The sequence below is a fragment of the Oncorhynchus tshawytscha genome, linkage group LG15 (assembly GCF_018296145.1).
Source record: "Oncorhynchus tshawytscha isolate Ot180627B linkage group LG15, Otsh_v2.0, whole genome shotgun sequence".
Taxonomy (NCBI): domain Eukaryota; kingdom Metazoa; phylum Chordata; class Actinopteri; order Salmoniformes; family Salmonidae; genus Oncorhynchus; species Oncorhynchus tshawytscha.
The window spans coordinates 20,584,054-20,643,787 of NC_056443.1; the positions used below are offsets into that span (position 1 = coordinate 20,584,054).

Sequence of the window (59,734 nt, forward strand, 5' to 3'; positions counted from 1 at the left end):
TTTCAGGCTATGGAGATGAAAGGCGTGTTGGCGCCATACCCCCTCCACCACCACCCCCTTCTGCCATGGTTAGGGAGCGCCTTGGGGCCTCCTCCCTCAACCCGTACGAGCGTCGCCCCCTCCCTCCTCCGTCCTCCTACTATGCCCGTGATCGCAGTCCCATCAGAAGACCCCCTCCCCCCATGCCCCCCGCAGGTAACGGCTACTCCTATGAGCGCTCTCGGCTCTCTCCTCTGTCCAGGCCAGCGATGTACAGCGTACCACGTACCAGAGACCCCTATGCTGAGAGGGTGCCTCTGCCCCCTCCTGCCCGCTACTCGTATTGAAAGCACGCTGGTGCTTGACTCAAGGTGAGATATCAGAAACAGGATAGTACACCATGCAATTACACTCCATATCTAGCTCACTTAAAACAATGGGGAGTGGAAGGATTGAATTAGGGGTGACTCCTCGCATTGACGTTCAGTGGCTCGCTTAAAATACCAGACTAGAAAAGCTCCAAATGCATTGTTTCACCATATCCTTAGCATTTTACGAACTCTCCAAATCTGCTTCAACTGAACAATGTAAAATCGTAATATGCCTTTTAAAGAATGCTGGAAGTTTTACTGAACCTCAGCGCGTTCCTCCATGAGTAAAATGCGCTTGACTTGTGTGGTTTGCTCTCTTTCCAGGGTTAAATTATCCGACAAGATCGTCGTCTCCTGATGCACGTGGCACTATACCCCCCCTTCGTCTGTGGCGTTGCGTTCACCTGCGACTTACTGGAAGATACTCTATTGCTTGCGGCCACCCATACAAAAAAATACGCTTTTGTCTACGGTTTCGTCCTCTTTCTTGAACTGTTTTACATTTGTTCTGCTTGATTTTATTGTTCGAGGTTCATAAGCTGTTTTGGGGCAAAGGATAAAGGCAGAGGGGGTTACTGTGTTTTTGAGGTGTTATTCTATTTTGAAATGACGCAGTACTCCTAAGGGCTCTATGTTGGCCTAAGACCTAACATAAAATTTCTTCCTTCATAAAATAATTTTCATGGATACAAACCCTCTAAACTGTGATATTCATGAAGGGACTATTTGAATGTTAATTAAATAGCAATCCATGTAATTTTGGTAAACATGAATGTTACGAAGATTCTGCAGATGTCTTTTTCAGAGCTGTACCTAGCTTCAGTTTGATTAATAAACCACACACTCATTTGCATAATTAGTCCAACAACGTGTTAGTGTAATATCGCTTTAACGGGTGTGATCTTGGTTTTGGGTGGTACTTACCAGTATTCAAGACGTTTTGCGACGCAACTGTTAGCGTAGTGATTTAACTACCTATGCAAATTTGATTTGTTAGACATTTTGTGTTCAATTATATGCCGATTTACATACCTAGATACCCCAAAGCTGCGTTTTATGTATGGTTTTCTTTTCTTTACAGATGCCATTTTTGATTTCAAAGCTTTTTAATAAACAGATTTGAACTATCGTCACTTTGAACTTCCCCATCTTTCCTCGTTATTATAGGCGTTTCATGACGATGCTCATTGCAGTCAGTGAAAGCCAATATGCAGCAGCACTAACTTAATCTATGGCATTTCGGTCCATTCTGAAAAATACGCTTTTCAATGTTTTAATTTATATTCAAAGTAGTGGGGAAATTACCCTCATCATTTTCTTTGCGATGGCAAATGTATTATCTCTTGCGATCTCTGAAGGTGCTTAATTTTACAATGTTAGTTTCCATCTTTCAACCACTGCATACCCTACCATGTTCTTCACCATCATTCTCTTAAATAAATGTAATATTTTGGCTTAGTGATCTAATGCCCTCTCCCATGATACATAGGACAATAAGCCCTGGTATGCTTAGCACTTCTGCTTTTTGTAGGTTGTTAGAACCATGATCTGTGGATAGGTGTTGTGGACACAATGTAGGAGACGGTCGTGCTGTCTTTTGCTGTATCCTACGATATGGACATGTGGAGGTAATGTTCAATTAAGGTCATTTATACAGAACTAAGATTTATTGTACTTTAAAGGTGCTACAAAGGATAGGTTTTTTTTTTTTTTTTTTTGCATTGTAAATTTCAGGTTTTCATTATCTGCAGTAATAGTGGAATGATTGTGTTTCACAGTATTACATACCCACCAGTGTGATTTGCTGTGCTATTCGTCTATTGGTTTCCCCGCTGAAGCGGAACTTGTCAAAATGGTAAAGCTGTTCTGACTTTGGCTGTTTACCTAGTGGAAATCGCTCTGTCATTTCCTGGTTGGTTAAAATTCTACACTGTTCGCTCAATTTCAGTTTGTGAAAATAAGCCCTGAATAGTGAAGCGACTCATTGTACAATCTAAATCGCTGTGAAATCTTTTCAGTGAAACAAAGGTTCAGCTTCAAACAGCTACACCCTCTGAGAAGTGCTACAAACTAATTTTGTTTTTGAAAATATATTTTGCAGCGATTTAGATGGTCAAAGTCAAACAGCTTTCCCAAATGATTATCACAGCCAACGTTAGCGGGTAAGTGTTTCAGAGTATCATTCCACTATTAGCGGCAGATATATTATAAAAATTCTGAAATGACAATGCAACAAAAAAAATCCTATGTTTAGTACCTTTTTTTAATTCCCATTTCATGACACTTTGCCCATGCTTAGTATCCTTTTCTATCCAACTGATTCTCCTATCTTATTGCTCCAATCCCCCGTATCTCGGCCTCTTGTTCTTTCCTTGCAAGAGGTTGGTACGGAAGTGGAATTCTGCTAGGGAAGGTATTGTGAAATAAATTTAGCAGAATACTGTTACTATGTAGGTATCAGTAATGAAATGTTGGAATAAGTGTCATGTTGGATGTGCTAAATTTATTTTTGTAATTGTATGGATGAACAGACTTCCCCAATGCTTAGTATGTCCTTTTTAATGATACTTGCCTTCCATCCTATTTCTCCCATCTCTTCCTCTCTAGGCCATGGTCTTTCCAGTGGTTGGTACAGAAGTGGACTTCTGGTACAGAAGTGGACTTCAGCTCCTCTTGATATTCTGACACTGCTCTTCAGGGTTATGTATGCTGTGAATGGGTGCCACCACTACCAGATCGGTCCTTATGCAGGAAGTGCAATGGCCCATCATGGTCAGACATCTCTCTGTGCCATTTTGTGCATTATGTTTAATATTTCAGTGAGGTAAAAAAAAATGCATCTCTTCAGGCCTCCCGAGTGGCGCAGCGGTCTATCGCATCGCAGTGTTGCGGCGTCACTACAGCCTGGGCTCGAATCCCAGGCTGTGTCACAACTGGCCGGAAGTCCCATATGACGGCGCACAATTGGCCCAGCGTTGTCTGGCTTAGGGGAGGTTTTGGGGGCTCGGCTTTACTTGGCTCATTGCGCTCTAGCAACTCCTTGTGGCGAACCAGGCGCCTGCAAGCTGACTTCGGTCGTCAGTTGAACGGTGTTTCCTCCGACACATTGGTGCAGCTGGCTTCCAGGTTAAGCAAGCAGGTGTTGAGAAGTGTGGCTTGGCAGGTCATGTTTCTGAGTACTCGACTTTTGTCTCTCCCAAGCGCGTTGGGGATTTGCAGCAACGATACTAGATCGCAATTGGATATCATGAAATTGGGGAGAAAAAGGGGTTAAAATTACACTTTTATTTTAAATAATCTCTTCTTTCTTCAGGAGGGACTTGGGCAGGACCAGCTTGAAGAAAGAATACTGTCTGACTGTTGCCTAATCATTTGCTGACCAGATGAGACTCCTTAAGTTGAAGTGGCATCAGCATACTGTTGTCCTTGATGCTCACCATTTCTATGTACTGTCACCATTAAAGTCATAAATTGTTTACAATTTTTACTGTTGCCATCAGTGTTGCTTTTGCTTGCATACTCAACTGCAGAAATATTACTTGAAAGCACTGATTTTCAAATGTATTTCATTTACCAATCTAACTACCAAAAATGAATAAATTATTTTTTATGTATAATTGATTACTTTATTGAGTATGGACAAAATATCCTGTCTTTTTGAGGCACCGTTCACATTATCACAGCTGATCACAGAATGGTAAAGGACTTCCTAATATAACTCTGGGGAAGTACAGAGGCATTGAAATGCAACACTCAATGGTAAAGAACTGCAAATGATCCCTGAGTAGGTGCTTTCCAGACATAAAAATACTCTAGGCTAGTCCTGGAGGACAATGGATTTTGTTACTGTGAGCTTATTGGTCATGCTCCTGTCTGGGGTGTGGTTTACTGTTTTGTTGAAGCCCCATTGGTTGAGTGTGGCACTGGCAATACCTGCACTGTGGCTCTACTAAGCCCTCAACCCTGCCACTGGTTTGCCCTGGTTCCTCACTACATCCTTTGAGACCTGGGTTCATGACTCTGGAGTCTTATTTATTCTTGTCAGTCAGGTGATGTAACCCTGGCTTGTTTGGAGCTGGGGTGCAGGGAGAACTTGACAGTGAGGCTAGGGGAGGTGGAGGTGTTTACATCAGGGGTGCCTGGCAGGGTTGCAATCGCTGTGGGGAACTTTGAGAGAGGGTTGAGTGATTCAGTGTGTAGTTGCATAAATGCTGTTAAGAAAGAAGATACTATGATATTAATAATACATTGATACCACTTTGTTTTGATTTTGTTACTCCCTGTGACAAAGAGTTGTAGTGTCATGTTACACCCTCTGAGAAGTGCTATTTCCTAGTTTCCTCTATCCTTTACCTAGGTTGTGCTATACACACTATGTGAGCACAGGAGAGGGGAAGCCCGGGGAAGCTCTCCATGTGGGATGGTTCAGAGACATCTAGAGAGGAGGTTGCAAGTTTTCTCCATTGTCCGGGGCCCAGAGCTCATAGTGACATGTCGGCAGCATGACGACCATGACATTCCCACTCTACAACGGATGCTCCACCTGTCACTCCTGAAGCCTGTTGAAATCACCACCTCCTTGTACATTGCTCACGTGTCCCTCCGTCTCTGTGTACAGGTGAGCTGATGGACCCTTTCCACTTCAGGGGCTCTTTAGTAAGGTCATATTAAGGGAGCGCCGTCAACATACCAATCAACACATCTATAATGGTTTATTCGTGAACATTAAAATGTATAACTGGATATTTCCGAGCCCACTAGCCACTTGTTATAACTCACTCTTTTTTACATTTCTGTCCACATCCCTGTATACGGGGAACGAGACGCATAGCCTCTAACCCAGTTGGACCTTCTCCAAAAGAACAGAACCCACTCCCTGGATCACTCACATGGGGGAAACGGCTACCTCTTCCACCGGTCCTCTCCGTCCGACTCTGGGGTTTATCGCTGTTTCCAGGAGGGGCAGCTGACGGGGTTACCTCCTGCGGATGGATGAGCAAAAGAGAACTGACAGGACCAAGCCCAAGTCCAGATGAGCCATACCTTCCTCAGAGCTAGTGGCCCTTTGCCTGGCTACCCAGACGCCTTGCTCAGGCCAAACGGCACGCTACTTCTCCACAGATTTCTGGATCACAGTGCATTCGGAAAGTATTCAGACCCCTTGACTTCATCCAAATGTTACGTTACAGCCATATTCTAAAATGGATTAAATTGTTTTTTTCCCCTTATCAATCTACATACAATACCCCATAATGACAAAGCAAAAACAGGTTTTTAGAAATGTTTGCAAATTTATTAAAAATACAAAACTGAAATATTACATTTACATAAGTATTCAGACCCTTTACTCAGTACTTTGTTGAAGCACCGTTGGCAGTGATTACAGCCTTGAGTCGTCTTGGGGCCCTTCTCCCCCGATTGCTGTTTGGCCGGGCAGCCAGCTCTAAGAAGAGTCTTGGTGGGTCTGAACTTCTTCCATTTAAGAATGATGGAGGCCACTGTGTTCTTGTGGACCTTCAATACTGCAGACATTTTGTGGTACCCTTCCCCAGATCTGTGCCTCGACACAATCTTGTCTCGGAGCTCTAGGGACAATTCCTTCGAACTCGTGGCTTGGTTTTTGTTCTGACATGCACTGTCAACTGTGGGACCTTTATATAGACAGGTGTGCCTTTCCAAATCATGTCTGATCAATTGAATTTACCACAGGTGGACTCCATTCAAGTTGTAGAAACATCTCAAGGATGATAAATAGAAACAGGATGCACCTGAGCTCAATTTCAAGTCTCATAGCAATGGGTCTGAATACTTATGTTATGTATCTCTTTATTATTTGTAATAGTGATCAAAACAAAAATACCTGTTTTTGCTTTGTCATTATGGGGTATTGTGTGTAGATTAAATAAATAACAATTCTCAGCAATCAATTTTAGAATAAGGCTAGGCTGTAACTTAACAAAATGTGGGAAAAGTCAAGTGGTCTGAATACCACTGTATGTACCTCCCTGACCCTTCACCAAATGCAAACACATTCAGGGCCGTCTGATTGGTTCAGAAACCTTGGTGCCTTGCAAATAAAAGTTGAATTACTTGTTAAAGGCTTTGGCAAGTATACGACGTGTAACACAATAATCAAATAAAAACAGTTTTATTATTATAGTCAACATTTACAAAACCATATGATCCTTCCCCATCTTTCATTTAACACTGATACTTGAACTACATGAAAAAGGTCAATATTCAGAAGCTTTAGTTTCACATTTGATATAATAACGTAACAGTCTTAGTAACACTTGCGGAGTGATAAGAAAAACTACACTTGAGGTCCCAATGGCTTGGCCCTACATTCAGTCAACAGTATGATTAAGTTTACAGAATGTTTAATCTCGGTTACCCAGAAGTAAAATTATTGTTAAGGTTTGTCACTTCCTGTCCACGAGAGATTATACAATGTTTAACATCAATATTGTTTAAAGACAACTGCTACTAGGTAAAGAGAAAATCATTGTCTATGAGAGAAACATACTGCATGATTGGTACATGATTGTCTCATCCATCTCTATCGGCCCATGGCTCATGAGTGGTGGGATGCCATTGTTTGAATGGTCTGAGCCTGTATCCATGACGGGAACAATACTTGGCACGCCCACCTCTCTGGAAGGAGGCACTGCCAGCACCCCAAACTCCACCTCGAAGCTCCCCTTTGCCTCTCCATTCTCACGACGTATCAGCAGCTCATACTCCCCGAACCGGACCAGGGCCTTATTCGGCAGCTCTGCCCTCTCCAGGTACCTCAACTCTGACCCGTTGACCGTCACGTGTCCCTTCTGGCTCAGGTTCTGCACAGAGAACAGCATGTCAGGGCTGTTGGCGGTGAGGTAGGCCTGCAAGGCCAGCTGCTTGCGGGAGACCCGTGGGTCAGCCAGGGCAAAGGTGCATCCGTGGGCGTCCCGGCCCAGCCTCAGGGGGTCCTCGGCTGGGTGCTTGTGCCTGGCGTCCAGGGGCAGCAGGCGGTAAAGAGCCTTAGAGGCCTGCTGGGGGTGGTAGAGCTGGATCTGGAGGTAGGTCATCAGCTCCTCTGTTTCCATGGTGTGAGGCAACTCCATGATGTGTGTTATGATAGCTTTTGCAATTGAGAGGATGCTGACTTTCAGTTTCAATTGGTCTGAAAGAAAAACAGAGATAATTATTAAATTGACTATTTTTTGTTATTCTGGCACTAAACAAGTCTTATTACTAGAAATAGAATAACAGCTCAGACAGAGGGTACTGAAATTAAAAACATTTCATTCTATTGCACAATTCTATAGGGAGAAATGTCAGGGTATTTCCATAAAGCAGTAGAAAATCTCTTGTTTTGTTAACACTTTTTGTTCTCATTTTAAGGAATACTTGTCAGAATTGCATCATTCCACACACCCAGCCTCATTCAGCATTTCCTCTAAAACTTTCACTTGATGAAAGTAATTTCACTGTGCTATGAATGTAGCCTATTTTATATGGGTCGTTCCATGAAATGAGTGCCTTTTGCCTCAGATATTTTAAGTAGAAATTGTGCACCAATGTTGAATTTTAAAAGCCTGTTATATTAAATGAAGTGCTCTTTACTATAGACCACATGGAAAATGCAATACATCAAAAACAAATGTATGAATAAAGACTTGCTAAAGTGTCAATATTCAGCATTTTGACATGTTCCACTGCATCCTCTACACTATTAGAAAAAAAGGTGCTATATAGATCCTAAAAAGGGTTATTTGGCTGTCCCCACAGGAGAACCCTTTGAAGACCCCTTTTTGGTTCCAGGAAAAACCCATTTGGTTCCAGGTAGAACCCATTTGAGTTCCAGGAACCAAAAAGGGTTATTTTATGGGGACAGCCGGAGAACCCTTTTGGAACCCACTTAACCCCAACATTTATCCATGTTTTCACCATCATTGGCTAGGTTTCCATCCAATTGGCAACATATTTTAATGCAAATATTCTAAAATCTGCATAAAGACAATATTGTTTGTGAATTTTCCCACTAGTGGTGTGCTTCCACCAAAAAGACGTTCTGCAGATAAAAATCACTGCTTGATGACAGTGTAACAATGTTGCTTCACGTCCCTCTCCGGTTACAATTAGCACACACAAAATATACTTTTTAGCTAATTTTCATGTACCGAATAATAATCTAAAGTTCAATGTGGTTCCATCACATTTTCAACTCCATCGATAGTTTTGTCACAAAAACTGTTATGTTAAATGAAATGTGCTTACTCTGGTCTTGGCATGTACTCTCTAGCCAACAGCTCGCAGATACAGTGCAGGTTGGCTGTGCGGGTTGTCTAGTCTACATGATGAGATTATTTTGGATGAGAGAGAGAATATTAGTATTTGTCATACAGCAGTCAAGCATTGATCATCATGTCACCAGAGTAAGACCCTCGATATTTATTGGAAATGGAAAGGAGCAACAAGCTCATGACCGTGCACATTCACCACTCTGTGCAATTCATCCTAATTTATTTAATCGGTAGTTCAATAAACTGCATGGTTTTCCGAATAGTAATGGGAGGACCACACAACATATCATCGCGTGACTCTCAAGTTTACGTCGATATGATGGTTATTAAATCAATATTTGCTCATAAAGGCGTTTCCACGGTCATTTCTAGAATAATAATTGTTACTGTCACAAAAAGTTCCCTCGTGGGGATTTATGGGTGATTTAATAGGCACTTGGTTGTCGAATTATGGGCGATATCAGGTCCGTCGTGTGCATTATTTCTCCCAAAAATAGTTGTCCGAAATCGGGCAAATTGGTCCGTTCATTTTAGCAGAAGTTCAGTCTACCATATTATAGTCATTCTAACAACATGACAATACAATTCGTTGAAATAAAACGTTATTTCACATATGCTATTTAACATATATATTTCACATATATATGTATGTATATATATATATATATATGTGTGTATAAAACGTTATTTCACATATGTATATATATATATATATATATACATACATATATACATATGTGAAATAACGTTTTATTTCAACGAATTGTATTGTCATGTTGTTAGAATGTTGTTGTTAGAATGACTATAATATATATATATATATATATATATATATATATATATATACTCAAAATACACGTAATATATATTATATATATAGAAGTTACACTACTCAAAATACACGTAATTGGTGGAACAACCCATACTCCGCCAGTTTAGGAAACAGTTTTTCACAACAGCATGTTCGATCTGCAACATTCTTGCACACATGTTTTTCTATAGTTCTAATAACGTGACTAGACTTGTCGAAGATTTTACTGATATTGAAATGGCATGACATTCAATCAAACAACAAAACCATTCTGAATGTTCACTACCAAACTTGCTAGGCTATATCTTACCTGTAAAATTAGGTAGTTGTAGCAATTGTACACGCAGCGTCTGCAAAGATCAGGCTACATACAGTAAGTATGCGTCTCCGACTGTTGACTTGCTTCCTTGAAAGGGTACAACAACTATTGCCTGCCTACTGGCGCACCAACCTTTGTGCGAACTATAATGGGTGTCGGAGGATAGTAACAAAGATATGTTCTATCTATGATAGTACAACAGAGTTTCTAAACCATACTGTACTGTGATAGTACTGCCGAGAGCAAAACAACAGGAAGGGGATAACCGTTGAGTCAGCAAGCACGCGCTCCACCATTCATGGTTATGACTAGATGGGATACAGTTTTTGTCAGATTTGACTTTTTGTAACAGGTTAGGAGAATTTGAGGGCTATGAGAATTTATGCAACAGTTTATGAGAGTTAACGTAGCAGGTTAGAATAATTAGGTTAAGGTTAGGAAAATGGTTAGTGTTAGCTAAAATGCACAAAAGGTCAACATTTTGACGTTCATTTGACAAAAGCCGTATACCTTCTAGCATTGACCATATTACATCGCACCACCGTAGACAGTGAATTGCTGCTTGCCTTGGGAAATTCCAGAATTCCCCAATAGCTCTATCTCTTTAGGGAAAGTCTGTTTATGATTTCAATTTTGCAGGCTCCATGCAACTTCCTTACAAATTTCAGTAACCCCATATGGAAAAGTAATATATGGCCTTTATATATCAGCAAGGGAAGATTCTGAAAACTCTCAATGGGAAGAAAATCACAGGTCATGTCCCTAGAGCTTTGGCTAGCCTGAGGATGGTCGTTTCTGGGGTTCCACCATAGATGATATAAAACAAAATGTAGAGGGGTCATAGTGGTTGAAGCCAAAAGGCTGTTCAGTAAGAAAGAGAGGCAGAGAAGTGAAAGCCTGTCAGTGTTATTCATGTTCGAGAAGGTTGAACCAAAGACAGAACAGATGGGCTTCCTGGCTTTCACTGTTACAAAGAGTTTGCCCCACCTCAATTAATGTGTTTTAAAATGCCAAAGAATGGGACATGTAGCGGCTCTGTGCAACGGAAATAAAATATGTGCCAAGTGTGTAGGGGAACATGATTATGTTGAATGTGGAAACAATGTCAAGGTTAAATGTTGTAAATGGGGGGGCACACAGTACAGCAGTTGGTGGATGCCAGAAAGAGGCTAGAGATGCCCAAAGATATAAAATCACTCATAATGTCTCTTATGCAGAGGCATCAAGGCAGATTGGTTTAACTATTAGGCAGAATGATGGAGATAATAGGGCTACTGCTGGAATTAGTGGACCTACTGTAAGAAATGTTACTTATGTTGGTCCAGACACGGATAGGATACCTGTTCAGAAATCTTGCGCTCACAAATATGTGTTGTTTCAAAGGACACCTTAATAGTTAATCAGATTGACTTTTTTAGCCTTCATTGGAAAGGTTATTGATTATTTCTGGTTATTGCTCAATCATACCTGATAGATCAACTGGACAGGGTGGTGGGTGTGTTAAGTTCATAAGAGAAGGTATTGTATATCGTCATTTAACTGTGCCATCTGAATATGAATGTGTGATTGTGGAAATCTACATTGCAGGTAGTAATATTAAGTGACACAATTTTTACAACCCTTGTCGTCAACTATCTGTAGTGATGTTTCATGAAATATCAGGAAAATTGGGCACTAGAGAGATGTGGTTCGCCAACTTTAATGCACATAGTAGTTTATTGGAAAGCACACATACAGATGCTAATGGTACTATTGTGGAAGATATGAGCATTAGTATGTCTTAACGATGGATGTGGTACAAGAGTTGATGTTGTTAGAGGGGTTACATCCTGCCTGGACCTCACAATGGCTTCTAACTCTATTGCATTTATGTATGAATGGAATATAATGTATGTGTCACGCCCTGATCTGTTTCACCTGTCCTTGTGCTTGTCTCTATCCCGCTCCAGGTGTGGCCCATCTTCCCCATTATCCCCTGGGTACTTATACCTGGGTTCTCTGTTTGTCTGTTGCCAGTTCGTCTTGTTTGTTCAAGTCAACCAGCGTTTTGTCTCAGCTCTTGCTTTTCACCAGTCTCTCTTTTTCTCGCCCTCCTGGTTTTGACCCTTGCCTTTCCTGACTGAGCCTGCCTGCTGTCCTGTGCCTTTGCCCCTACTCTGGATTACCGACCTCTGCCTGACCTGACCCTGGGCCTGCCTGCCGCCCTGTACCTCGGGCCCCACTACTCTGGATTATCGATCCCTGCCTGCCTTGACCTGTCGTTTGCCTGCCCCTGTTTTTGCAATAAACATTGCTACTTCAACACAGTCTACACTTGGGTCTTACCTGAAACCTGATAAAAGGATTCTACTGTTGGAAGTGATCATTTCCCGATTTCATGCACCATGAACTTTGATGTTACTATTCCCGATGGGGTAACAGTCAGAAGATGGTGCTTTCAAAAAGCAGACTTGAAAAGTTTGGTGATCATTGCTTAAAGTCTGTTGGACAGTTGATGTATGTGCTGCCTCTGTGACCTCTCTGATTTTGAGTGCTGCAAATGTATATGTGCCAGTGAGTGAAGTGGGTGAGAAAAGGAAGGTGGCTCCTTGGTGGACTGAAGAGGGCACTGTGGCTATTTGAGAAACAAATAGGGCTTACAGAGTGTTGCGTAGGAATATGACTCCTGAGAATAAGCAATAAGAAGAAGCAAGCATCTCGAAATCCATTTTGGTTGTGGGTCAGAAAATGGACGTAACTGATAAAGAAAAAGCTGATTTGTTGGGGAAGACATTTGCTAGGGTACATAGTGGGGTTACTTTGGATGAAGTATATAAGCAACGCAAGTGTGCGATTTTAAATGCTCATGTTAATGTGTATAAGAACAGGGATACTGTTGAATTTTCTTTGGATGCTGTTTTTACCATATATGACATGCATTCAACCTTGATAGGCTGTGGATTTCCAGCCCCAGGTCATGATCAGTTGTGCCATGTAATGTTTAAGGTAATACATGTTTTCCTGGGATTATTTAATACAATTTGGAGTGAGGGAGTTATACCTTCTGGTTTGAAATGTGCAGTAATGTTAACTTTTGTAAAGCCTGGTAAGAACCCTTCATCTGCTGATTAGTTATAGACCAATAGCACTGACCTCTAACTTGTGTAAGCTGTTGGAAAAGATGATAGTCAATAAATTGTCATATTTCCTGGAACATAGAGGTTTATAGCGTCAATGTCAAAGTGGATTCCGTAAAGGTAGATCAACTTTGGATGCATTAATAAAGGTGAGCAATGATGTAAAAAATATATATACTCTGGTCATGAAAGAAGTAATGGCTACTGTCTTTTTTTTACATTGAAAAGGCTTATGACACTATGTGGAGAGAAGACCTACTGATTAAGATGGTTAAGATGGCCTTATTTATTCGCTCTTTTAGGCCGCTCAGCAAGGAAGAAGCCACTGCTCCAAAACCACCATAAATAAGCCAGACTACGGTTTGCAACTGCACATGGGGACAAAAATCTTACTTTTTGGATAAGTGTCCTCTGGTCTGATGAAACAACAAGAGAACTGTTTGGCCATAATGGCCATTGTTATGTTTGGAGAAAAAGGGGGAGGCTTGCAAGCCGAAGAACACCCAACCGTGAAGCATGGGGGTGGCAGCATCATGTTGTGGGGGTGCTTTGCTGCAGGAGGGCCTGGTACACTTCACATATAGATGGCATCATGAGGAAGGGAAGTTATGTGGATATATTGAAGCAAAATCTCAAGACATCAGTCAGGAAGTTAAAGTTTGGTCGCAAATGGGTCTTCCAAATGGACAATGACCCCAAGCATACTTCCAAAGTTGTGACAAAATGGCTTAAGGACAACAAAGTCAAGGTATTGGAGTGGCCATCACAAAGCCCTGACCTCAATCCTACAGAAAATTTGTGGGCAGAACTGAAAAAGCGTATGCGAGCAAGGAGGCCTACATTCCTGACTCAGTTGTCAGGAGGAATGGGCCAAAATTCACCCAACTTATCGTGGGAAGCTTGTGGAAGGCTACCTGAAACATTTTACCCAAGTTAAACAATTTAAAGGCAATGCTACCAAATACTAATTGAGTGTGTGTAAACGTCTGACCCACTGGGAAGGTGATGAAAGACATAAGCTGAAATAAATCCCTCTCTACTATTATTCGGACATTTCACATTCTTAAAATAAGTGGTGATCCTAACTGACCTAAAACAGGGAATTTGTACTAGGATTAAAATGTCAGGAATTGTTTAAAACTGAGATTAAATGTATTTGGCTAAGGTGTATGTAAACTTCCGACTTCAACTGTATACTGCAGCCTATACTGTAAATAGTTGTAGTGGTTTTTACAGCTGTACTACTTGAATACTTGGATTTAAAAGTATACAGTCCTAATAAACTTTTTTTCCCTGATATGTCATGCACTCATAATAAAATAATTAAAACCATAATCTTGTTTCTTCACTCTGGTTTGATAGTGTCCTTTCCAAACAACGGTACTGTACATAATGTTGGAAGGCTAGCCAGGCCAAACTACAGATAATCTATCCTTTTCTATAAACCAACATATGGCCATCATCATATGACTGGTAATGAAAAAGTATGAACATGTAATGCACTCACTACTGTAAGTCGCTCTGGATAAGAGTATGCTAAATTACTAAAATGTTTTTAAAAATAAACGTGAATGATGAGATCCTTCCTTTGCCTGTAGTCTGTTCCCTTTGTGGAAGTTTACTGCCCTCTGCTGGATAGGTGGTGTACACACAGATCAGGGAAGTCAAGACATCGCCGAAGAGCAGGGTTTCCCAAACTCGGTCCTGGCTAGCCCAGATTCCCAATCACCGAACCTCATAACTAGCTACCAAGAAGCCATTTCAGGCTATCAATCATGTTAGAGTAGCTAGCTTGTCTTACGATCTTAGCTGGCATGCCTGCTGACAAGGTTGGTAGACTTTAGAAAAGCAAGCAATAACTAAATGTACTGAATAAGACTCACATTCCTTTCAATCTTTTACCCAGATTTTAACAGAGATGCAGAGAAGTATGCTTAGACATGCAGAAAAATTAAAAATAGACAGTTTTTTATTATTATTTTTTTTTTATAGAATTAAGCACAATGATTATGGCTCTAGATTGCAGGAAAAACGTTTTAATGTGTTTGAAAAAATTAATGTACGGACGGACGGGCCACCACTCAGACATTCTCACGTACTTTGTGCTCCCTCAGATTTTTTGGGTGCATGACGCCCCTGGTCACATGTGAATGACAACACAAAATGGCAGGAGCCATTTATGTAGAAACACAAATCACTAGTAAAAGAGTTTTACCCTGTAAGGACAACGATGGCGATCAAACTCAAGATGTTGGACACAATTAAAGCTAGGAGTTTGGGGTTTTAAGGAAGTTGTTGGTATTCTTTCTTAGAAACACAGGTACACATGTCAAATTTTGTAAACTTCGTCTTCGACCCTTTTACAATTCAGAGTTGCATCAGCAAATTTATTTTAGAGTTTGATTTGTCTTGAATTGTTACAGATCAGAGATGAATTATTACAGAATAAAATCTAAATTTAGAGGTTCAAAGCAAAATACCTTCAATGTCCAGCTTTGTCCCGTTTCCAAAAAAGGATCTCCCCACAAAGCCACAGCACAGTAGTAAGTTCCAGCATCAGACAGGCTGAGGTTCCTCTTGGGGAGGTTGTAGACACATTGATCACTCCTATTTTCGTGTGGGTAAATTATTCTGGATGGGATTCTCCTGAGCCATGTCTGAACCAATAGACACTGTGTTCTCCTGCACAGGTCTCAGTTTGTGTTATACAGTTCAGAGTCACAGAGTCTCCTGGCTGGACTGACTAAGACATAGGCTGCTGAGTAAGATGCTGGTTCCTGGAATCTGCACCCTTTATAACACAGTAAAACCAAGGTTCTCATAATTGTTTTTGTTTTAATATAACCGCTTAAAAGAGCCTCATAGGCACATGATAATACATATATTTGTTACTTACCCTAATGCAAAAGAAACACACCCTTTCTGAAGATCATGGCATCAATCTAGTGTGTGGCACAGTAACACAGCCCCTTATCTGATGGTCTGGCGTCTTCAATAGTCAGCACAAAACTAGCTCCACTTTCCTTGCTACAAACCAGGTGCTGTTGTTAAACTCCCCATAGAATGTTGGAGTGAATGTAAAGTGACAGCATGCAGACTGAAGCTTGTCCCACTGTCATCTTGAACCAGTTGAAGTAACTTCCTTCGGTTTCTGAGATGAAACATCTCAAACCAACTGTGTATCCAGAGATGAATGTATTTAGGACATTAGACAGTCTGGTGGTAGTAGACCACCCTTTAGAAAGGACAAAAACAAAGATTTACATGACTTGAATATCTTCACATGTTTTTTAGTCTCTTCTCATCCCTCTATTCTGTCAGCATTTTCTAATGCAGTTAGTTTTTATACATATGGATTCCTTAAACCTACCTGTACTAAATGTCAGCAAAGAAAATACATGTAGTTGGGTCATTGTATAATTCCACCTCCGATGACGGCATCTTCTCATGTGTAGACTAGTCGTCCTGTGTTACAGATGGGAGTGAGAGTCAAGAGGTTATGGGTGTCTTTTTATACACTACTGGAGTGTGTGGGTCCACAGGCCTGATTGGCTGCTGTGACATCAGTAAACAGACAGAACAGGACAGCCATACCCTCCCCTCTGACCTTTTTCTGTCCTCATGCTACATGTCTTCAAAAAGCTATCGAGAGATAAGCACACCCTATGGAACATATGCAAATATGCTTGCCCTCATTTTAGATCTTGAATTTTTATGGTAATACGGCATGATTATTATTGGAAAGCTCCAATTTACACACTCAAACAGTGGTGGAAAAGAACCCGATTGTCATACTTGAGTAAAAGTAACGATACCTTAATAGAAAATGCCTCAAGTAAAAGTCACCCAGTAAAATACTACTTGAGTAAAAGTATTTGGTTTGAAATATACTTATGTATCAAAAATAAATGTAAATGCTAAACTATAGTCAAGTATCAAAAGTGAAAAAAATAATTTCAAATTCCTTATACTAAGCAAAGCAGACAGCACCCTTTTTCTTTTCTTACATTTACAGATAGCCAGGGGCCCACTCCAACACTCAGACATCATTTACAGATAGCCAGGGGCCCACTCCAACACTCAGACATCATTTACAGATAGCCAGGGGCCCACTCCAACACTCAGACATCATTTACAGATAGCCAGGGCCCACTCCAACACTCAGACATCATTTACAGATAGCCAGGGGCCCACTCCAACACTCAGACATCATTTACAGATAGCCAGGGGACATCACAGATAGCCAACAACACTCAGACATCATTTACAGATAGCCAGGGGCACACTCCAACACTCAGACATCATTTACAGATAGCCAGGGGACATCATTTACAGATAGCCACACACTCCAACACTCAGACATCATTTACAGATAGCCAGGGGCCCACTCCAACACTCAGACATCATTTACAGATAGCCAGGGGCACACTCCAACACTCAGACATCATTTACAGATAGCCAGGGCACACTCCAACACTCAGACATCATTTACAGATAGCCACACTCCAACACTCAGACATCATTTACAGATAGCCAGGGGCACACTCCAACACTCAGACATCATTTACAGATAGCCAGGGGCACACTCCAACACTCAGACATCATTTACAGATAGCCAGGGGCACACTCCAACACTCAGACATCATTTACAGATAGCCAGGGGCACACTCCAACACTCAGACATCATTTACAAACAAAGCATTTGTGTTTAGTGAGTCCGTCAGATCAGAGGCAGTAGGGAGGACCAGGGATGTTCTCTTGATAAGTGTGTGAATTCAGTAACTAGTACTTTTGGGTGTCAGAGAAAATGTATGGAGTAAAAAGTACATTCTTTTCTTCAGGAATGTAGTGAAGTAAAAGTTGTCAGAAATATAAATATTAAAGTAAAGTACAGATACCACAAAAAAACTACTTGAATAGTACTTTAAAATGTTTTTACTTAAATACTTTACACAACTGCTCATAAAAGGTATTAGTAGCATTAACATTATCATTAACATTATTCATTGGTATCACAAATGCTTTCTCCAGCAGTTTAATTCAGGAATCTTAGACATTGTGGCAAATCATTTTACATCAGACAGAATACCATTGGTGCACTTTATATATATATATATATATATATATATATATTAGACTATTGAATGTATACACTGAAGACTGTTTTTACATTAACATATTGTCTAATTCTGATGGATCTCAAAATGACCAATATAGGCCCTGACCTGCAGGGGGAAGGTTGCCCTGTACTTCCTCATACCTACTTTCACTACATCTCTATAGTGCTCACACAAAGAGATTGTATCCATACAAATTGTATATCCTCTCAATACTTTCTCAAGTCATCGAAAGCCTTCTGATAGATATCAGGCATCAAATGTGATAAAGTATTTTGTTTCCTTTGTCAGATGACTATCGTAACAACATCAGGTTCTGGTCTGCATATAAACATGTGGTATGAGTGTGGTTCAGGGAGGAGTTTTGGTGTGATGGTGGGGGCTGAGACCTTGGTTGCATCCAAAATTGCACCATATTCCCTATATAGTGCACTGCCTTTGGCCAGAGGCACTTCTTTTGAGCAGGGCCCACAGGGTGCCATTTCAGAAGCGCACTTGTCATTTGGTTGAAGCTGTAGGTAGTGTGACAAACCTCTTCAAGGTTAGGAGAGTTTGTCACAAGTTTAACAGGAGACTGTCACCAAAATCACCCCAGAATGAGAGTTATTTCAAACAGGACAGTACCTGTATGTTGGTTTCTATGTCCTAGTCCACCCAGGCCTCAGGCATGGTCAAGGATAGCAGGGTTTGGTACACAAATCGGGTTCTCAGTCGGTCCAGGTCCAAATACCAACAGGTAAGTCCAAACAGTCCAGGTCATATACGGTAAATCCAGACGATATATATTGTCTCTTTTTCCCCCATCCCCTTCCTCTCTCTCTTCCTGGTTTGTCATTATCCCATTATCTGTGGGTCGGCCCCACCTTCCGAGCATTCCCCTTGCTTCTGGGGATTGTCGTTTTTAGAGGCCGGCCATTTTGTGATCTGTAGTTCTTTATTAGTTCTGCCGTCACATATCTGCCATTTATCACTCTGCCCCCTTCTTTGCCACAGTGTGTTTTTGTCAGCTAAAAGTAAACCAAGCCTTGACGAGTGCACGGTCCACCCTCCTGCCTCCCTGAAAATAACAACATGAAAACTATGGGCTGAAAGTGTTGGACCTGAGGGCAGGTTATCAACCTCCTCAGAATCCCTCAGTGCAGCATAAATAGTGAAATCGAGTGCATGTTGAACAAAGACATCACAAGGCTTTTCAAAGGCATTATCAACACAATTAGCAACATCATTATTTGCATGCAACATCAAACTGCCTTGGTAACAAACCATAACTGTTCTGTTATAATCTCTACCCGGCACAGCCAGAAGAGGACTGGCCACCCCACATAGCCTGGTTCCTCTCTAGGTTTCTTCCTAGGTTTTGCCTTTCTAGGGAGTTTTTCCTAGCCACCGTGCTTCTACATCGGCATTGCTTGCTGTTTGGGGTTTTAGGCTGGGTTTCTGTACAGCACTTTGAGATATCAGCTGATGTACGAAGGGCTATATAAATACATTTGATTTGATGATTTGATAACAAATGTCAGAAAGAGCTCATACCTAAAAAGATACTCCTTGATATTTGTATACTCCCCAAATGTTCTCAAGTCATCGAAAGCTTTTACGTTATGTCATTTATGTGTTACGCCATTTATAACACACTATTTCCTCTGCAAGATGAACATCGTGACAACAACAGGTTGTGGTCTGCATAAATGTGGTACGAGTGTGGTTCGGAGAGACAGAGAGTTTGTAGAAGGTGGGGGTGGTTTCATCCAAAAGGGCACCCTGTATTCCTTACATAGTGTACTACTTTTTGCAAGGGTCCATAGGGCTCTGGTCAACAATGGGTCCTTAATGGTCAAACGTAGTGCACACCCCAGAAAGTATTCACACCCCTTGACTTTTCCACATTTTGTTGTGTTATAGCCTTAATAAAACATTTATTACGTTTAGATTTCTTGTCACTGGCCTACACATAATACCCCATAATGTCAAAGTGGAATTTTTTACAAATGAATTAAAAATGAAAAGCTGAAATGTCTTAATTATGTATTCATTATGTTTTCAATCCCTTTGTTATGGCAAGCCTAAATGAGTTCAGGAGCAAAACTTTGCTTAACAAGTCACATAATAATAATGTTTAACATGAGGTTTTCCAATGCCTTGCAAAGAAGGGCCCCTATTGGTAGATGGGTAAAAAAAAAGCAGACATTGAATATTCGTTTGAGCATGGTGAAGTTATTAATTATACTTTGGACGGTATATCAATACACCCAATGACTACAAAAATACAGGCATCTTTCCTAACTAAGTTGCCGGAGAGAAAGGAAACAGGTCAGGGATTTCACCATGAGGGCAATTGTGACTTTAAAACTTCTTCGGGATCGGTGTCATGTCAATTGGACAGTTGTAAATCATGTAGCGCAGTGTGTCTTGTACGCAGATTTTAGCGAAACAAAAAATGTCGGTGCATATAAGTGTCTTATATCGGTTCAAAGCTTAACTTCTTGTTAATCTAACTGCATTGTCCAATTTACAGTAGCATTACTGTGAAAAAATGCCATGCTATTGTTTGAGGAGAGCACAAAACAACAAAACACCTTTTTCACCGTGACAGGTTTGATACATTCACATCTAAAGGTGAAATGGGTACTTATATTCTGAAATCTGGCTCTGATATGACATCTTAAGGGTCCCAGAGATAACATTTAGTATTGTTTCGTTAGATAAAATCCTTTTCCATATCCTAAAAAGGTCCATATAGCATTCACAATCTATTTTGTATTTCCACGCATTCAACTTGCAAAGAAAGGAATTTGTGAAATGTTGTTTCAACCAGTCACATTATGTTCGTATTTATTCCTCAGACACCCTAGAATGTAACCAGACTTCACTATATCGTTTGACATATAGTATATCCTATAGGACATCAATTTTAGTATTTTAGTAGTCATGGCGTGCCGATGACATGGGCAGTGTTCACTTGATCGACTGTAACTTTGTCAAATGAGCACCAATCATATTCAAACAAAGCTAGCTAGATAGCCAATGAGCTGGGCTTTACAAGAGTATGTGGAAACCCTGTATCCATCGCACTATCGTCCAGCTAATCTTGTGCACCAGAGGGCTTCTTCCTTTTGAACATTCATGCAAGAATCTGGCGAAGCGCGTTACGCATATCTGTGAGTTATGAAGTTATGAAAACTAAGTGTTTTGCAAATGTTGAACAATATGGCTACTAATACTGGAAAAGCTAAATCAAAGTCTAAGTATACAGATTTTGGACGATATTCTTGCAGAAAAATGTAATAGATAACAGCTAAAGGAGAGAACGCTAACGTTACCTGCTAACGTTACCTTAGACTGGTAAGTAAAATACGAGTCTTTATATTTAAATGCTTTTATATTGTCAATCCGAAAGCCACAACATGTCAAAGCCAACATACAATACACATTGGGCACCCGACTGGCACAGTCGTCTAACACACTGCAGTAGCTGGTTCGAATCCAGGCTGCACCTCCTCCATAGGGAGGCGCACAATTTTAAGCGTCATTGTAAATAAGAATTTGTACTGACTTGCCTAGTTAAATAAAGGTTAATTAAAAAAAAGATATATTGGTACCCAACCTTCAACACAGTGTTCTCCACTCAAATATAATATATGTTTATAGACGTGCTGTTGTTTATTTGATGTATTGCTAAAATAAAGGTTCAATATAATAAGTAATAAACTTGAGTTCTTACTGATTTTTCTAGTGTTAAAGACTGACTTCAAAGAGACGTCATTCAAGTTCTCCATCCCCCACTCAGTCTAACTGCTGCTCTCTCTGGCTCCACAACAAACCCCCGCCTGGCCACCTAGAGGTGTGAATACCCAGCCAGCCTACAAGTAGAGGATGGTAAGTGCTTTACAGCTGAAAGGGACTTAGGACCAGCAGCATAATCTTGTGTAGAGGGCGTGTTGTAGGTACAGTCATTGTAAATAACGTGTACATTAATTTATTAATATTTTTTTAACTTTGTGTTTGTAGTGTCTTCACTTATGACATTAGATCAGTGTTGGCTGCCAACTTGGCCCTTATCTTAAATATTTCACCTCTGTGTTTGGAGACATTGTATCAGCATTTTTGTTGGGTCTCCTGTTAGTACATTTTATGTAGGGAAGCTAACGATCCATAATGTTTGACATTCCTGGGAGTGTGTAAACTTGTATTTTTTATTAGCATAGAATTTTTGTATGTTTTCTAATGTAGTTATGTTCTTGAAAATGTATCAATTTACCAATTTGGCTACTTGGTTACATTTGGGCAAATTGTGAAGGACACCTTGGTGACTTCATACTAAATATCATGTAGCTTGCTCATTCTTCAAGTTATCAATATAACAAAAATACAAAAAAAGGTTGTTTTTTTTCTTTGTATTTTCTTCTACCAGAGCTTTTGTGTTATATTCTCCTACATTCATTTCACATTTTCACAAACTTCAAAGTGTTTCCTTTCAAATGGTACCAAGAATATGCATATCCTTGCCTCAGGGCCTGAGCTACAGGCAGTTAGATTTGGGTATGCCATTTTAGGGGAAAATTGAAAAAATTATGCTGATCCCTAAGAAGTTTTAAAACAGTTACAGAATTGAATGCCTGAAATAGGAGAAAACTGAGAATGGATCAACAACATTATAGTTACTCCACAATACTAATCTAAATGACAGAGTGAAAAGAGGAAGCCTGTACAGAATAAAAATATACCAGAACATGCATCCTGTTTGCAGCAAGTCACTAAAGTAATACCGCAAAAAATGTGGCAAAGCGATTCACTTTTTGTCCGGAATACAAAGTGTAAATGGAATGGAGCTAAGCACAGGTAAAATCATAGAGGAAAACCTGGTTCAGTCTGCTTTCCACCAGACACTGGTAGATCAGCAGGACAATAACCTAAAACACAAGGTCAAATCTACACTGGAGTTGTTGAACAAGAAGAGAGTGAATGTTCCTGTTTTGACTTAAATCGGCTTGAATATCTATGGCAAGACCTGAAAATGGGTGTCTAGCAATGATCAACAACCAATTTGAGTTTGAAGAATTTCGAAAAGAATAATGGGCAAATCTTGTACAATCCAGGTGTGGAAAGCTCTTAGAGACTTACCCGGAAAGACTTACAGTTGTAATCGCTGCCAAAGGTGATTCTAATATGTTTTGATTCAGGGGTTGAATACTTATCTCATCAAGTTATGTTAGTGTTTAGTTTTTCATGAATGTTTTACACATTAGAATGTGTCTTCAACTTTGACATTAAAATAGTATCTTGTGTCGATCGTTGACAAAAAAAAGACAATTAAATCAATTTGAATCCCAATTTGTAACACAACAAAATGTTTAAAAAATCTAGGGGTGTGAATACTTTCTGAAGGCACTGTATAAGGAATAGTGTGCCATTTCGGATGCAGACCTTGTTTGATTGATGTTATAGGTCGATATTTTTGTCAGTTTGTCAGGTAAGTGTAAACAAGGCTTTGATTGGTGGCAATATGAAACTATGCACAGAAAGTGTTGGAGGTCAAATAAGGTCAAAAGTATTGTTTGTGGGTTATCCGAATCTCTGTGTCCAGAAGAAATACAGATTTCCTAAAAGTGCATGTTGACCAAAGTTACCACACGGCTTATCACAGGCCCTAGGAGCACAATTAGCAACATTATGATCTAGTATGCAAATCAAACTGCCTTGGTAACAAACCATAACAAATATAACTCAATGTCTCAGAAAAGATGAGGTGTGATCTCAAAAGCACTGAAGAAAAAATGTTGATGCCAAATTTGTGATGGCTTGATGTCTGATTGTTTTATTGTTCCATGGAAACTTCTGACCACAAAGATGTATGTGTTTTTTCTTCCATCGAGGTTCACACCAGCAAGGTGACACTGACCACAGTTTGAAGATGCTGAGTCTGCAGCGAATGCATGAGATGAGTCTGCTGAGAGTATTGACATCTGCCTCGGCACATTCAACATTAGTGCAGTAGGCCTAATGGTAATGGATCCATTCCCCATGCATTCAAACACGTCATGGATTCACTATGGTTGAAGTAGGCCTACAAGTGTTAAAGATGTAGAATAAAACACATTAAATGTGTGGTTATTTTACTAAGCAGCAGGTGGCGGTGTACAGGTGTCCCAAACCCCAGGTGTCCACCATACATACCATTGTACATCATGCGTTCATATAAATTAAACCATAAAAATTGTGATAACAGCAGATAATGTTTTGAAATATCATAGTGTCTGTCTCTGTCTTCCAGCGGTTCAGGTTGCTTGTCTTTCTTCAGCAGAGAAAGCGTGTTTACCACAGTGTATATTAACGTGGCCTAACAGTGTCACCAATATACACACAACATAAAATAAAATAATTTTATACAAACAATATATATTTCACCTTCAAGATACATTACAGGTATTATGAGTTTGGTCAAAAGGGACCCAGTTTTGTTGCAGTTCGCATCCTAAATCTTATTTATACCGAATTAGAGATATTCACCCATGTCAAAGTCATCTTTAATTTAAAAAAAAGTTAAAGTTAAAAGTTTTAGAATAAATTCAAAATAATAGTTTTTAAGATTGATTGCTATCTTTTTGTCAAGACTAGAAGAGACCCAGTGATGTTCACCTCATCAGGTCTCGCTCTACACTGAGCTGCTACTTTCTGTCATTCACAGCACAGGAAGTGATGCTCCCCTCCTCCTCTATTTAAAAAAAATATAGATATATATTTAACCTTTATTTAACTAGGCAAGTCAGGATGGGGGGCAGTATTGAGTAGCTTGGATGAATAAGGTGCCCAGAGTAAACTGCGTGCTACTCAGGCCCAAAAGCTAAGATATGCATATTATTAGTACATTTGGATAGAAAACACTCTGAAGTTTCTAAAACTCTTTGAATGATGTCTGTGAGTATAACTGAACTCATATGGCAGGCAAAAACCTGAGAAAAAATTCAACCAGGAAGTGGGAAATCTGAGGTTTGTAGGTTTTCAAGTCTTTGCCTATCCAAGATACAGTGTAAATTTAGTCCGATTGCACTTCCTAAGACTTCCACTAGTTGTCAACAGTCTTTAGAACCTTGTTTCAGGCTTCTACTGTGAACGGGTATTGAATAAGAGCTGTTTGACTAAGGGGTCTGGCAGAATGCCATGATCTAAGTCGCGCGCGGCCGTGAGAGCGAGCTGCATTCCCTTTCCTTTCTAAAGACAAAGGAATTGTCCTGTTGGAATATTATTGAAGATTTATGACAAAAACATCCTAAAGATTGATTCCATACAACGTTTGACATGTTTCTACGAACTGTAATGGAACTGTTTGGACTTTTCGTCTGGACCTAGTGCTCGCGCCTTGTGAATTTGGATTTGTGAACTAAACGCGTGAACAAAAAGGAAGTATTTGGACATAAATGATGGACTTTATTGAACAAAACAAACATTTATTGTGGAACTGGGATTCCTGGGAGTGCATTCCGATAAAGATCATCAAAGGTAAGTGAATATTTATAATGCTATTTCTGACTTCTGTTGACTCCATAACATGGCGGGTATCTGTATGGCTTGTTTTGGTCTCTGAGCGCTGTACTCAGATTAGTCCATGTTGTGCTTTCACTGTAAAGCTTTTTTGAAATCTGACACAGCGGTTGCATTAAGGAGAAGTATATCTTTAATTCCATGCATAACACTTGTATTTTCATCAACATTTATGATGAGTATTTCTGTAAATTGATGTGGCTCTCTGCAAATTACCAGATGTTTTGGAAGCAAAACATTACTGAACATAACGCGTCAATGTAAACTGAGATTTTTGGATATAAATATGAACTTTATCGAACAAAACATACATGTATTGTGTAACATGAAGTCCTATGAGTGTCATCTGATGAAGATCGTCAAAGGTTAGTGATTCATTTTATCTCTATTTCTGCTTTTTGTGACCTCTCTTCGGCTGGAAAAAATGGCTGTGTTTTTCTGTGACTAGGCACTGACCTAACATAATCGCATGGTATGCTTTTGTTGTAAAGCCTTTTTGAAGTCGGACACTGTGGTGGGATTAACAAGATGTTTATCTTTAAAATGGTGTATAATACTTGTATGTTTGACGAATTTTAATTAAGAGATTTCTGTTGTTTGAATTTGGCGCCCTGTACTTTCACTGGCTGTTGTCAAATCGATCCCGTTAAAACTTCTTGGCGCACCCATCCCGTTAGCGGGATCATTTTCGTCAACATCCGCTAAATTGCAGAGCTCCAAATTCAAATGAAATTACTAAAAATATTTAATTTTCATGAAATCACAAGTGCAATATAGCAAAACACAGCTTAGCTTGTTGTTAATCCACCTGGTGTGTCAGATTTCAAAAAAGCTTTACAGCGAAAGCAAACCAAGAGTTTATGTAAGGACATCTCTCTCAGCAGACAAAATATTACAAACAGCTAGCAGCAAAGTAGATTGGTCACGAAAGTCAGAAAAGTAATAAAATTAATCGCTTACCTTTGAGGATCTTTGGATGTTTGCACTCACGAGACTCCCAGTTACACAATAAATGTTCCTTTTGTTCGATAAAGATCCAAAGAAAGAAACATGTCAAACGTTTTTTTGTATTCAATCCTCAGGTTGTTTTTACAATAAATAATCGATAATATTTCAACCGGACCATAGCTTTTTCAATAGGAGAGAGAGAGAAAATGTCTGCTCTAAGCTGTTGAGCATGCAAAACTCTGGTGACACCAAGCCACCCACTGATGCAATGTGGTCATTCTCGCTCATTTTTCAGAATAAAAGGCTGAAACTATGTCTAAAGACTGTTCACACCATGTGTAAGCCATAGGGAAAGGAATCTGGTTGATATCCCTTTAAATGGAAGGAAGGCATGCAATGGAACAGGGAGATTTGTTTCTCTTAGGTTCTTCCTTGTTGGATTTTCCTCAGGTTTTCGCCTGCAATATCAGTTCTGTTATACCCACAGACAATATTTTGACAGTTTTGGAAACGTTAGAGTGTTTTCTATCCTAATCTGACAATTATATGCATATTCTAGCTTCTGGGCCTGAGAAATAGGCAGTTTCATTTGGGTACATTTTTCATCCAAACATCAAAATACCGCCCCCTACACTCAACAGGTTAACGGGATTTCAGCCGTAAGAAGTTTTAATTAAGAACAAATTCTTATTTACAATGACGGCCTACCTAGAGGCAAAAGGCCTCCTGCGGCGACGAGGGCTGGGATTAAAAATAAATGTTGGACAAAACACACATCATGACAAGAGAGACATCACAACACTACATAAAGATACATAAAGACAACAACACAGCATGGTAGCAACACAACATGACGACAACATGGTAGCGAAAGAACATGGCAGCAGCACAACACGGTAGTAGCACCTCTAGCCCCAACCATAGCTGATGTCTCAAGAGGATCAAAGTTTATGGGGAAATAAATGGGGTTTGGTAAGTGTTTTGGATAAACGCTGCAAATAAGGTCTGTGGATAACACAGGTTTAGGAAATCTTATATGTCATATATCGTCATTAGCTTACGTCACTTTAAGAATTTTGAAGCATTTATGTAACCAAAAAAGCACATAAAGGCTTCATAATTCATAAAGGTCATGTTAACTGACTAAACAAAATTTATCAGATCTCCTAAGCCTGTGTTATCCTCAGACCTTATTTCTGTTGTTTATCCAAAAACTCTCCAAAAAACCCATTAATCTTCCCATAGGCTTTGACCAACGAGCCATGGCTAACTCATTTCTGTTTTTTAGGACTAAAAGCTGGCGAGCTCTATTGGGTTACAGAGCACCACAACAACAATCAGTAAATTCTATATTACAAGGGAAAAAATATTCTAAAGATTATATTCGTTCTTCATCAGTGCTACACTGATATCAACATTAAAACATTTGACATTATCTTGTTGCAGCATAAACAACATTTGGCTCCATCTCCATCATTTGACCTTTAGGTGTCTTCTTATTTCTGGACCTCTTCTGACAGAAACTCAGTGCTGTGTAGTTCAGAGAATCTGGGTCCTGATCCGGAACCTGTAGAAAACATATAATAAGACTACACATATCAAACAAATCTCAACAAAACACACAACTCTAATCAAGTACTGTTAATGTACGAAAACAAGTAAATATAACAGTTTCTATTACCTGGCTATTTTGTGGCTGCAGTTGAGCCCTGATATCTGAATAAGAACAATCATTATTTGGGTCAGGACACAAACAGTTGTTTAAACATACATTTTACTCTGTGTTACCGTACAGACATTTGGTCAGAGAGAAATATCCTGTGCATGTGGTTTTTTCACAATTTAGATTCTAAAATCTGACACATGTGCCTTGCTGAAAACGTTTATGGTCCTCCATCGTACCTGTGTTGTGTGTTTTTGAGTCTCTTCTGATCTTGAGGACCAGGATGAGGATGACTATCATTAGAACAGCAGTCACAACACCCAGGATCACAACCAGGGGAAGGAGGCACATGGTTCCCTCATCATCCTCTGCTATGTCATCACCCTCTGCTACACGACTGATAGTTCCATTACACTCTCCTAATACATCAAATGGAATCAAATCAGTCTGTGACAGAGCAAAAACATGTTTGTGTTTTTTGATTCCTTTTTTGAAACATGGCTTTGGATCTGCATGAGAAAGAAGAAGAAACTCACCATATTTAGATGACTCTGGGTTTTCCTCACCACCATTGTGCCCTGTAACATTGAGATGTGTAAGAATAGAGAAGTCTTTTTTTTCTAAATACAATTCTACAAAATATGACCAGCAATGGTTTGCCTTTGTTTCATGACAACTCATGATTAGCTTGCTAAACATTTTCGAATGTATCGAAAGCCAAATAAATTGTTCAAAACGTACCTTGAATTTTTAGATATGTTGCGTTGACAAAAGAACATGTGGCTCTGTGGAAACAATCCACAGAAATGCAGGCCACAGTCAGCTACTTCCACTTGTGTGATTTTGAGAAAGATAGTGGTGTTGTTGCTGAACATTTCCAAATGGCTCCTTTCAAAACCATTGTGGAGATCAGGTGTTGAATTAAAGCCGTACATAGACGAGATACACACAGGCTCTGATCCGTTGACTTGCTTGAACCAGGCTGTGTGTCACACAGCCGTTGTAACATTGGAGCACTGCAAGGAGATGGTATCCCCAGTACGGACCACCATAGTCTGAGACTGAGAATCCAAAACAGAGACCAAAGCTGAAACACAAAGAACAAAGTCCTACGTTATTGACTATAATCGGTGATATCACATGTACATGTTAGAAAAAAGGGGTGCACTAAACGTTATCATGCAATGCACTCTGATCACCTCATCTTTGGTTCTAGGACAGATGATACAATCAATTTTAGTCTCGATGTTAATTAGCAGTAGCTTACTTACTCAATCCATAGAGCAGTAAAGCTTGTAGGAAGGTTCTGGCCATTCTGTTTGTAGATCTATTCTGCGCTGTCTGGCTGAGAATCAGAAAACATCTCTTCATTCACCCTGAGACCACAGTGAGGTCAAAATGTAGGGGAAGTAGTAGGGGGCGTAGTAGTTGGTATTGGACCACAATGTCAATTTACAGGAAGCAGAAGTGACACTTACATAAAGTGCATTAACAAAGTATTAAGACCCTTTCCCTTTTCCCACATTTTATTATTCTAAAATGGATTATTCATTCTTTCCCCTCATCAATCTACACACAATACCCGATAATGACAAAGCAAAAACAGTTTTTTGCAAATGTATTACAAATTTAAAACAGAAATACCTCATTTACATAAGTATTCAGACCCCTTGCTATGAGACTTGAAATTGAGCTCAGGTGCATCCTGTTTCCACTGATCATCCTTGAGATGTTTCTACAACTTGATTGGAGTCCACCTTCAAATCAAATTAATCAAATTCTATTGGTCACATACACATGGTTAGCGGATGTTAATGCGAGTGTAGCGAAATGCTTGTGCTTCTAGTTCTGACAGTGCAGTAATATCTAACAATTCCCCAACAACAACCTAATACACACAAATCTAAAGGGGTGAATGAGAATATGTACATATGGATGAGCGATGGCCGAGCGGCATAGACTAGGTGCAATAGATGGTGTAAAATACAGTCTATACATGTGATATGAGTAATGTAAGATATGTAAACATTATTAACGTGCCATTATTTAACTTCACTAGGGTAGGGGGCAGCATTCGGAATTTTGGATGAAAAGTGTGCCCATATTAAACTGCATGCTACTCAGGCCCAGATGATAGGATATGCATATAATTAGTATATTTGGATAGACAACACTCTATAGCTTCCAAAACTGTTAAAATAATGTCTGTGAGTATAACAGAACTGATATGGCAGGCGAAAACCCGAGGACAATCCAACCAGGAAGTACTATTATTTTAAAAGGCTGTTTTTCCATAGAAAGCCTATCCACCATACAAAGACTTAGGACCCAGTTCACAAGCTCTGTGGCTTCCTCTACATGTGGCCAGTCTTTAGTCATTGTTTCAGGCTTTTACTATGAAAAATGAGGGAGTTACAGCACTTTCAATCAGTGGCCAGTGGACATTTCCATTCATCAGTCATGCGCCTGATCGGGAACACGGCTTTCTTGTTTCTCGTTTCCTACTGACAAAGCTTTTGTCCGGTTGAAATATGATTTATTATTTATGACAAAAACAACCGGAGGATTGATTTTAAACATCGTTTGGCATGTTTCTATTAACCTTTATTGTACTTTTTAAAAACTTTTCATCTGGACTTAGCTTTCGCAGTAAAGCCTTTTTGAAATTGGACACTGTGGTTGGATTTACAAGAAGTTTATCCTAAAAATGGTGGATAATAATTGTATGTTTGAGGAATTTTAAGTATGGGATTTCTGTTGTTTTGAATTTGGCACCCTGCAATTTCATTGGCTGTTGTCGAGGTGGGACACTAGCGTCCCACTTGTACCAGAGAGGTTAAAGTGGCATTGTTTAAAGTGACTAATGATGCATTTATAAAGTGTCCAGTGATTGGGTCTCAATGTAGGCAGCAGCCTCTCTGAGTTAGTGATAGCTGTTTAGCAGTCTGATGTCCTTGACATAGAATTTGATTAACCATGTGATTATTCATGTCTTTATTCATGACTATTTATTATTCATAACTTCAGAGTTCGCTGTTCGAAGTAGGACTATGATAGAGAAGGCTGTCCTCATCCTTCTCTGTTGGTCTCAGAATAGCCAATCAGTCCTGGCCTGGGCCCAACACTCCAGCCATGTAAGACAGTCACTGTAATCTGACAGACAGAACGACTAGTCTACACATGAGGAAGATAATGACGAAACTGTCTTTCTAGCTCTCTGTTATTTCCAGTAGGTAAGGCCAGTTACACTATATATACAAAAGTATGTGGGAAAAAAACTATATTCAGATTACCTTCACAGTACAAAACATGTCCTACCATTGTTTTCAAAACCTCCACACAATGACTCTCCATACATCAAATCAAATTTAACTTCTGAGAGTCCATTGCTTGCTCAAAGCCATGAGTGGGCCTGTGGCTGTGACATCTAGCCTCCTTCTAAGGCTGTTCGGAAGACTCTGGCTGTAGTGTCTATTTTTTCATTTTGAGTGTTAATAACAATAACCTGGGTGTCCTCTTTAGCCTTGTCTACAAGGCTTGCTGCCACCAAATGCGCCTTGGTATGAAATATTTTTTTCTGAGGGGTATTTTTTTATTTATTTTTTACTTCTGAGGCGAAGGATGTTAACCTATTGTACATTCCACCCACTCTTTTGCTAGTTTAACCCATCCAGTCGTTTCGAGACCCAAGCTCCCTACCTTTGCATGTTGTACAGCCCAACTTTGAAATTATGAATGACAAGCCAGGGGTTATATGTTTGCTTGTACTTGAACTGCAAATTACACCTGCTCCGAGCACTTCCCCAGGGGATGCACTGACCCCCTCCCCCACATCTCCATCTCCCCGCTGAGTCTGACTCGCTAGCAGCCCTACTAGCTAGTGGAGGTGCCAGTGGTGATGCTGAACTGGCAAGTGCTGCTAGCTAAGGCATCACCATCAGGAACAGTTTGCCCCTCACTCCTCTCCTCCGGCAATAACAGTTCTCTGGCTCATTCTGGGTTCGATTCACCATCTTTCTCTGGATTTTTTGACTTGAAAATTGTCATCAAACTCGATTGTCTTTTCTTACCCATTTTTTGGGGGGGTTTTCCCACGATTCAAATTCAGTAGTGAGACGACTAAGCCTACGCTAAGTGATGTGATTATGTAGGGACCTCTTCACTAGCTGACCACCACTACCAAGACCTGTGTCAAGATCAGTTACTTACAACGCCGGCCCTCCCCATAACTTATGTACAAAGAAGAGAGCAGGTCTGGAATCAGTGTGACAGGATAGGATGATTACACAGAATATTTACAGCACTTTTACATAATGGTCTTTCTGGGGGGCAATTTGATTTAACGCGGATCGCTTTTATTAGAACATCTACAGTGCGAACAGTGAAAGAATTAATAATTAATGTCGCAAGAGGTATCCGGGCAAATAGGTGCTGGAACAAACAAAGTCAAATCTGAGAGGTGCCGGATCCTGCTCCGGCAAGATACAGCTCAAATTAAGATCTGACAATGCCCCTGTGCACAAAACGAGGTCCATACCAAAATGATTTCTCAAGATCGGTGTGGAAGAACTTGACTGGCCTGCACAGAGCTTTGACCACAATCCCATCGAACACCTTTGGGATGAATTGGTGCAACGACCGATTCCGGTGAGAGTTATCTGGCCCAAATGTATATATTACTTGGGGCTCGGGCCGATTGGGGCTACTCTCTGGCAGATGATTACACGGACTGTTTCATATAATTAACATTTCATTATTTATTTTTCCATATTTTCCTCATTGTTTCTGTGATCAAAAAATAGAATTAACATTTAAATGAAATTCTTTGAGTCATATGTAGTATTTTTAGTATTTTTATACTTTGTGCAAGGCAATTGATAAGCATTACAACTTTATGGATGGAACCTCCCAAGGGGCCCAGCGGTCTAAGACACTGCCTCACAATGCAAACTGCGTTTCTACAGATCCTGGTTCAAGACTCTTGCTGGCTGTGACCGGGAGACCCATGAGGTGACGCACAATTGTCCTTGTCCCATTGTGCTGTAGCGACTCCTGTGGCAGGCTAGGCGCATGCACGGTCACCAGGTGTATGGTGTTTCCTCCGACACAACATTTTTGTGGATGGGTATAATTTGTATGTATAATAGTAATATTTAAAATGGCTGAATCGGGTAATTTTGTATACATTTATTTAAAATTGCATCGGGACGCTTCTGGGGGGGATTCTGGTAAGATGCCGGCAAAGTTGGCTGAATTCTGGTAGACAGAAACGGTCTGATGCACTTGGGCCGATTCTGGGCAGTCGTTAATTTTGATTCCCGGGCTGAGTCGACACCCGATTCTGGGCCGATTCAATCAGTTCCGACCTCCTGGAAGAGGGCCGCATCTGGGCCGATTCCTCATTGCTAGCTGGGAAATGTTTGATGAGCAGGTGTCTACATACTCTTGGTCATGTAGTTTATATTGTGTGTTCATGGTGTTCACCGTGTAACTATTATGAACTTGTTACAGTACATGCTTGAACTATGATATGTGTATTCTTTATTACAGTTTTTTTCTGAATGCTTAAACACTAACAGTGATTCTTGAAGCACTATCCCTGCAACTATTAACACTTGTAGCCAATGCATTTACCAAGTGTGCCAAACTCAATGTACGTTCTCTGCTTTACACTCAGTTTGAAATTCTATAACACACTTTTTGCAAAACTGTAAACACAACTGATTGCTTTACACCCAGTGTGCAATTTAATAACACACTTTTAGCAAAACTGTAAACATTGATCTCTACATTGCTACACTATTTCGCCAATTGCCTTTCCACTTTGACACGTGAAAACACTTTTAGATAATGAATTTGCTTACAAATCAGAGCTTGACCACTATAAATAGGCCACATGTAAACATTTGGTTTGGACAACAATGGTGGCCAATGTTGGACAGAGAGTCAGAGGGGTGAGAACTAGAGGAGGACGAGGAGGAGGAAGAGGAGGACGAGCAGGACGATGACGAGGAGGAGGAGGAGGAGGAGGAGGAGAAGGAGGAGAAGGAAGAGGTGAAGTAGGACGGGGAGAAGGCGAGGATGGGGAAACTGCTATGCCCTGCACTCAGAAAAAGCAAAAGTGTTTTTCATTTATAATATCATTGCGTAGTTGGTGCTTCGTGTGCTTATTCAAATGATGGTTTGTGTGTACTGTACTGACGCAAAAACAACATTTTTAAAAGAGTTTGAAGAGTTTTGCATGAATTGTTTGCTTTTGCAAGAGATGTATAATGTTTTGCCGGTTTGGTGTAAGGCTTTGTGGTTAGTGTGTAGAGTTTTGCAAAAATAGCCTATAGTTTCAAAGATAATGCCTAAGCAATCAGAAAAAACTGTAATACAGGCCGTAATTGTTAATTGTTCTTAACCGACTTGCCTAGTTAAATAAAGGTTAAATAAAAAATAAAAATAAAATGATTTTTTTTTTTTTAAGCATTATCTCTTGCTGCTGTCACTCAGTCTGATGTTTGGAAGACCTTCATCCCTGGAAAAACAGTTATTTTAGAACGCTTCATTTCTGACGTGCTTACCACAGTCTACCGCTAATGGTGTAAGCTCACAGTTGAACAAGCTCCAATGTTAATGCTAAGTCTTTATGCTTCCAACACAGTTACATTCAATTGGGTGTTTAATAACCTCAGTTTGCTGCGGGGAGGAGCAAGAGCCTTTTTGTGAGGACTATTTCAGATGCCATGGTGTCAGACGTGGGGATATATTACTGTCGTGAACGCGATTATGACCCCACGAATTTCGGGTTCATGAGGATAAGTATTTCAGAAGTTCAATTACGTGGCCTTGTCAGAATCTTTGTTTATGATAATCTTATAATGAATATTTAATTCAATACTTTTATTCAGTAGAACCTTTCTGTTTTCATGTGCAATGAACGGTGCACATACCAAGACCCAGCATGTTGTTCAGGAGGCTGTGTTTGAGACAGTCCAGCCAGGAGACTCTGTGACTCTGAACTGTACAATACACACTGAGACCTGTGCAGGAGAACACAGTGTCTATTGGATCAGACATGGCTCAGGAGAATCACATCCAGGAATCATTTACACCCATGGAGGCAGGAGTGATCAGTGTGAGAAGAGCCCTGAGGCTGGGTCTCCTACACAGAGCTGTGTCTACAACCTCCCCAAGAGGAACCTCAGCCTCTCTGATGCTGGGACTTACTACTGTGCTGTGGCCTCATGTGGGGAGATACTGTTTGGGAACGGGATCACGTTGGACTTTGAGGGTGGTGACTTTGCATCCCAGATAGGAATCCTGTTCCCTCTCTCCATCATAAGAAATGGAGTTCTCCTATGCTGCCTCATCATTTGCATCCTCCTCTATAACACAAATAAATAGATAAAGCAAAGGACAAAGTCACTGGAGGGGAATATGTCTTCCTAGCATATATTACCTAGCATATTGCTTGTACGTTTTTTGTATATGCTTTTGCCAAATCCCTGTGTTTGCACCTATTGTAAGCATGAATAAATAGCATTGTAAACTGAAGTCATTATGTGTTGAGTTCATGAGTCAGAGGTGGGCTTTGTACACTTGCTGAATGCTTGAGAATGAAAATGGCCTTGTTTGTTTTCTTTACACACTAATCTTATTGAGCAGCGGGGTCTGGTGTTTCGACCAGATGAACAGATGAAGAGAGGTGTGAAAAGAAAATGTGTGGTTTTGATGCACTGAGTGGTGTGGTGAGAGCTGAATGCCAGACATCCTGTGGCCCAGGTTGCTCATTTTCAATAGGGAGATAATGACACACAGTGGAAAGTTACTGGTGGTGTCCCTCAGCCCCAACCCCACAAGTGCTTCACCATCCATAGCATCTGTTGGCAGGCACATTACAACTGGTGAAACATACTATTACTGGGACAAGACTAATCATTACTGAAAAAGAGAAAACAATAAGTAAATTGATAGTAAATATAAATGCATAGGTGCTAAGCATTCATTTATTTTATGGCACTTCTATAAGAGAGATACTCTCCTTCAGTGTAACATACAAAGGCCATTTCATCCCCCAGTGATAGTCAACGAGAGCCATGTCATTTTCACCTCAGCAGGTCTCACTCAACACTGAGCCGCTCCTTCCTGTCACAACAGGAAGTGATGTGTTTCTTACTGGCCACTCCTCTACATAAGGTCCCAATATGTTTGAAATGACACGACATCTCAGAAAAGGTGCCTAAGGTCAGACAATATTAACAACAACAGGAAATAGAACATTAGATTTAATGTGTATATTACATTTTATTTTATTTGATTAGTGATAAAAACCTCTTCTGACATTGGCCTTAGCTTTATCTATTTCCTACTAGATGGCCAAGCTGCAAAATCAAAATGGTCTATGTCCTAAACATTTATGAAAACAAAACGGAGCCTTTTGGTCTTAATTTAAAGTTTTCAAATTTGATTTTCGAAGATAAATTGGAGAACTAGGCGGGTCTTTTGACTTTGCAACTTGGCCAGATAGTGACTACTCTATTTCCTGGTGGTGTAGATGATGATGAAGATGGTCAGACAGCAGAGGAGAACTGCAATTCTTATGATGGAGAGAAGGACCAGGATTCTGATCTGTGAAGAAAAGTCACACCCACCTTCTCCATGATGCTTAGTGACCTTCTCTTCACCATACTCAACAGAATTTGGACATACATTATGTTCCCCTTTGCTCTCACAGTAACTTTCCATACACAAAGCTCATCCTCCCCATTAATTGACACATAACAAATACATTCATTATGCAGATGACAAATCAATGTAAATAGTTCGGTGGCCATTTGATTAATTGTTCAGGATGTTATGGACCCTTTTGGTCGTAGACTTGGCGTTCTGGTACTGCTTGCCATGCGGTAGCAGAGAAACAGTCCATGACTTGGGTGATTAGAGTCTTTGACCATTTTGTGGGCTTTCCTCTGACACCTCCTAGTATGTAGTCCCAGTGATGTACTGGGCCGTACGCACTACCCTCTGTAGCGCCTCACGGTCAGATGCCGAGCAGTTGCCATACCAGGCGGTGATGCAACTGGTCAGTATGTTCTCGATGGTGCAGCTGTCAAACTTTTTGAGGATCTGGGGACCCATGCCAAATCTTTTCAGTCTCCTGAGGGGTAAAAGGTGTTGTCGTGCCCTCTTCACAACTGTCTTGGTGTGTTTGGACCATGATAGTTTGTTGGTGATGTGGACACCAAGGAACTTGAAACTCTGGACCCGCTCCACTAAAGCCCCGTCGATATTAATGGGGGCCTGTTCGGCCCGCCTTTTCCTGTAGTCCACGATCAGCTCCTTTGTCTTGCTCACATTGAGGGCGAGGTTGTTGTCCTGGCACCACGCTGCCAGGTCTCTGACCTCCTCCCAAATGGCTGTCTCATAATTGTCGGTGATCACGCTTACACTGTTGTGTCATCGGAAAATGTAATGATGGTGTTGGAGTCGTGCCTGGCCGTGCAGTCATGAGTGAACAGGGAGTACAGGAGGGGGCTAAGCACGCATCCCTGAGGGGCCCCTGTGTTGAGGATCAGCGTGGCAGACGTGTTGTTACCTACCCTTACCACCTGGGGGCAGTCATCAGGAAGTCCAAGATCCAGTTGCAGAGGTGTTTAGTCCCAGAGTCCTTAGCTTGGTGATGAGCTTTGAGGGCACTATGGTGTTGAATGCTGAGCTGTAGTCAATGAAGAGTATACTCACATAGGTGTTCCTTTTATCAAGGTGGGAAAGGGCAGTGTGGAGTGCAATAGATCTTGCATCATCTGTGGATCTGTTGGTGCGGTATGCAAATTGGAGTGGGTCTAGGGTTTCTGGGATAATTGTGTTGATGTGAGCCATGACCAGCCTTTCAAAGCACTTCATGGCTACAGACGTGAGTGCTATGGGTCGGTAGTCATTTAGGCAGGTTACCGTAGTGTTCTTGGGCACAGGGACTAAGGTGGTCTGCTTGAAACATGTTGGTATTACAGACTCATTCAGAGACAGGTTGAAAATGTCAGTGAAGACACTTGCCAGTTGGTCAGCGCATGCTTCGAGTACTAGTCCTGGTAATCTGTCTGGCCCTACAGCCTTGTTTAAAGGTCTTACTCACATCTGCTTCATCTGACAACTTTTTTATTTACCGAGTCACTTGTGCTTTCTGCTTTAGTTTTTGCTTGTATGCTGCAATCAGGAGGATAGAGTTATGGTCATATTTGCCAAATGGAGTGCGAGGGAGAGTTTTGTACGCGTCTCTGTGTGTGGAGTAAAGGTGGTCTAGAGTTGTTTCCCTCTGGTTGCACATTTAACATACTGGTAGAAATGATGTAAAACGGATTTAAGTTTCCAGGCATCTTCTTGTTTGCTAATGGATGTTTCCAGCTCATTGAGTGAGGTCTTAGTGCCAGCATCGGTTTGTGGTGGTAATTAGACAGCTATGATGAATGTAGATGAAAGCTAACTTGGTAAATAGTGTGGTCTTCAGCTTATCATGAGATACTATACCTCAGGCGAGAAAAATCTTGAGACTTCCTTAGATTTCGTGCACCAGCTGTTGTTTACAAATATACATAGACCGCTACCCCTTGTCTTACCAGAGGCGGCTGTTCAATCCTGCCGAAAAGGTGTAAAACCCGCCAGCTGTATGTTTTTCATCTTGTCATTCAGCTACGACTCGGTGAAACATAAGATATTACATATTTGTAGGATTATACATGCTCGTAGTTCGTCTACTTTATTATCCAATGATTGTACATTGGCTAACCCGGCAATTCAGTTAATAACACAATTTTATTTACAATGACGGCCTACCAAAAGGCAAAAGAACTCCGGCAGGGAACTGGGATTAAACAAATAGGACAAATCACACATCACGACAAGAGAGACACCACAGCACTACATCAAGAGAGACCTAAGACAACAACATAGCATGGCAGCAACACCACATGACAACAACATGGTAGCAACACAACATGGTAGCAGCACAATGCATGGTACAAACATTATTGTGCATGGACAACAGCACTAAGGCAAGAAGGCAGAGCTAACAATACATCACACAAATTAGCCACAACTGTCAGTAAAGTTCATGATTGAGTCTTTGAATGAAGAGCTGGAGATAAAACTGACCAGTTTGAGTGTTTTTTGCAACTCGTTCCAGTCGCTAGCTGCAGTGAACTGAAAAGAGGAGCGACCCAGGGATGTGTGTGGTTTGGGGACCTTTAACAGAATGTGATTGGTAGAATGGGTGTTGTATGTGGAGGATCAGGGCTGCAGTACGTATCTCAGATTAGAGGGAGTAAGGCCTAAGAGAGTTTTATAAATAAGCAGTGGGTCTTGTGACGGGTATACAGAGATGACCAGCTTACAGAGGAGTATAGAGTGCAGTGATGTCTCCTATAAGGAGCATTAGTGGAAAATCTGATGGCCGAATGGTAAAGAACATCTAGCCGCTCGAGAGCACCCTCACCTGACGATCTATAAACTACATCTCCATAATCTAGTATGGGTAGGATGGTCATCTGAATCACGGTTAGTTTGGCAGCTGGTGAAAGAGGAGTGATTACGATAGAGGAAACCAAGCCTAGATTCAACCTTAGCCTGCAGCTTTGATATATGCTGAGAGAAGGACAGTGTACTGTCTAGCCATACTCCCAAGTACTTGTATGAGGTGACTACTATTTCTAAACCCTCAGAGTCAATAAAAAGTCAATAAAAATAATTGCACAACATTGCTTAGAATCAAGGGCAATGGTAATAAAATTGGGGACCTTTGAAACCTGTTAGTGATCCCTTCCCGCGCCAAGTGAAATTGCAGAGCACCAAATTCAAACTACAGAAAAATCTATATTCAAGATTCACTAAAATATAAGTGTAATACAACAAAACATAGCTTAAATTCTTGTTAATCCAGCCGCAGTGTCAGATTTCAAAAAGGCTTTATGGCGAAAGCAGACCATGCGATTATCTGAGGACAGCACAAACACATGAAAATCCTTTTCAACCAGGAAGGTGGAGACACAAAAGTCAGAAATAATGATATAATAAATGCCTTACCTTTGAAGATCTTCTTCTGTTGGCACTCCAAAATGTCCCAGAAACATCACAAATGGTCCTTTTGCTCGATAATGTCCTTCTTTATATCCCCAAAATGTCAAATTTTTGGCGTGTTTAATTCAGAAATACACTGGTTCCAACTCGCCCAACATGCCTACAAAGTCTAATAAGTTACCAGTAAACTTGGTCCAAACATTTCAAACAGCGTTCCTAATCCAACCTTAGGTACCCTAAACGTAAATAATCGATAAACTTTAAGACGGGATAAACTGTTTTAAATACCGGATAAAAACAACATGAAGCGCGTTCCAGGTCGCGCGCACCAAAAGACTTGAGTCCATCTGAGTGACACATGGGAAGAACAGGACAACTTCTTCATTTCTCAAAAGAAAAACATCAACCAATTTCTAAAGCCATAGGAACTGCAACCAGATTCCTATTAAAAAGGGCTTCCCATAGAAACCTAATGGAAAACACATTGACCTCAAAAAATGTTTTCCCTGGATGGATTGTGCTCGGGTGTCGCCTGCCAAATCAGTTCTGTTATACTCACAGACATTATTCAAACAGTTTTAGAAACTTCTGAGTTTGTTCTATCCAGATCTACTAATAATATGCATATCCTAGCTTCTGGGCCTGAGTAGCAGGCCGTTTACTTTGGGCACGCTTTTCATCCGGACGTGAAAATAGTGCCCCCTATCCCTAAGAGGTTTTTAAGGTTGCAGTCCATAACCAGAGCGGAAACCAGATTGCACACCAGAGAGAATACTATAGGCATCAAGAAAGCCAGTCAGTTGATTATTGACAAGATTTTCCAACACTTTTAATAAACAGGGCAAAATAGAAATTGGCCTATAACAGTTAGAATCATCTTGATCTCCCCCTTTAAATAAAGGACGAACCGTGGCTGCCATGAAACCGAGAAAGGATCTAAACCTGACCCAGATGTTGTTTTCATGTCAAGTTTAAGGAGCTCCTTTAGCACCTCAGACTCAGTGACTGCCTGCAGGGAGAAACCTTGTAGCGGGGCACAGGAAAAAGAGGGAGGAGCATCGGGGATAGTCGCGTTAGAAGGGATGTGAAATTTGAATGTGCATCACATGGCAACAAGATCATATTGTACAGCAATTTCATCAGGAAACATGAATGCAAAGCCCGTGAGAGGTGGTTAGAATAGGATGGAAGGCCAAGAGTCCTTGTAACCAATAAAGAGTCAGAGTCCCGAGTGTGGGAACAAACATAGTCTGTCCCACGGTTGGATAAACAAGCAAGTTAGTCAACAAAGCATGAGGCAAATAGCATAAAGCACAATAAAAAAAATTAATGACTTGGGGCTAGCCATTGTAAGTTCAAAGAGTCACTCGCGCCAACAAGATCCCTGTTTATAAAAAAAATACCTCTATTTAACTAGGCAAGTCAGTTAAGAACAAATTCTTATTTTCAATGATGGCCTAGGAACAGTGGGTTAACTGCCTTGTTCAGGGGCAGAATGACAACCTTTCGGTTACAAGTCCAACGCTCTAACCACTAGGCTACCTGCCGACTCTATGAGTCCAGTAGGCTATAAAAGTATGAGATAAAATAAATAAATAGTAGGCCTATACTGGCCATTCTGTGTGTAGATCTATTCTGATCTGTCTGGTTGTGAATCAGAGAACACCTCTTCATTCACTCTGAGATCACAGTGAGAGATTTCATTGGTAGGGGGTGTGGTTCTTGTTATTGGACAGCAATGTCAATTTACAGAAAGCTGAACTGATACATTTAAAGGCATTTTATGTGGAATATCAAAAGATAAGTGTTTAAATATATGTGCACATCAAAGTAAATGACCTACAGTTAAACACACCACAAGGTTTAACATGTTTGAGGAAGCGTTTGGGTTCGGTTGAGTTCATAGGAGACCACAAGGCTACAGCCTATCAGAGTTAGTGCTGGTTATGCATTATTTAGATAGTCCCCTACAGATGGTTTATAGATGTTCAACTAGCTATCCACTTACCCTAAAGCGATTCCATAACCCCTAACCCCAGCCCCAACCAAAGACCTAGCCTAACCTTAACCCTAACCCTTGCCTGGCTGTAGCTACAAAAGTAGACAGATCTTTTCAGAAACAGGGCTTTTGGCTCATGATCAGAGCCTTCAGATAAGTCTGGGTGTCATGGCTACTAACCAATAATATCAGGCCATCACTGGCTCCAGCCTTCACGTTCCTGTCACCTCACGCTGTGGTTGAGGCACTGTAAACTTTTATATCTTCAATTAGACCACGAAGAACAAACTGCAGGATATGGGCGTTAACTGACACTTATAGAGGACCCCAATCAGGCCTGTGGATCATCACTCCATTCATGTAAGACCGCCAACCCCTTGACTCTCACTCTCATCTGACAGACCAGTATACACGACCAGTATACACATCATGGGGATCTATCTACAGAGAAGGGCAATGACAAAACTCTGCCTGGCCAACTCTCAGTTATTTGCAGCAGTAGGGCCAGCTGTATTAATGCAAACGTACTATTCAAACGAAAGGGAGGATCATGCCTATGTATTTAAGATTTAAACATATTCTTTCTGACAATACACTTTGTATCTACTGTATTTTACAGTATAGTACCTGAACTAGATTGAGATTGAGGTCTTGAATTAACATTTTATTGCTCTGGAAAAGGTACAGATTCCAGGACCCAGCATCTTATTCAACAGCCTGTGACTGAGTAAGGTATTTTATTTTAAAAGGTGACTTGGGAATCCTTATCCTTCTCTCCATCATAATAACTGGAGGTCTCCTCTGCTGTCTGACCATCTTCATCATCATCCACACCACCAGGAAATAGATACATATAAGACAAACGTCAGTAGATTTATGTAATATGTTACTTGCTTTTGCCATATCCCTGTGTATATGCAGCTATTGTATGTAAACATGAATAAATATCACTCTGCACATTGATACTGATTGCATCTACTGCATCTTTATGCAATACATGTATCACTAGCCACTTTAACTATGCCACTTTGTTTACATACTCATCTCATATGTATATACTGCACTCAATACCATTTACTGTATCTTGCCTATGCCGCTCTGTACCATCACTTATTCATATATCTTTATGTACATATTCTTTATCCCCTTACACTTGCGTCTATAAGGTAGTAGTTTTGGAATTGTTAGCTAGATTACTTGTTGGTTATTACTGCATTGTCGGAACTAGAAGCACAAGCATTTCGCTACACTCGCATTAACATCTGCTAACCATGTGTATGTGACAAATAAAATTAGCTTTGATTTGATTTGATTTGAAGTTGTTACAGTATGTATTGAGCACATTGGTCAGAGGTGCCAGAGGTTATCATGAAGGAAAATAGTTTTTTATTTCACGAAAAGTGACAGAGAACCTGGATGTTGTAGTCTTGTTGAATGCTTAGGGTATGGGAAATCATTTTAGCTTGTTTATATTCTTCACATACTTTTCACATCTAACTGAGGGGCATTGGTCTGGTATTTATCGTCCAGATGAACAGATGAAGAGAAGTGTAGTGCTGGGTGCTCGTCTTAAGCAGAGAAAGAGAATGATGCATTAGGCCTAAATGTAGTGGAAAGTTACAAGTTACAGCTGATCAGTGTCTCTGTCTCACATCACCGTTATTGTCAAATGCCTCTCAAACCACCCACACATTTACACTTGGTGGAAAAGTGACCAGGGTCCGGTTTCCCTAAAGCATATTAAGGCTAAATTCATTATTAGAAACACAGGATCCTATGGTTCTAACTATTAACTTTGCCTTAAGATGCCTTTGGGAACCCGGACACTGGTTTGTTTGGATCTGGGATGAGCAGGCAGAGTAAAGTAGAGGCAGACAACAGTTTCAACAAACAACACTTTTTAATAGGGAATAGCGGTGGTCACACGTTCCCTTTCATCGTTGTTTTCTAAATTTCTAAATCACAAACAAAACACAAAATTGAAAAAACAAAACAAACAGAAAGTGACACAGGAAGTGGTGAAGCCCTGAAAACATATTCTCTCTTTAGTAGCATTGCTTCAACTGAAAGTCCTCTGTATGATCTCAACAAACGCATGCGCTCTCAGCCAACAAAGGGATCCACCATGCCCCTGGACTGCCTCAATTCCTGTGGGCGGCCGTACCTCAAACAAACAGAAACAGGGGTTAAAAGGGATATTTAGTGAGGCAATCAGTCACACCTGTGACACACACCTAAATATTTTGCCCATTTTTAAAAAAGAGATTCAAAGATTAGATGCTTCACCAACAACACTCGGTTGGCAGGTGGACAGTAAATCTGGCAAAACATACTCAGAGAGAGAGAGAGAGAGAAAGAGACATAATAGCCATCTCATCGCTCAGTCTATGAGAGGCCCAGTGATGTTCACCTCAGCAGGTTTCACTCTACACTGAGCTACTTCTTCTTCTCACTACAGGAAGTGATGTGTTCCTCCCTTGCCCCTCCTCTAACTCAGACCCCAATCATATTCTCCTTAAAAGGTGCTTCTCGAAATAGGGGGCTGTGATCAGTGCAAAGCCAAGAGAGGAAATGCTAATTGACGAATAACATCATGACAAAGGCTATTTTGGTTTAACTCTTTATTTATCTTTAGAAGTGATCAGTATAATACAGTTGTCTACTGCTGGGTACTTTGTCCCTCAGGGTCACCCTATAAAAAATATAAAAAATCACCAACACACACAACAGAGATCTAAGTTAAGAGAGGCCAAAAAAGGCAACTACTCTGTGGCTCTTAAACAGTTGTGTTTTTACTTCTAACTCCTCCTCTCTAACCACACTCTATACCACTGACCTAACTGAGTTGGAGAGGGCTACAGTCACCCTGAGATACAATTCACAATTAGAAACTGGGTGGTTCGAGCCCTGAATGCTGATTGGCTGACAGCCGTGGCATATCAGACAGTATACCACGGGTATGACAAAACATTCATTTTTACTGCTCTAATTACATTGTTAACCAGTTTATAACAGCAAAAAGACACCTCTGGGGATTGTGGTATATGGCCAATTTACCACGGCTAAGGGCTGTATCCAGGCACTCCGCGTTGCATCGTGCTCAAGAACAGCCCTGAGCTGGGGTATATTGGCCATATCACACACCCCCTCAGGCCTTATAGCTTAATCATACACTGCAGAGATTGATTTAGATTTCAATACATTTAATTTAACTATACAGATACAATATAGCAAGATTTGAACTTATGGCCAACCAAAAAGATATGGCCAACCAATTGTCCTCCTCTTCCATCCTCCTCCACTTTATCATCTTGTAGCAGCATACACTACATGGGGGTCCAGCTCCTTCTCTCTTCTCCTCTCCATCTTCCTCTTCTTGGAGGTGAAATTCAGGGCGGCATAATTCAATGTATCTGGATCTTGTATCTGTAGATTTATAAATATCATCACATACAATTATAATTTACAGTGTTTCTGATTAGTATTTCTGAATTGTATTTAAAAAATATGGCTGAACATACAGTATTTAATCATACAGTGTTTACCTGATCACTTTGTGGTTGTTGTTGAGAATCAGTTCCTGAATAGGATATGAAAGAGAGTTGGGATGAGAGAAGAGGTGAACATATCATTTCATTCTAGTTCACAGGCCCCATATTATCATGAAATGGGCTTCTACCTGTGTTGTGTCTTTTTGTGTCTCGTCTGATCTTGAGGACCAGGATGAGGAAGACTATAGGTAGTGCCGCAGTTACAACACCCAGGATCACAACCAATGGAATGAGGTACATTCCTACAAAATCGATTTCAATCAGAATCAGAACTATTTAAAACATTACCCTGTTTGCTACCAATGGAAGATTCTCAGTCTGGATTGCTTTAAGATGCCGTTGCACTTTGTTTCTATTCTGCTGTACTTTAATGGTAGATAATATTAATGAATTTACGAAAGATTCTCACTTAACATAACAGAATAAACATACCTTCTTCACAGTTCTCTGTAAGGTCCTTTTCTGAAATGTTGCGACCTTTTGGACGATTAGGAGAGTTAAACATTCCTGCAGTTATTTCCACTGTAGTACGATAGAGTTATATCTCCAACATCTTCTCAATAATATCTCTGATACATCAGATACATGTTAGGGCAGTTGGAGTCATAGCAGACAAGTTGTTGAAATGATTACCTTGGACCTTCAGGACAGTCGCATTGGTGAAGATTATGTATTTATCAAACATCCCACAGAAGTAAACACCAGAATCAGCTTCATCCACCTCTGTGATTTGGAGGAAAATGTTTCTATGGCTGATGAACATTTCCATATGGCTGGGCTGAAAACCATTATGATGTTGGACAGTTGGCTCAGAGCTGTACATAGATGCGATGCATAGGGGCTCTGAGCCATTGTCTTGCTTGAACCAGCCAACATGTCCTGGAGCACCAGTGACATCCGTGCAGTGAAAAGTGACATTATCTCCAGGTTGGGCTACCACTGAAGGCGGAGGAGAGGCAGACACAACAGGGGTCAGACCTGAAAGAAAGAAGACAAAGGTTTAGAAACAATCCCAAACATAGAACTTTCTGTTCACTCATGCACTACTATACCTAAACCTAGTCTCAACTATGAATCACAAAATCATAATGGCTTAGATAACTCACACAAGCTGTAGATGACAAGAGCTGATAAATATATGTGTACCATTCTGTGTTTAGATACACACTGCCAGTCCATGAAGGAAGAACTACGTCTTTAGATGAAAGTAATTTGTGATTAGGGGCGGGACATAATGTGAGAGCTATAGCTGCATAAAATGACAAAAGATAAAATTTTTCTTACCACCAACCACTGATTTTCCACTCTTACATTTGGTTTGAGAGAGAGAATGATAAGATATTAGTCTGTAGGCTGTAGTTTATCATCATAGAAGTTCCCACAATTTACCATTTTAAGTTTGTTAAACATAGTGTATATTGTCAATTATAACATTTAAACAAATGTTCTGGGTTACAGTAAACATAAAAAATATGTTTTCACAGTGATGACACCAATTAAGGTTGCGTCTAATCATTATTTTGGGCATTCTATCCACCCCCTGGGGTAGATAACTATTGGCTAGAATTGGTGGTTGTTAACCAATAGGTGGTGCTCCTCTGACTCCACCAAGTAGATCACTGAACTGAAGAACTCATGCAGTTAGCAGGAGCCTTGGCTTTTAGTCCACCTATACCTTCAAGGTATTCTGAGTTTCGCTGCATTACATTTGATCATAGAAGATAAACATGGTAGTGTCAGCCCAACAGGACGCTCAGCTCTGTCTATCCGGCCTCTTGTAATCTGGGTTGTAATTCCGCTTGTGAATATGTTAGTTGCAATCAAGATGATGATGATAACAACCAAAACAAATGTTATGTAGTTCAGCAATCCGGTATGATTCTCTTGAGAAGGAGATATTATATATATATATAATATATGTTTCAAATGAAGGAATTGGTAAGGTTTCTGACCAAAACAAACGGTGTAGTTAATAATACTTATATTTGGTGCCTCGTGTGAGGAGAAAATGATATTATCCCATTTTCTTGCATTTTATGTAGCCTTTATTTAGAGATCAGGTCTCTGATCGCTAAAGTTTAATAATGTATCTAATAATATTAGTAGTCTAATCATTTCTATGGGGGGAGATTATATGCTAAAGGTTACCTGATGGACTGGTGCAGTTGGTAATCTATCAGTTCAGATAAAAAAATAGGCAGTAAAAAAATGACATTAAGTACAGTATTACAAGGAATCTTACTGAAGCAGTATATTTTCCTCTTACATGGACACATCGTCGAACATTACTGTGAAACATACATAACAGTAAGTCGATTAGTAGCTATTAATATGCACATCAGATGCAAATGATGAGTCTTTCTATACCTCTAAGTCCTTTGTTCCTTTCCTTGCATATTCCCCATGACAGTAGAATCACAGTAGAATCACAATGACAATGTTTGATGCAGCCAGACAAGAGCGGTAAGAGTCAGGGGAAAATCATACTCTGAAACCAAAGGATTTTATTATTTGAATCTGCTCATTTTCAATAAATGTTTTATTGGAGGAACATCAGGTAATATTACATTTTATCTTAAAATACAGGTTACAAATATGCCTGCTATAAAACTCTGTAAATGGTAAATTGGTGAAATAAGTGAATTACCTTGACTCTCCTGGCTGGACTGACTCAGACGCAAGCTGCCAAATGAGATGCTGGATCATGGAATCTGCACCTTTTGTAATAAAACCAAGGCTCCATATGAATCTATATGAAAGGTATAATTTCCACATACAAAAGCCAGACAGTTATGTATTATTAAACTTCTGTGTTACTTACTATCATAAATCAAAAACACACCATTCCTGAAGGTCACAATTTCACAATCTTGTACAGCAAAGTAATGCATCCCTATATCTGACTGCCTTGCATCTCTGAAATGGTCAGGGTTCAGGGTCAAAATACATTATACTTCATTCTCTCCTTCAGGTCACTCAATATAACATACTATGGGGGACACACATTCATGCCCCAAGCCAACTCAGAGGGCACCAAACTTGGTGCAGCCCAAGCACACAGAGGTTCCATCGGCTCCAAAAGGGGACTTACAGAAGGTACCTTTTCCCCTAATACTTACCCGAGAAGCCTGAACTATCAGATCCTCAAGAAGCCTGAGCTGTCAGAGCCCCATATAGGGAAGCAGAAACCTGCTGCAACTTGACTATGCGTACTGACATGCTGCAGCCCAAGTCCATAGACACCACAGTTCCAAGAAACTTCCCACACATAGCACAATACTTACCTTACAAGCCTGAAATGTCAGAACTCATACAAGGAACCGGAAGTCCACAACAACAGAACAACTGCTGTAACTTGGCAGCGCATACTAGCATACTCGCTCTGCATAGCATTGACCAGAGTCGATGAACCACGATAGCTAAATGCTCAAACCCACACAGAACTGTGGTAACCCTGATAAAATGGTGTCTAACTTCAACTATGACGAAGTCCATAGACCTGAATGGTTCCAAAAAGGCTCACACATGTACCTGAGGAGTCTGGAATGCCTGAAATCACACTAGGAACTGCTAGTCCAAAAAAACAGAGCACCTGCTGTGACTTGATAATGTGCATTCACACGCTTCCTCATCGATGAACCATGGCAGCCCAAGGCTCAATCCTACAGGGGAACTGTGGTAACCCGGATAAATGTGCAATCTGTGCACTGCCGGACACCAAGGCAGCCAAAGGCTCATTCCCACAAGGGAACTGTGGTAACCCGGATAAATGCGCAACCAGCGTGCTGCCTAACACCCTCTCCCAGACCCAGCCATAAGAACACTATGAGCCAGACTGGGAGCAGTTACGTCCAAGCGATAAAACCTCACAAAGGCATGTGGGAACCTATCACCAATTGTCATGCCCCTGAACAATGCCAAAGAAGCTGCCACACCCCTAGTGGAGTAAGCATGCACACCGCTATGCAAACCTTGCCCTTTGCTGGCATACGCCAAGGAGAAAGATGCTGTTTAGAAAGTGCCTTACCCCAAGATGGATTAGCAAAACAGACAAAAAGCTGGTCTAAACGGGGAAATCCCTGGGCCGGTCAATATATGTGCACAGAGCAAGCAATGGTCACAGGCCACTCAACTTTCGTTGCTCACTAGAAACAAATGGAGGACATGAAAAGGGGAACAGTTTGAAAGCTAGAGAGCTGTAAGATATAGGCATGACCTTCGATGTAGGACGTAATCTCACCTTGGAGTTGCAAGTCGCAAACTCCAAAGAGGGAGGGTGTACTGATAGCGCGTATAGATGTCCACAACTGCCATGAGCAGGGCCGTCTTGTAGAAAAGGACCTCCAGGTCCACAGACTCCAATGGTTCAAAATGAGGCTAATACAGAGTGGCCAGGACCAAAGCCAGATCCCAGGTCGGTGCCATAGGCTTAGACACTGGTCTAAACCGATGCTCGCCTTTCAAGAACTGCACCATCAGGTGCATGAGACCCCGGGGTTGAGCCATCAAACCTTACGTGACATGCTGAGATGGCTGCCACATAAATGTTCAATGTAGAAAAAGAAAAGCCCTGTTCAAAAAGCTCTTGCCAGAACATCAAAATGTCAACCAAACTCCTTTAATCTGACACCAATCCTAAAATGTGCACCACTCATATGTTTACAACTCTCGCCGACTGTAGAGTCTGTGGTGGTTAATTTCTGTATTACCAAATGAGGAGAGATAAACTTAACAGAGTTATACTTAAACTACATCTTTAATAATAAGAGCTTTGCAATAGCAATGACTTTCGATGATTCCCTATTTCTAATGAACCATTGAGAGTGACAACACAATGGCTACTGAGATCTTTTATAGCAAAGATACACCCCAACCTAGTCGACATAACAAACCACAGATATTAGGAACAGTTCACAAAGGAAAACTTAATAATTGGAAAGGAGTATCCCGTAGCCAGATAGCATTCGCTATAAATTATCGTTCAGTTTGGTCCCTACAACAAGGTTCTAATCTTGTTTCTGGTACTTCATAGCACAAAAACACCAACTCATCCAATGGCATAACTCAATTGTCAACTCTAGATACTCCCATCTCAAGTAAAACCCCTTCTTGACCCCACTCCTAGACAAGCTCACTGAGGGGATTGAGCCTCTAGGTCTTACACTATCCCAGGATAAGTACAGCGCCAGCTGAAAACTTACCGACAAATTATTAAAAACATACATTATGTTTTACGTTACATTTTCATTTTCGCTACGTTACATTTTCTTTTCATAAATTGATCTTAATGTTATTTTGTTGTTTGCAGGTGCTCTATCCTTCTGACCCTATGCAGCCAGGTCCCATCTACTTTTTAACTCCCCACAAGTGTGGTTTGTTTGGTGTCCACTGTGAAGGAATACCACAACAAGTCAACTACTTGATTGATGAAGGTATGTCATCCAGCAAAGGCAGCAGAGCAGTCATCAACTACATGCACCATTTCTTCACCAACTACGAAGTTGGGGAAACACATGTGGACCTGAGTTGTGATAACTGCAGTGGCCAAAACAAGAACAAGTTTGTGCTCTGGCATTGTGCCTGGCGGACCATGCACAAGCTCCACCACAGTCTGGACCTTCACTTCCTGATCACAGGCCACACCAAGGCCTCATCAAGCAGCGCTTTAGAAAGACCAGGGTGAATACTGTCTGAGATTTATGGTGTTGTGAAGGACAGCACTGTGACAGGGGTCAACATCCCACAACTGGTTGGACTGGAGGATGGTACGGTGCTGGTGGAAAGCTATGGCTGGCAACAACACTTGACGCCGTACTTCAGGCTACTGCCACAGATCAAGCAGTACCAGCACTTCAGGTGAATATCATTTTCATTGCATTGTATGAGGTTGATCTTGTGCAAGGTTGTAATGTCTACAATTTTTTTGTTATTTCCTGTTTTACAGCTTCGATGTTCTGGACTCTGGTGTTGTTGATGCCGAAGGAGCGTTCGGACTCAGTCGGGACCAGGTTTCAGCTGCTGCGCAACGCTGACATCCTTCCTCCCATAGATGGTCTGCCTGTACAAGCACCACCTGGACTGGACACAGCTAGACAAACTTATCTTTTGAGAAGATCAGGGAGTTTTGTGACGAAGAGGCTATTGACATCACATGTCCTGCATAGATTCCTTTGTTCATGCATGGTTTGGACGGACCAGTCATCAGCACTATCTGCAGTGCCTCTATTCAAATTACTCTCTCCTAACACACACACCATTATGTTTCTGCTACTATTTTATCCTGCTGCTCAGCCACTTTACCCCTGATTGTATGCATATAACTACCTCGTCTATCACTGATATCATTATTGATATTGTTCTTGTACAAACTGTATATTATTTTATTTATATTGACGCTATCTTTTTCTGATATTGCTACTATGCAAATAATCATTGGTCATCCCTACTGCATCTGATCTGTCAGACTCACTAAACACAAATGCTGAGTATTGGAGTGTGCCCCTGGCTAAAATTGTGCCATCTGGTTTGCTTAATGTGAGGAATTTGTAATTATTTATACTTTTACTTTGACTTTTGAGACTTAAGTACATTTTAGAAATTCCATTTACATCTGGTACTTTTAAAACCAAATACTTTTTGACTTTTAGTCAAGTAGTATTTTAGTGGGTGACTTCTACTTTTACTTGACTCATTTTCAATTAAGGTATCTTTACCTTTACTCAAGTATGACAATTAAGTACTTTTTCCACCACTGGATGTGGCCGGGGGGTTAAAGCATTTATTTCACATGACCCATCAATTTAGACAAGTGTGTCTGGGTAAGCATCATCTAATATTTGTTTAAAAAAAAAATCTGGACACTTTCTGTTTACCTGGGATTTTTCCTTATTGTAGGCTACTACTTTTACCACTTTTAGTCTTAATCTTTACTACACTACTCACAGTTTAGCACAGGACCTCATATGTGAATCGTTAAAGAGGTGGGTGTGGCTGGCTTAAGAGGGTGTGAACACTGCTGAATGTAGACAAAGGAAAGTTCTCCAGTAGGTTCCAAATCATTCAAAGGCCATTTTCTCAAAAGTGAGGTTACAAGTTTATCAACTTTCAAAGCAGAATTACTTTTCCATTGTTCATCAAATGCAGTGTATGATATACAATTTTGTTGCTCTGAGGCTCTACTTTTATCCAATGTAAAAAACACAATTTAAAATGTTGAATCATAGAATAGATCTGAATCATAGAATAGATCATCTATTTCCTGATGAGGTAGATGAGGAAGATGATGGTCAGACAGCAAAGGAGAACTCCAGTTCTTATGATGGAGAGGAGGACAAGGATCCTCATATCCACTTCAGTCGCAACCTGAATGTCACCACCTGAAAGAATTAAACATTTTATATTTCCCATTTCTGTATATATAATCAGGGTTGGCTAGGTTACTTTCTAAGTGTAATTCATTACCGTTACTTGTTATCTGTCCCCAAAATTATAATCAGTAACATAACTTTTGGATTACCCAAACACATTTGATGTCTCATCATAGTGGTCTCTGACTTGTGGTCAGACTCAATCAGGTGAAAACAAATTTAATTTGCGCCTTTTTTCAATGCCGAATTGAATGTCATTGAGAAAACAGAAAGGTGTTATAATTTTTTTTCCCCAACCATCCTTTCTGAATTTACAAGTAATCCAATAATTAATCATCTAGTTTTTCAAAAGTACCTGAAATCTGATTACAATATTTTTGCTGGTAATGTAACTGATTACGTTTTTGTTTAAACCTGATTACATGTAACTGATTACAGTTACATGTAATCAGTTACTACCCAGTTGCTCCACAACCCTGTATATAATATAGTATTGGCTAATACAGTGTAATAACTAAGGGTTATGTTTGTATATTGTTAATAAACAAGCAAATTATATTTACCATGAATGTCCAGCTTGGTCCCGTCTCCAAACAGTATCTCCCCACATGAAGCCACAGCACAGTAGTAAGTCCCATCATCAGAGAGGCTGAGGTTCCTCTTGGGGAGGTTGTAGACACATCTCTGTGTAGGAGACCCAGCCTCAGAGCTCTTCTCACACTGATCACTCCTGTCTCCATGGGTGTAAATGATTCCTGGACGGGATTCTCCTGAGCCATGTCTGAACCAATAGACACTGTGTCCTCCTGCACAGGTCTCAGTGTGTATTGTACAGTTCAGAGTCACAGAGTACCCTGGTTGGACTGACTCAGACACAGACTGCTGGAGCACAGACATGCTGTTGGACTCTGAACCTGAAAAGAGTGTTTAAATATGTCAGCAAATTGCATTGAATATGCTGTAGTAAGACTATATCCAAAATGTAACTTTTATTTTTACGGCTCTTTATCTATCAATTCAATTTTTTGGGAATGTCTGAAAATATCAAAATACATTTCTCAGCACTATACCTTTTACATTGAGAATGGTCCCTTTTCCAAATTCCACCACATTTGAGTGTGCGCTCCCACAGTAGTACGTGGCTGAATCCGAGCCTTTAATGTCTGAGATGCTGAGGTGATTTACGCCGTTGCTGCTTTGCACTGAGAACCGAGGGTTATCCTTAAACTCATGGTAAAATGTAGCATATTTGTCATACTTATAGATGGTTGAGATGAGATGAGGTTTTTCTCTGAAGGGCTGCTTGTACCAGGAGAAATGCATGGCCATGTCGCCTTTATAGAGGCATTGCAGAACCATTGTGTCTCCAACATTGGCTGACATGAGACCACTCTCCTGTTGTATGGCAGAGGGCTCAGTCCCAGCTAGCGCATGAACTATAAATAAAACAAAGGAAAACGTCTTACAAAAATATATTAAACCTTAAAAGATTGTATTGCCTGCACCTTAGAGGCTGCTGCCTATGTACATAGACATGGTCACTTTAATAGACACTGGTCACTTTAATAATGTTTACATACTGTTTTACCCACTTCATATGTGTATACTGTGTTCTAGTCAAGGCCTATGCTGTTTAACTATTGATGTGCATATACTATTCTATATTACGTATTCTTCAGATATATTACATATTCTGTCCATACATCCCATCTCACACACACACACATATACAGCTCGGGAAAAAATGAAGAGACCACTGCAAAATGATCCGATTCTTTGGTTTTACTATTTATCGGTATGTGTTTGGGTAAAATTAACAATTTTGTTTTCTTCTATAAACTACTGACAACATTTCTCCCAAATTCCCCCCCAAAATATTATCATTTAGAACATTTATTTTCACATAACATTTATTTATTCAAGCAGCTCAGCTTTGTTTGACAGCTTGTGACCATCCATCTTCACCTTGATCACATCAATGGGGTTCAATGGGGTTTAGGTCTGGAGATTGGGCTGGCCATGACAGGGTCTTGATCTGGTGGTCCTCCATCCACACCTTGATTGACCTGGCTGTGTGGCATGGAGCATTGTCCTGCTGGAAAAACCAATCCTCAGAGTTTGGGAACATTGTCAGAGCAGAAAGAAGCAAGTTTTCTTCCAGGACAACCTTGTACGTAGCTTGATTCATGCGTCCTTCACCAAGACAAATCTGCCCGATTCCAGCCTTGCTGAAGCACCCCCAGATCATCACCGGTCCTCCACCAAATTTCACAGTGGGTGCGAGACCTGGAGAGGCCTACAAGCCACAGTGTCTCGCACCCACTGTGAAATTTGGTGGAGGATTGGGCTATCATTGCCAGCCCAATCTCCAGACCTGAACCCCATTGAAAACCTCTGGAATGTGATCAAGATGAAGATGGATGTCACAAGCCGTCAAACAAAGCCGAGCTGCTTACATTTTTACGCCAGGAGTGGCATAAAGTCACCCAACATCAATGTGAAAGACTGGTGGAGAGCATGCCAAGAAGCATGAAGTCTGTGATTGATAATCAGGGTTATTCCACCAAATATTGATTTCTGCACTCTTCCTAAATTAAAACATTCGTATTGTGTTATTTAATTGTGTAATTAATATGAACTTATTTTATTTGCATTATTCTAGGTCTGACAACACTGCATCCTTTTTGTTATTTTATAACAATATTTGGAATTTGGGAGAAATGTTGTCAATACTTTATAGAATAAAACAAAAATTCTCATTTTACCCAAACACATACCGATAAATAGTAAAACCAGAGAAAATGATAATTTTGCTGTGGTCTCCTCATTTTCTCCAGAGTCGTATATACAGTATATACATACAGTGGAAAGAAAAAGTTTGTTAACCCTTTGGAATTACCTGGATTTCGGCAGAAAATAGTTAGAAAATTTGATCTGATCTTCATCTTAATCATAACAATAGACAAACACAGTGTTTAAACTAATAACACACAAATTATTTTATTTTTCTTGTCTATATTGAATACATCATTTAAACATTCACAGTGTAGGTTGGGAAAAGTATGTGAACCCATTGACTTATGATTTTGACTTATGACTCTGTTGGAGTCAGGACTTTATTTTAAGAATGTGAAATGTCAGATTAATACCAGAGAGAATTATTTATTTTATCATTCTCACATTCCCAGTGGGCCAGAAGTTTACATACACTCAACTAGTATTTGGTGGCATTGCCTTTAAATTGTTTAACTTGGGTCAAATGTTTCAAGTAGCCTTCCACCAGCTTCCCACAATATGTTGGGTGAATTTTGGCCCATTCCTCCTGACAGAGTTGGTGTAACAGTGTCAGGTTTGTAGGCCTCCTTGATCGCACATGCTTTTTCAGTTCTGCCCACACATTTTCTATGGGATTGAGGTCAGGGCTTTGTGATGGTCACTCCAATACCTTGACTTTGTTGTCTTTAAGCCATTTTGCCACAACTGTGGAAGTATGCTGGGAGTCATTGTCCATTTGGAAGACCCATTTGCGACCAAGCTTTAACTTCCCGACTGATGTCTTGAGATGTTGCTTCAATATATCCACATAATTTTTCTCCCTCATGATGCCATCTATTTTGTGAAGTGTACCAGGCCCTCCTGCAGCAAAGCACCCCCACAACATGATGCTGCCACCCCCATGCTTCACGGTTGGGATGGTGTTCTTCGGTTTGCAAGCCTCCCCCTTTTTCCTCCAAACATAATGATGGTCATTATGGCCAAACAGTTCTATTTTTATACCACCAGACCTGAGCGGTATGAGCGGTATGATGAGCGGTATGATGGCTGCATGGTACCATGGTGTTTATTCTTGCATACTATTGTTTGTACAGATGAACGTGGTACCTTCAGGCGTTTGGAAATTGCTCCCAAGGATGAACCAGACTTGTGGAGGTCTACAATTTTCTTTCTGAGGTCTTGGCTGATTCCTTTGATTTTCTCATGATGTCAAGCAAAGAGGCACTGAGTTTGAAGGTAGGCTTTGAAATCAATCCAGAGGTACACCTCCAATTGACTCAAATGATGTCAATTAGCCTATCAGAAGCTTCTAAAGCCATGACATCATTTTATGGAATTTTCCAAGCTGTTTAAAGGCACAGTCAACTTAGTGTATGTAATCTTCTGACCCACTGGAATTGTGATACAGTGAATTTTAAGTGGAATAACCTGTCTGTAAACAATTGTTGGAAAAATTACTTGTGTCATGCACAACGTAGATGTCCTAACCGACTTGCCAAAACTATAGTTTGTTAAAAATAAATTTGTGGAGTGGTTGAAAAACAAGTTTTAATGACTCCAACCTAAGTGTATGTAAATTTCCGAATTCAACTGTATATAAGAACTCCAGACTCTGACGTTGCTCGTCCTAATATTTAATCATTCCATTTTTTACTTTTTAGATTTGTGTGTATAGTTGTGCATTCACAAAAGTTCTGAACCTTTCTATTCTCACAGTTTCTAAAGATTGCAAATGAAAGATATATATTTTTGCTAAGAGTATTATTTTATTATTGATCTATGACAAATCCCCCAGCAGTGTTATTTGCAGTGTTAACTCCAGGTATTAATTGCAATTCTCCATCCTTTCCTGAACCTCCGACCAAAAACAAGCTACATATGGACAGTACCAAAACAAATGAACTAATGATTCTGTCTCTTTTTAGAAACATCTGCAGAGCTGGGATGGTTGTATCCCCCCATATGTTTAACATTGTATTGGTTGCAAGAATTGTGTATAATATTTGAAATTGAAATACTCTAAGTTTCGAATCCAGCATCGTTTTGTGTATCAGTTCATAAACTATGTGACTCGGTACATCGAAAATCTCTTCCCAATTATTTTGCAATCTACATTGTACAGCTGTCATTTTTTTGGTCCTTAAGTTAAACTGGTATACATTTCTATTTAGCACAATTCTCTTAAACCAAATTGGCCTTTAATGCAGAATCGACTGAAAAGTTTCTTACTTTCTACTCTTTCCACTTGCCTCTTGCATTTTTGAGTTAATGTTGCAATTAGTTGGTTGTAGTTTTGAGTAGAGCAGACATTTCCATATATTTTTGCTAGCTGCATGTGTGACATAACTCCGCCAGTCCTATTTATGATACAATTTACAAAGATTATACCTTTTTAAACATTTTTTCAAAAAATATTGTTTTTTTATCAATTAGTATATTTTCTGGTGCATTAAACAGAAATTGCCACCAACTTTCTACGGCTTGTTTTAAAAATAGCAACATTTTGGAGATTATTTCCTTTCAAATAACTGAAAGTGAGAGGTTCTAATCTGAATAAAGGGAAAAAGGCCTTTCTTGAACATTGGGTGAGACATTCTTACTAATCTGCTAGAGAACCAATTCGGAATCAGGTATAACTTTTGTATGACTGAAGCCTTTAGTGAGAGGTCTAATGCTATAATATTTAATAATTTCTGCACTCCGAGTTCATATTCATTATATAAATAGGCCGGTTTAATTTTGTCTGGCTTGCAGTTCCAAATCAAATTTGATTTAATATTAATTTAAAAAACAAGTCATTAGGTGTGGGCAAGGCCATAAGCAAATTGGTCAACTGGGATATGACTAAATAATTATTCAGGGTGATTTTTCCACAAATAGACAGGTATTTTCCTTTCCACGATAGCAAGATCTTATCTATTTTTGCTAACTTTCTATAAAAATGTTTTGTAGTGAGATCATTTCTTTCTTTCGGGATATGAATAACGAGTATGTCCACATCACAATCAGACAGTTTTATCGGTAAACTACACGGTAATGTAAAAGTTTTATATTGTTGTGATCCAATATGTAATATAGTACATTTATCATAATTTGGTTGTAATCCAGTGAGGTCAGAAAAATAATCTAGATCCTCCAAATTGTGGATTTAAAAGAAAACATGAATAATCAGTGTACAATGATACCTTTGTTTTTGTTGTGTATTGTTAGATATTACTGCACTGTTGGAACTAGGAACACAAGCATTTCGCTTCACCCGCAATAATATCTGCTAAATATGTGTATGCGACCAATAACACTTGACTTGATTTGCAAGATTAGGTTGCCTCAAAGTGTCTGTGAATGTTAATTAAATCAATTGTACCGTTGTACTCCCTGATGAAGGGTATGCTGAAACGTGTTGGAGTTTTTTTTAATTAATGTTGTTCTATTGAACATACCATCACAATAAAGTTAATAAAACTTACCCATCTCTCCAAGAAGAAGAAATTGGCACAGTGGTGCGAACATCTTAATAGCTGTCATCCTCTTCAAAACCTGTGTCTTCTGTGGAAAAGTTTACCCCTGTTAGAACAACCCTTCTCAAATGAAGCTAATTCGTTTCTGAGATGCGTTGTATAGTCTACGGTATGTCATTTAGCATTTCAGCAGAATTTTCTAGTTTCCCCAGTGGTTGGCTAAGTGCCCCTGTGGTGGCTTCACCTAACCCAGATTAAAAGAGACCGGATGGATAGAGCTGAGCGTCTTGTTGGGCTGACACTAGTGTGTTTATCTTCTATGATCAAAGCTCAGAATGTCACTTTTTTGGATGAAGAATGGAATTTAGCTAATGCC

General features: G+C 40.2%; 4 protein-coding genes and 1 pseudogene across 11 annotated transcripts in view; 2 read left to right on the forward strand and 3 right to left on the reverse strand.

Moving 5' to 3' along the window:
- Positions 1–3,964, forward strand: part of rbm4.3 (RNA binding motif protein 4.3) — a 5,485-nt gene extending 1,521 nt beyond the window's left edge. Inside the window, exons 3-6 of one of the 6 annotated variants that reach the window (XR_002948139.2) lie at positions 1–350; positions 1,882–1,978; positions 2,958–3,122; positions 3,664–3,964. The exon at positions 1–350 is cut by the window's left edge and continues 306 nt beyond it. Coding sequence is in view for 3 of the 6 variants with exons in the window: in XM_042298277.1 (XP_042154211.1) it covers positions 1–326 (326 nt within the window). In the remaining 3 variants the exon portion in view is untranslated. Of the gene's footprint in view, positions 351–674; positions 1,480–1,881 lie in introns of those variants that run through there. The other 5 variants (XR_006078934.1, XR_002948138.2, XM_042298277.1 and 2 more) reach the window with 5 other exon arrangements.
- Positions 3,965–6,482: 2,518 nt separating this feature from the next.
- Positions 6,483–10,054, reverse strand: LOC112214669 (TRAF-interacting protein with FHA domain-containing protein A). 2 transcript variants are annotated; one of them, XM_042298278.1, is made up of 3 exons: positions 9,760–10,054; positions 8,613–8,685; positions 6,483–7,515 (listed from the first exon to the last, which is right to left on the reverse strand). In XM_042298278.1, the coding sequence occupies exon 3, from the start codon at positions 7,454–7,456 to the stop codon at positions 6,860–6,862; it is 597 nt and encodes a 198-aa protein (XP_042154212.1). In that variant the 5' UTR covers positions 7,457–7,515; positions 8,613–8,685; positions 9,760–10,054; the 3' UTR covers positions 6,483–6,859. The 2 variants fall into 2 exon arrangements, with proteins under 2 accessions (XP_042154212.1, XP_024229351.1); XM_024373583.2 differs by lacking the exon at positions 8,613–8,685.
- A 21,147-nt stretch (positions 10,055–31,201) lies between these two features.
- LOC112214873 lies at positions 31,202–37,818 on the forward strand (annotated as a pseudogene).
- A 6,303-nt stretch (positions 37,819–44,121) lies between these two features.
- On the reverse strand, positions 44,122–47,911 carry LOC112214672. Of its 2 annotated transcripts, XM_024373585.2 has the most exons (6): positions 46,865–47,889; positions 46,392–46,736; positions 46,191–46,235; positions 45,887–46,000; positions 45,753–45,787; positions 44,125–45,633 (listed from the first exon to the last, which is right to left on the reverse strand). In XM_024373585.2, exons 1-6 carry the CDS (start codon positions 46,935–46,937, stop codon positions 45,514–45,516), a joined length of 732 nt encoding a protein of 243 aa, XP_024229353.1. In that variant the 5' UTR covers positions 46,938–47,889; the 3' UTR covers positions 44,125–45,513. The 2 variants fall into 2 exon arrangements, with proteins under 2 accessions (XP_024229354.1, XP_024229353.1); XM_024373586.2 differs by lacking the exon at positions 45,887–46,000 and having other exon boundaries at positions 44,122–45,633; positions 46,865–47,911.
- A 4,730-nt stretch (positions 47,912–52,641) lies between these two features.
- On the reverse strand, positions 52,642–59,497 carry LOC112214671 (immunoglobulin alpha-2 heavy chain). The gene is made up of 4 exons (XM_024373584.2): positions 59,368–59,497; positions 54,196–54,561; positions 53,689–54,039; positions 52,642–53,134 (listed from the first exon to the last, which is right to left on the reverse strand). The coding sequence occupies exons 1-4, from the start codon at positions 59,423–59,425 to the stop codon at positions 53,010–53,012; spliced, it is 900 nt and encodes a 299-aa protein (XP_024229352.1). The 5' UTR covers positions 59,426–59,497; the 3' UTR covers positions 52,642–53,009.
- Positions 59,498–59,734: the final 237 nt, after the last annotated feature.

What these genes read in the sequence shown, in the direction of transcription:
- LOC112214669 (XM_024373583.2), bottom strand. Translation starts at nt 7,456, where the DNA reads ATGGAGTTGCCTCACACCATGGAAACAGAGGAGCTGATGACCTACCTC.
- LOC112214672 (XM_024373585.2), bottom strand. Translation starts at nt 46,937, where the DNA reads ATGGACTGGCAGTGTGTATCTAAACACAGAATGGTACACATATATTTA. An exon ending in GACTGTCCTGAAGGTCCAAG is followed by an intron (nt 46,236 to 46,391) that starts GTAATCATTTCA and finishes ATCGTCCAAAAG; the next exon opens with GTCGCAACATTTCAGAAAAG. An exon ending in TACAGAGAACTGTGAAGAAG is followed by an intron (nt 46,001 to 46,190) that starts GTATGTTTATTC and finishes TCGATTTTGTAG; the next exon opens with GAATGTACCTCATTCCATTG.
- LOC112214671 (XM_024373584.2), bottom strand. Translation starts at nt 59,425, where the DNA reads ATGACAGCTATTAAGATGTTCGCACCACTGTGCCAATTTCTTCTTCTT. An exon ending in TCTTCTTCTTGGAGAGATGG is followed by an intron (nt 54,562 to 59,367) that starts GTAAGTTTTATT and finishes TTTTATTTATAG; the next exon opens with TTCATGCGCTAGCTGGGACT. An exon ending in GACCAAGCTGGACATTCATG is followed by an intron (nt 53,135 to 53,688) that starts GTAAATATAATT and finishes TAATTCTTTCAG; the next exon opens with GTGGTGACATTCAGGTTGCG.